This window comes from Kogia breviceps, chromosome 5 (genome assembly GCF_026419965.1).
Source record: "Kogia breviceps isolate mKogBre1 chromosome 5, mKogBre1 haplotype 1, whole genome shotgun sequence".
Lineage (NCBI taxonomy): Eukaryota > Metazoa > Chordata > Mammalia > Artiodactyla > Physeteridae > Kogia > Kogia breviceps.
Window position 1 is genome coordinate 35,081,378 of NC_081314.1, and position 72,089 is coordinate 35,153,466.

Consider the following 72,089-nt stretch of genomic DNA (forward strand, 5'->3'; position numbering starts at 1 on the left):
CTCTCTCTCTCTCTCTCTCCCTTTCTCAGTTGTCTTATAAAATACCCCACAATTAGGGTTTTTTAAATTTTTATTTTATATTGGACTATAGTTGATTTACAATGTTGTATTAGTTTCAGGTGTACAGTGAAGTGATTCAGTTGTATATACATCTATATATCTATTCTTTTTCAAATTCTTTTCCCACTTAGGTTATTACAGAATATTGAGCAGAGTTCCCTGTGCTCTACAGTGGGACATTTTCCGTTATCTATTTTAAATATAATAGTGTGTATATGATACAAATTATCTTATATACAAAACAGAAACAGACTCACAGACATAGAAAACACATTTATGGTTACCAAAGGGGGAAGGATAAATTGGGAATTTCAGATTGACATATACACACAATTAGGGTTTGTATGACTATTTCCTCATGATTAGATCCAGGAGAAACACTTTTGGCAAGAATGTCACATAGATGTGATTATTTACTCTCCATTGCATTCCACTGGTGGCACATAATATCTGTTTACTCCATAAATGGTGATTCTAAGTTCTGTATCTGAGTTTAGATACCACATCTTTCCTTATAAATGAACTTTTTCCCTTTTATAAGTAATAAAGAGTGTACAGGTATATGGCACTAAAAGAAGAATATTGTTTTTCAATACCTTTCACCCAAAGATTTTAGCATTTATTGGATGCCTCTTGGCCAAATCCAATAGCGTTGACCTTTGAACAACAGGGCGAGTTGGGTGCTGACCCACTGCAGAGTCAAAAATCCACATATAAGTTTACAGTCCGACCTCCATTTCTGCATCAGGGGGTTCAACATGCATTGTAGTACTATAGCATTTAGTGAAGGATATCTGTATATAAGTGAACCCATACAGTTCAAACCCATGTTGTTCAAGGGTCAACTGTATTACATTACAGTTGTATAATTGTGAAATTCTAAAATTTCTGCCGTGTATTTTAGTTGGCATGTAACAATGTACTTTGGGGTTGATCATATATGTACAAGAAAATTTTATGACAATCATAGCACATAGGTCAAGAAGGAATAAAATGAACTGTAAGCTTGCTTTACTAGATGTGCAGTAATATATTATCACTTGAAAGTAGGCTACAATGAAAATGCACACTATGAATCATAAAGTGACTATTAAAAATAATATAAAGAATTCTAGCTAAAAGGCCAACAAAAAAGAGGATTAACGGAAGTCATTTTTTTAAAAAATCAGTTAATCCAAAAGAAAGCAGGAAAAGGAGGAAAAAGAAAACAAAGTAGAGTAGATGTCCAAGATGGCAACATAGGAAGATCCTGAACTCACCTCCTCCCAAAGACACACTGGAACTACAGCCACATATAGAACCATCCCCTCTGAAAAGGACCTGAAAGCTAGCTGAGAAACTCCTTTACTTCAGCAAAGGAGAAAAGGGTCACACTGAGGCCAGTAGGAGAGGCTACGACACAGCCTTGCTATAAACCCCACCACTGGCACAGCAACCCACAATCAGGAAGGAGCTCACAAACCCAGAGCTTCTCTCTGAAGAGGGAAGGGTTCATACCCCGCCCTACCAGGCACTCCAACTTTTAACACCTGCACCTGAGGGACAAACCCTCCAGACATCTGTCTTTGCGAACCAAGGGGGCTTGTTTCCACAAGGCCCAGAGGGCTGTAGCAAACTGAGAAACACCTATTAAAAGGTTTGCATGCAGACTCACTTGCCCCAGGGCCAAGCCTGGACACAGCAGTTTGAAAAGCACTGAGACTATATGTAAAGGAGATGTAGGTGCTAATCTTAAAGGATCTGCTGGATTGACATATACACACTACTATATATTAAATAGATAACTAAGAAGGACCTACTACTGTAGAGCACAGGGAACTCTACTCTATACTCTGTAATGACTGATATGGGAAAAGAATCTAAAAGAGCCTGAATATAAGTATATGTATAGCTGATTCACTTTGCTCTACACCTGAAACTAACACAACATTGTAAATCAGCTATACTCCAATAAAATTTTTTTTTAAAAAAAGAAGCAAAGCACATAAAAAAAAAAAAAAAGAAAAGCATCTGCTGGAGAGGCAGGGACCTGTTGGATTGCTCTCCAGGGACAGAGGCACTGCTGGCAACATTTCACACTCTACCACTGCTCACGAAAGGCAGTGGAAGACATCTTTCCTCATCAGGTGCCATCTTTCCCCAAAACCAGGAGGCGCCATCCTCGTCTTTCCCATAGCCACACCCCACGGTGTCAGTATCTCCTGGAGAGCATCTTTGACATACGTCTGTTGCCTCGGTTTTGGCAGCTGCAGCCCAGGAGACACCCTTTGATTGCCTGGCTCTGAAGGCCATGTAATTCTCAAAACTGCCCCAAGTAATAGGTGATAATATATTACTGTCATTTTGTAAATCAAGTCTCTGAGCTTCAGAGAGTGTTAGTGATTTGACCACAGTAACCCAGTAACTAATTCTGGAGACACTGTGTAAACAAGTTCTATCTAGTTTCAAGGCACCTGATCTGATTGTTACACTTAGCCAACCTAGATTATAAATTTTAGAAACTGTTTGAAATATCTGTTACTGTGTAACAAACCAACTCCAAACTTAGTGACCTATAATAACAACTATTACTTATTTAACTCAAAAGCCTATTGTTTGGGTGGGGTTCAGCAGGGCATCAGATGGATGGTTCCATTGGGACCAAGGACCCACTTCTTTTCTTTGTTTGTTTGGGGGTTTTTTGTTTGTTTTAATAGTTCCATTATTTTAATGGAATAGCAGTTTTATTGTACTTGTTTCTTCACAATAGTTTGAAGTCAACAGTCCCTAAATAATAATTAAATAAATTCTGTGCCATGAGAATGGTGGTAATCAGAATAAATTAAGTGTTAGAGAACATTGGTGACACTAGTAGAATGGTAACATCTGAACCCAGGTCCCAGGTCACATTTTCCAAAGGTCACACTTTCACTTGAGGTTGCAACTGCTTCCAGCTCTAATCAGAGTTCTGGGAACTATTGGATCCACTGGGACCAGAACTGAGCCAAGACTTCATTAGTAATACAGTCAGTCCAGACCAAACCTGACTCTGCTAAGAGTTTGACTCCTACACCTAACTGTTCTAAGAATTGCTAAATCTCAGTATGCCTCCCCTACTTGTTATGCTGGGTTCCTGCTCACAATTTAAATCTTTCCTTTAATACTCATTCTTATCTGAACTTCTTTACCTATACAAGCTTTCCACAGTTTCTTGATTCCTTATATCATTACTCCTTGTTTTTCTGGGATCCATATAACTTGGTAATATCTTCTCAGCTAAAGTGGAGCCAGACCCCAAAGTCCAAAATAGCTTCTTGGCTCAAAGAAGTAGGTAGGTGGGTGAGATTAAAATGACACTTCTCTTCCAAGGACCCACTTCTAAGGTGACTGATTCACTTGGCTGGCAAATTTGTTCCAGCCATCAGCCAAAAGTTTAGCTGGGATTTTTGGCTGAAATACCTGCATAGGATCTTCCAATGGCCTTTTGGTATAGTCTGGTTCTGGTGTCCTGATTTGTGTAGCGGTTAGATTCCAAAAGCAAGCCTCCCAATGGTACCAGGTAGAAGCTATATCATTTTCTGAAATCTAGTACTGAAAGTTACACAGCACAGTCACAGCTCACCCAGATTCAAGGGTAGGTTACAAACCCCACCTCTCAGTGGGAGGTGGGACAACTCCACATTATAAAAAAACAAGTCAGATGGAGTAAGATGTGGGAGCTGTCTTTAAAAAATAGAAATAATCTAGAACATTATTTCTCAAAGTATGGTCCTTATACCATCTCAACAAAAATTACCTGATGGACATGCTCAAATAATGATTCGTATGTTCATGTTGAGAAATATATAATTTAAAACTTTAAGATTCAGGCCTAGGAATGCACACGTTTAACAAATTATTTGGGTGGGTTTATGCAGCCTAAAATTTGAGCATCACTTATCCCGCCCAACTCTCTTACTTGAGAGAAAAAGAAAATAAGAACCAGGGAAGTTAAAGGACTTTCCCAAGAATACATAATTAAGTATACCACTTTCAGCCTCTCTTGAGGAATGTGTTACTGTTGAATTACAGGCACACATCAAGAGATATCGTGGGTTTGGTTCCACAGCAATAAATGAATATTGCAAATAATGCAATAAATTGAATATCACAAAAAAGTAAGTCACACAAATATTTTTGGTTTCCCAGTGCATATAAAGTTATGTTTACACTATACTGTAGTCTATTAAGTGTGCAAGAGCATTATGTCTACAAAAACAATGTACATACCTTAATGAAAAAATACTTTCATGCTAAAAATGCTAATCATCATCAGACAACGCAGGGTTGACACACACGTTCAATTTGTAAAAAACACAATATCTTCAAAGCACAATACAATGAGGTATATCTATGTCTGTATTAAGAACAAGGTTCTTTGTCCTATCGTAAAGATAATAAAGAGTAAGCCCAGGGAAGAGCATTGCAAACTCAAATGCCTACAGGGGCCAGGAGGTTACAGAAATGAGGATGCCAGACCAGATATAAGATAAGATAAAATAGGAAAACAGGGAAAGGTCATGAATTGGAAACAGTTTGAATGATCATAGCACCCAGAGGCAGATAAGGTTTCATTCAAGACCAAGAAAGCTTGGCCTGGGAAATAATGCAAAGACCATGGCCACTATAATAAAAAAAGGTTACAAAACAGAAACGGACTCACAAACACAGAGAACAAACTTATGGCTACCATGCGGAAAGGTATGGGGAGGGATGGGTAGATTGAGAATTTGGGATTGACATGTAGACACTGCTGTATTTTGAATAGATAACCAACAAGGACCTACTGTATAGCACAGGGAACTCTGCTCCATATTATATAATAACCTAAATGGGAAAAGAATTTGAAAAAGAATAGATACATGTATATGTATAACTGAATCACTGCGCTGTACACCTGAAACTAACACATTTTTAGTCCAAAACAGTCCAATATAAAATAAAATTTTTTTTAAAAAAGGTTACAGAATGATAGAGAAATAAAAGATCCCATGGAAGTCATACATTGCCCTTGGTCCAAAGATAGTTCCTGCACCTCACACCGTGCTTGAGGGCAAGAATGTTTGCTGAATATTTATTGAAAAAAGGTAGGATTGGGTCAGATTCCAGGGTCTCCAAGAAGTAGTTAAAACTGAGCAAACGATGCACACTGACTTGTTTGCCCTAAGTATACATATATGCACACACTCACACATAAATAATCAAACATACATGCTTATACTAATAGAAGCCTTTATAACCATGATTATGCAGAAACAATTCCTTTAGAATTTATAATTCTGTGAACACTCTTTGTCACTTCTGCAGATAATGTAATCAATCAAGAGTTTATTGTTCTCCCCAACAGATGTAAGTTCTTCAGAAGTGGTCCCTGGGATTCCTGCTGACTCTTGTTCATGACCCTTCAAATAAACAGCTTGCCCTTTTAAGAAAGGTTCAATTTTCATGTTTCAATAGCCCCTTATTACAGAAATAAACAGCCTGCCCTCTTAAAGCCTGCTGGATCCAAAGCTGATTCTCGGATACTACTCTTATTTCTATGTAAGAGGAGAAGGAAAAATATTCTTGGATTCTGAGGAAGAGCCTTCCTTTGGTTTATCCGAGTACATCTACATGCAGCAGAAACAACCAGCCCCTTAAAAAAAAAAAAATTCCTAGGGAAATAGCCAGAGGCACAGTGGCAAAAATGAGACCTGCTTTTACGCTTCTGGGACACTGAATAAGTGCGTTTACAAGGATCAAAACCAGCTAAAAAGAGGTACTGATGCTGCTGTCGGGATCTCTGCTGTCGTGAACCCCCCTGACCTTTGCCTGTCAGGGGCGGCTGTGATGCGTCCGCATGCATGTTTTGTCTCTCTGCCATTGCTGATTGCTAATTTCCTGAGTATTAATTACAAAGTTCAGTCCTCCTCCTACTGAGTCTGAAATAGAGAATGAGGGCTAACTTTAGAACAAAGGCTGTCAGATTCCCCCATCCACTCAGTACATTTAAGGCCAAGGGCACGAACAGCAAAGAGACACATTCCTCCCCCTTCAGGAAAATTTCTGTGAAATTAGAATGACTCAAACATTCCCTGTAGGTCCTTAAAATAAAAGGTGACTGTTCAAGGCATTCCATTTTTGAATGGCCCTAAAAAAACTTTTTCTGCGAGATCTAGAAAGAGGGGTAAAATTATCTCAGTTCATTGAACAAAAATAAATGTCCTGGCCATCCTTCCCTGCATGATTAAACCATTGTCTTAGTCACATGCTGGCATATAATTCCCAAATGTGTGCATTGCCTTAGTGTTGTTTTTCAAGAGGAGAGAAGAAGGGAAAGAATTTTGAGATAATTAACTTTTTCACTTTTGATCTTAGAGACACATCGCACACTCCTTTCAGCCACAAGGTTCAATGTGTAGTCCACTCTCAGACTTCCTTACCAAAAATTTGTTTCATGATTAGCGATTCCCATGTGGACCAGGAAGGAGCGGCAGACAAAGATAGAGCCAACCTCCATCCTATCTGATGTGGCAGGTGGCAGTAGTGTGGAGTCTACACCAGCCACAAACATGATTTGACTCATGTACTGTCAGGGGCTTACTTTAAAACAAAATATAGGGACTTCCCTGGTGGTCCAGTGGTTAGGACTCCACACTTCCACTGCAGGGGGCACAGGTTTGATCCCTGGTTGGGGTTCTAAGATCCCTGGCAAGCCCTGCTGTGATACAAAAAAAAAAAAAAAAAAAAAAAAAAAAAAAAAAAAACCTTCCATTTTAAGCATATCCTAGGCAATTATAAAGTGAATGGGGAAGTTGGGAGCAAGTAAAATCTGGAAATTGTATACCTGCATCCACTTCTCAGAAACTAAAACTTCCCTTAGGAAAGAGTATTAAATCTCTATAAAGCGAGGAAAAAAATCCTAAAATCTAAAAAACGACTGAAACCTGATAATCTCAGTATTGTTCAGGGACTTCGTGATTCAGTCTCCTCAAAGACATTAACCTTCTCTAGGGCCTCCATTTCCTCATCAGTAAGATGAGAAATGCAGGACTGGACAAATGGTTCCCAATCTGTTCTATCTAAATTTCTAGGGTTATGCCATGTTTCCAAAGCCTAATAGAAATGGTCCTTATGTATGAAATAAAAATGCCCATCCAGCTAAGCATCCTTTCTCTAGCTGGATTTACACTTATTCTAAAAGGTAAGTGTGATAATTCTATGTTGGTTAGAAAGCAAAGATCAGCTTGAATCCCTCTGACTTACTGAGAGCTGCAAGAAATGGTCCTCATCGCCACTGTGCCCTCCATACTGGAGGGCAATCCCATACCTCTATCAGCTTCCCACCATCTGAACATGATTTGACATCTAGTCCATTAATCCTCCATACCAAACAGTTTATGAATGATGATAACATGTTGGCTAACCTTTCTACCATCTCCTGACAGCTTTCTTCTCTCTTCCTATCCTCCTTCTCTCTGATTCTCTCTTGGACCAAAATATGTATTATTTAAAACCATTTAGCTATTACTTTTCGAAATTTTATTATGTCCTTGAGTTCTCATTTTTCACTCTACATAACTTACATGTTTATTTTTTCCTTTTCAAACGAATGTAAAAGTTTTTGAAATACATTCTCTCCGCTTGCTAACATGTATATCTCTGATGAATAATAATTCTTTATGTCATTTGACAAACAAAAATAATAAAAAGAATGTATTAGTTGGGATTGTTCAGACTAGAGTTTGACCAACTATCTGGTTACTGTGACCTAGACAACCTGGCACATAAAATTAATCATCACAACGAATTATTATTACTTATCATTGAATGTAATTTGGTCAATTAATTCTTTCAAAAATATGAATTCCAGGTGATGAAAAGTTTGAAGACTATAGAAGAAGTTTTCTGAGATCTTTTCCAAAATCCAAGGAAGGAGAGAAATCCTGACTCAGCTGACTTTGTCTGTTGAGTGGTTTGACAATATTAAGGTTTTCTCCTAAACTTTTAAGTACCTTTTGAAAAGACTGTTTCAAGGTCCTCTATTTCTATTCTCTAGACTTACAGTGATAACAATCTGTTTTTATCTGATACGCTGTGAGAACGACTTTTCCCTTGCTTCTCACCACGTTTTTATTTATTTATTTTTGTTTGTTATTGGTTTATATTTGCTAAGATAGTCTTAGAATAAAAAGAAAGGGAAATGCTGATTGTCCCAAAGCTTATCTCTTAGATTTTGAGGATGTGCAAATATGAAAAAAAAAAAAATTAAGCATTGATGAATTAAAAATAAGTCAAAATAGGAAGACCATATAGTAATTGTTTATGGATTTTCACTGAATGGACCTAAGTTTTCAAGTCACTTTGGAATAAGCTCTGGGGCAGTCAACATTTTCTCCTGCAAAATTTTGCCTTCCTAATCTGGCCAATCAGAAGTGACTGGGAGTGACACTTCTTCCCATATCCTTCCTTAGTCAGGGTTCTCTGCCACCTCTCATAATGTTGAAACCGAGCAGGACCCTGTGTGGCTCCTGGGCACAAATATCTTTTTTGTGTCCCCCATTTCTTGATTACAGGAAATAGGCTTTATTCAGCCTCCATGACCTTCCCAGGCAGGTTCAAAAAGTTGCTAATCAGGGAAGGGAGAGGATGCAGAGACAAGGGAGGAGCAGTCAAGAAACAATAGTGCAGCCTTGGGTCAAGGTCCTGGTCCCCCCTCAAGGGATACACATAACAGTATCTTTGAGCTGTTTTGCAGATACTGAAACTCCCATCAGGTGGGAGAAGTTAACTGTATGCTGTCCACAGGCATATAGACCTCAGACAGGTTGGAACCAGAAGGTTGATGATGCTGGCTCCCGCTTACCTCCCCACCAACCAATCAGAAGAATGTCCATGAGTTTATCATGCCTTCCTCTTTAAATCATTACTATAAAACCTGTCGCTACCCCCTCTAGGTCAGGACACACTGTTTTGAGGGCCCGCTGTGACCCCCTTTGTGTGGCAAAGCAATACATCTATTCTTTTCTTCTTTATCCAAAACTCTGTCTCTGAGATTTAATTCGGTGCTGGGGTACAGAGGCCAGATTCAGCCTCAATGTCTCCATCTGTGAAAAGTTTTCCACGTGGAAGAATTTTTCTCTAAATGGATAAATGACTATAAGCATTTTATCTTATCATATTATATTTGGTCTTTAAATATAGATAGAATTAGATCTAGGTATACATCTAAGTTCGATAAAAACATGAACCTCTGTCTCCCCACAATACAATGACCCCCTTAAAGATATGTTCCTGAGAAAAGAAAAATCCCATGTATATTCCATGTCCCAATTTGAAAATCAGCTTTCATCTTTGAAAATAATTTTTTAGAATTAATGTGCTTTAATGGAGATAAAAATGGAAAAATAATTAGACACTATACTCCTTATTTACATTCTTCAGACCCATTCCTGATTAAATCAAACTAGTAGTGTTTTTTTTTTTTTTTTCTTTCCATTGATGGCATTTTTTGTGAAGTGGTAATTAAGTCTCAGCCATGATGATTAACCCACAAGCACCATAGGAAAGCCATTTCCCAAGAAACAGCTCTCACCCACCCTGTCTAACAGACAGTTGTTTGTGAAATGGGGATTTTTCAGCAAAGGCAAAAAGAGTGTGTAATATCAGAGCAAACACACATAAGCTCTGAAAGGAATTTCTCTCCGAAAACTGCTGAAATCCAGCCCTTACTTCCCTACAGTGTGTCTGGTGTGTTTGGACTGAAAGGAGAAGAATCCCAAAACTCTGTAAACTTGCAAATACAGAGTTTGTGAATCACTGAACTCAGTTACAATGTCACTTGGATGGAACTGGTGAGAAGCCAGAGCTGAAAGTAATGGTGTGGACAGCCTCACCCCATTACTTTCAAAGCAACAGATTCTGTTGTAGCCATTATACCACTCTGGATTTAAAAAGAAAAGAAAATGGTAGTGGTTTATCATCTCTCCCTTCTAATGGAGAGGAACATGCATATGCTCTCAATGTGGGGTAAGTGAACCAAACATAAGGTGCTGGTGTTGTCAATCTCTGCATCTGACCCAGTGATGAGATAATGATGAGCTCTCAACTCCATTGCCAACATCCATATGTGGTTCCTGTGTGAGGGAGTTCCTGGTGTGTATTTGTCTACAATGGCTTCTGAGAGTTAGACCAGCTTGAAGGAAGAAGAGATACTTCTCAAAGTCTGTCATTCCTCAATTCTTGAATATAATGGATCATGGGATGGTAAGATAGTAAGAGAATTGCATAGGCTCTGGCACCACTAATACTGTCTGTCTTAAGGTATGTGATTTTTGCTGTTTATTGTACTTATTAGCTAGCAAGGTATATTATTGATTAACAGTGCTTATAGTGTCCTATAGAGCAGATGTTAAAAAAAAAAAAAGGTAAAGAAAGTTAAAGAAAATTCTGTACTCAATACCAAACATAGTTATTCAAACATGCAAGATAAGCTTTTTGTTCAAGTTATTCTGCCAACACAGGTTTTAAAAGGAATAAATCCCTCCCAGAAAACAATATAATATCAGAAGGGAAATTTAAAAGGGTAAATTAAGAAAAGGAGAATCAGATATGTTTTACAAGATTGTCGTTCCTTGGGTACCTGTTTAAGCTAATCGTCCTATGCTGTTGGTTAGGTTGCTGGGTATGAAAGCAGAGAGCTGGACAAGATTAGAAAGGACCTTGCAGCAGTGTTTCCAGTTGGTTAGGTAATGATTGGTTTATGTCTCTGGTTAAGTACAATGGTTCTCAAAGTTCACTGCACATTGGAGTCACGTTGGAGCTCCAAAACCTACTGATGCCTGTGTACCACTGCCAGAGGTTTGGATTTAAATTTCTGGCTTTTGACCTGGTTATCAGGACTTCTAAAACCTCCCAAATGGTTCCAATGGGCAACCAGAATTCAGAACCCTAAATCTCAAAAATGAGATTCCCTATCATGTCCAACTATTTCATAAATGCAGGCATTTGAGCTCAAATTGGTCTGGGTTTTAGGAAACCCCTGTGACCATGAAAGTATGAACAGGACTCATAACGTGTCTTTCTTTCTCAAGGTGTTAATTTCTTCAAACACCACTGAAGTCACATTTTTATTGTTAGAAACAAAAGCTCACCTGGGAAATACTGGAAATAGTTAAAGACCCATTCCATTGCTAAAATTAAGTAAGTTCTGGATATTGATAACAAGATATCTGTTAGCTTGCAATTCACCTCTCAAAGAATTTTGATTGAGGTAAGAAAATTTAAACCACGAAGGTTAAAGGGTACAAATTCCAGTTATAAGAGGAATAAGTTCTAGGGATCTAATACAGCATGGTGACTATAGTTAACAATATTTGTATTGTGTATTTCAAAGTTGATAAGAGAGTGGATCTTAAATGCTCTCACCATAAAAATAACAACAACAACAACAAAAGGTAATTATGTGAAGTGAAGGATGTGTTAACTATTTTTTGTGGAAAACGTTTCACAACATATACATATATCAAATTATCACTTTGTGCACCTTACACTTACACAATATCACATATCAATTATATCTCAATAAAGTTGGGAAAAAAACATGAAGAAACTTCGATAAAGCTTACGTGTTGACTGGTACTGTTCCTTTTTTAAAAAACATTTATTTATGTAAGCAGTTATCTACATCAATAGAAGTGAGTTTATTGCAATGACTAGCACTTTTTTATTCAGAAGATAACCTTTAGATAGATTGATAATACATAATTCATATTATATATATTCCACATGTACATAAGCATGCATGTACTTTTGTTACATTCACAATAACTCAAAAACACAGAATGGAAAAATCACCCCCATTCTACAAATGAAGAAAAAGAATTTTTATAATATGAAATGACTTTCTCAAGTCTACTCATTTACAAAGCAATGGAACCAGAATCAAAACATTTTCTTCCTCATTCCAAACTATGATATCCTTTCTCTGGGAGTGGTATACCACGAAGTGTCTCAGAGCCTTAGCTTTTCTGAGGAGTAGCTAATTGAAATTTGAAAATTGTCCTTTACTTAAAATCAGAGCAAGTAACAAAGTGGTAGAAGGAAACACGTCTAAATACTAACTGAGTTTGTGGAAATGAGATCACCTATTGCTGAATACCATTGTCAGGTGAAGAATTTTGAAATATGGTATTTGGTAACTGCCTTATATAGGAATTAATTTTGATTAATTAGAAACATTATATCAAAAGAGAAAGAGAACAAAGAGTCCTTTCTCTTGGGTTGATGATATGTTCAGTTATAAAAATACCTTTGTAAGTAATAATTCTGGGATTTTTTAAGGTTATGGTTAAAGCCCACTTCTGAAAGCATGAAAATATTTTGATAGATGTGTTTTGTCATAAAAATGTTAGGATTCTGAGAGATGTACTTTGTCATTGGTGTTATTTCTAAGATTGTAATTCAGAAATTAGGGTCACAGAGTTAAGTACTTAACTCTACATAATGATTCTTAAATATTATCCCACAGACTTCCTTGAGAATGAATAAAAACTATAGAAGTTCTCTCTAGAAAAATTTCACATCATCACAACATTTTGAATACAATTTTGATAAGTTTATATACTCTCAGACCCCAAATTAAGATCTGTACCTAATTAAATGGGTAGGGTATAAAAATTCAACTAATGAATGTAATCCATTTAAATATAGAGCCAGTTCAGGCAAGGTGACTTTAAGTGAAATCTTTGTTTAATGCAGAACTTTCTTATTTAAATAGTCACAGTTCCTGCTATGTGTTTATCAATCTGCATATCCAGGATTATAAACTAAGTTTTATGATACTGCTTATTTCCTCCTTAGGCATTTTGCTTATATTTTTAAATACAGAATTAGAACCAATGGACCACCAATGACTGGCAATAAGGTGAACTAACAGCTAGCTCTGGTAGAATTACTAGTAAAGAGAGCAAATATATACATTTTACTCAATTATCCTAAAAACAAGCAAGTCAAAGACCCTTCTCACAAGAGCTAAAGTTAAATGAGTTATCAAGGGAATTCTCCAGATCAGTTTTAATAGATATTTTGGTTCATTATGATTTCTTTCTCACTGATTCTTAAGTAATATCACTTACTAAATTCAATTTAACCTTGTTGTTAAACCCATTTTAAGATATGCTCTAAAATCACCATAAGTTATCACAGTTCTTAGTGTTTGATCTTCCCCAGAATTCACTGGGAAGGTTTAAAATTTCAGAACTCAGTATCAAAAACTAACACATGGGTGACTTCCAGTTTTAACTCTGACCTGTAAAGAACTTGGAAGTTGTCACTTTAATCCTTACAACAAGAAAAATTTGACATGTTGAAAATAAGTGACTATTCTTGGACCCACTAGAGAACTCAAGTTATAGGGCAAACCGTCACCCCCAAATCTACAAGACAGGCCCATCAGGGCGATAGAGCACCTGAGAGCTGCTTACCTGAAACAGAAGCCACTGGATACAAAAACTGGTAAGAATGTTTAAATGGTAATTTTGATGAATTGCTGGAGATGGAGTGTGAACTAGCATGAAAGTGAAGTCAGAAATCCCTGAGGTCACTGTCGTAGGGGGTCTCCCACACTTTATTGGTGCACCTGTTGAAACCTCACTAGATTCTCACAATGAAGATCAAAGAAAGATTCCCTTGCGTCTCTGCCAAGGGGTGGAGTAGAGAAATCACTGTGAAACATGACCAGAGCTTTCTCTATAACAAAGGCTTAGTCTCTAGGGGTAGAATTTGTGAGAACTTTATCCCAGCTGGCAGAAGGGAATGTCTCCCGTTGCAGCCCTTCTAACCCTTCTTTTTCACTGAAAGAGGACAAAAATAGTCAGCAAGGGTCAGGCTTCAAGGGAACAAATTCAGGAATACTATAGCCAGAGAGAGGTCGAGGGGGGCAGGGGAAGAAAGAGTTCTGCCAATGGAGAAACATTTATGAAGATCACAGCCCCAAATCACAGACCTACTAAAACACTGAGATTTATTTAGACAGTTATAGAACACTTCCTGCCCCAACACTTTACCACCACATCCCAGGACTTCAGTATAAAGCAGTGGATTACAGCTTAAAAGAGCTGCAAGACACTATTCTCCATGAGGAGGAGTACTTAATGAAGCCTATAGTCACGAGAAGACAAAAACACAAGGACACTAGCGGAATTTGAATCCTCAGCACATATAGCTACACAAACATTAAACCCAGCCCCATCCTAGCTAGGTCCATAAATCATCATGCTAAAGGCTTATTTACATTATTAGATCAGTTCCTATTACCCCAAACAACATGTCTGGCTTTCAGTGAGAAAATTAGAAGTCATGATAAAAGGAAAACAAACCACAGTCTGAGTTGGCAAAGCAATGGTCAGAACTAGACTCATGTGACAAATTTTAGAATTATTAGACAGGAAATTTTAAATAACTACTATTGATATGGTAAAGGCTCTAAGTTAGAAAGTAGACAGATATGTAAGGGTAACATAGACAGAGAGATGGAAACCCTAAGAAAGAATAAAAGATAAATGATAAAAACCAAAAGGACTGTAACAGAAATGAAAAATGCCTCTGACAGGTTTATCATTAGACTGGACACAACTAAGGAAAGAGTCAGTGAACTTGAAGATATGTCAGTGGAAACTAATATCAATTGTTGATGAGAAAATGAAGCAACACAACTCACATTCATTGTTGGTGGTCAGTTTGGCAGTTTCTTAGAAACATTATCATAGCAATCATTCTTATAGGTATTTACAACATTGATTTGAAAACTTATGTCTACAAAAATACTTGTATGCAAATATTTATAGCAGCTTTCTATAATTTCCCAAAAAGGTAAGCAACCAAGATGTTACTCAGTAGATGACTGGATAAGCAAACTGTAGTACATCCACAGAACAGAATACTCTTCAGCAATAAAAAGGAATGCGCTATCCAGTGACACAAAGATATGGATACGGATGTATGTTAAATGATCTTTCTAAATGAAAGAAGTCCATTTGAAAAAGCAACAGAATTATGATTTCAACTATACGACATTCTTCAAAGAGCAAAACTATAGAGGTAGTAAGGAGGGCGTGAATAGGTTAAGCACAGGGATTTTTTGAAGCAGGTGAAACTATTCTATATTATACTGTAATAGTGGATACATGACACTGAATTTGTCAAACTCACAGAACTTTAAAGAATGATGCTTAATGTATATAAATTAAAAATATACAATTTAGGAGGTTCAGATATCCCATTATAGAATGCAGAATATGTCAAAGGAGTATAACTGTATTACAAATATATGAAATAATCTCACTAAAGGGAGTGGGGGAAAGGTGTTGACCTAAGTAACTTTGGAAATGGAGTCTTACAAACAAAAGTAAAATGTACGTAGTCACTGTACTCTAGTTGATAAAGTTGTTTCCCATGGAGATACAGGTAAATGATTCTGAAATCACTTGACATGTACACTGTAATTAAGAAATTAACTAAATGGATGATGGATGGTAGGAGGCAGGTTCCCCACTGCTGGACTGTGAAATTACAGGTAAACAAGGAGAGGAGGCCACAGTGATCCATGTGGTAATGGCATAGGGCTGAAGACACCAGTGTGAGTTCCTGCCTAGCGTAACATAGGTAAACTGGTTAGAGATTTCACATATCCATAGTTATAGGTATATACATGGGATAGTATATACAAACATATGTTTCCTTCTCCATCAGCTGAGAGAGTCTAGAAACAATGACACCTGGTTAGAAATGTGCAAGCCTAGTACCTAGATCTTGGTTTCTAATATCATTCTAAAATAAAAGGAACCAAGGATCCTTACAGAAGTGGCTGAGTCTAGGACTAAGCAGGAAATACTGAAGATGAGCCTAAAGTGTTTGTTTGTGAAGGAAAGAAAGAGCCAAATAAAACAAAAAAATACACAATGCTGAGGTATGTCAAAGGGACAAAAGAGTCAACTGATGGTGTTCCCAACAGCCAAAGCTGGAGCAATTTGAGCAAAAATAAAGAAAGAAATAAAGTAATATTGGGTTATAACACAAAGTATAAAGTAAATATCTAGGAACCCATATTATATAAATAACTGATGGGGTAAATAATAAATAATGGACTAATCTCCCTCACAAAAGAATTCCAAGTAATTCATGTAGATACTCCACTCACAAGGTATTGGCACATAACTCCTCACTCTTTGAGTGTGAGCTGCACATAGTGACTTCCAGAAAGTACAGTGTGGAAAACAAGAAAGAAGAGTAATTTACACTGGAGAAAAGCAATGAACACTATCTCAGTCAGGGGACCAAGGTTAATATCAGAGGTCATGTCATGTAAATTGCATGTACCCTTGGCATGATGTGATTAGAATAGACAACCTTTGTGGTATTCCTTCCAAAAACCCATTAATTAATTCTAAACATGAGAAAACACCAGACAAATCCCAAATGAGGAAACTTCCACAAAATACCTGACCAGCACTCCTTAAAACTTTCTAGGTAATCAAAAACAATGTAAGTCCGAGAAGCTGTCACAGCTAAGAGGAGCCTAAGGAGACATGGCAACTAAATATAATGTGGTATCTTGGATGAGACCCTGGAAGAGAAAAATGACATGTAAAATCTAAGCAAACCTAAATAAAGTATGCACTTTAGCTATTATTATGCCAACAGTGGTTCATTAATTGTGACAAATAGACCATCCTATTATAAGATGCTAATAATAGAAGAAACTTGGTGTAGGGTGTATGACAATTTTGTACTTTCTGTGTAATTTTTCTATAGATTTAAACATATTCTAAAATAGAAAGTTAATTTTTAAAACTTGTAAAGAGTGTTTATTATCTGTCAAATTCTTATATTTCAAAGGTATCAATTCTCTATGCCTTCTTAGAATACTATATACGTATGAAAAGGCTTACTTTCCACTTACTCCTTTACACCTAATTTTTCTCTTTATCAGTTTCCATATATGTGTGTATATTATATATAATTTACTTTATTCACAACAATATAAATCTTACAGATCCCTTTATTATCATGTAAAATAATTATTTCCCAGTTTGCTTTGCTCTCTGACATGTCTTTAGATAGATGAACACTATTTTAATTATTTCTCACTTTTTTTTTGAGAAAACTACATTCTTGTTATGACAAACGTGGATTAAACTCAAACTGCTTTTTATTAAAGTGAACTAGTTTAAATGCAACAGATTAACTTTTTAAAAAAATTTACCAGTCTTTTTTTAATTGAAGTATAGTTGATTTGCAATGTTGTGTTAGTTTCAGATACAGCAAAGTGATTCAGTTATACATGTATATTCTTTTTCAGATTCTTTTCCCTTATATCAGGGGTCCCCCACCCCCAGGCCATGGACCGGTAGCAGTCTGTGGCCTGTTAGGAACCGAGCTGTACAGCAGTAGGTGAGCATCAGGTGAGTGAGTGAAGCTTCATCTGTATTTACAGCCGCACCCCATGGTTCACATTACTGCCTGAGCTCCGCCTCCTGTCAGTATTATGGTGAGTTGTATAATTATTTCATTATATATTACAATGTAATAATAATAGAAATAAAGTGCACAATAAATGTAATTTGCTTGAATCATCCTGAAACTGCCCCCCCAGACCAGTCCTTGGAAAAATTGTCTTCCACAAAACTGGTCCCTGGTGCCAAAAAGGTTGGGGACCACTGCCTTAAACGATATTACAAAATATTGAGTATATAGTAGGTCTTTTTTGTTATCTATTTTATATATAGTATGTGTATATGTTAATTCCAAACTCTTAGTTTGTCTCTTCCCCCACTTTCTTTTTTGATAATAAGTTTGTCTTCTATGTTCGTGTGTCTATTTCTGTTTTGTATATAAGTTCACCTCTAACTTTTTTTTTTTTTTTTTTTAGATTCCACATATAAGCACTATCATATGATATTTGTCTTTGTCTGGCTTACTTCACTTAGTATGATAATCTCTAGGTCCATCCATGTTGCTGCAGATGGCATTATTTTATTCTTTTTTAGGGCTGAGTACTGTTCCATTGTATATATGTACCACATCTTCTTTATCCATTCATCTGTTGATGGACATTTAGGTTGTTTCCATGTCTTGGCTATTGTAAACAGTTCTGTTATGAACATTGGGGTGCATGTATCTTTTCTAATTATGCTTTTCTCCAGATATATGCCCAGAAGTGGGATTGCAGTATCATATGGTAACTCTTTTTTAGTTTCTTGAGGAAACTTCTTACTAAAGTTTAACAACACATTGAAAAATAAGTTACTAAAACTGAGCTACAAATAGCTTTAATATACAGATGCATAATGTTTGACCTGTAAATAATCAACAGAAGTAAATTTGATAATAGCGATTTGTTGGCCTTGCTGGTTTCCCATATTCCCTGAATTGGAGTCTGCATCTACTGTACTGAGAAGACATGGTGAGGCTCAGAGTGCCTGCCTCTTGCAGCACATTTACTACTGCACCTGAACACACCAACACAAGCAGAATCATAAAATAGCAAATTGCATATTCAGATGCCAAACTGCAAGTCCAGATTGCTATTTACACCTGCAATTACAAACCAAAGCACACAGTACCTTATATGTTCCAAAGAGATATGAGATCACTTTTTGCAGGCAGAGCCCAGCTGCTGGAAATCATGACCTTCACTGACACAATGAGTTTTCTTGCTATAATCATGGTTGCACTGATGTGACCATTTTAAAGTTATGATTTGAAGGAAAGTTTTCCATTATACATTTCAGCTTCAAGGTTATTTCTGCAAAAGAGATGGATTAATCATTGTAACTAAAATACCTAAGAGGATAATTTGTATTCATTAGTGATAGAAATTTTGTCACTTTTGGATCTCTGAAAGTCTCAGAGTAATTAATTTTTAAGTTTATTTCAGTATGGACAAGAGAATAAAAAATGAAAAAATTTAAAAAGAAGGAAATAGGTAAAGCATTTATTGGGTGAAATTCTATCTCATGATGGGAATTACATGGAACCTTAAATCACATAGACTTTCTGGCTGCAGAAATGGGGAAGAAAAAAATGGGGTAAGAAGGGGGAAAGGAACATATGCAAGATATAAATAAGAACTACACCCTTCAAGAAGACTTAGCCAGGGAAAAGAGGACGCATTCAAATAAATATTTCTGCATTTCTCAAAAAATTTTCTGAAAATATATTTCTAAACAAATGGCTCAAGAAAAAGATGGAAATAGTCAAAGAAGATATTTCAAGACCACAAGATATGAAAATTGTGAAAAAATCTAAACATGACAGAGCTACAAGTTACAATATGGAAGATGACAAAATAAATACAAATTAAAATATCATCAGTGATGTGTTGCAGATCAGAGAAAATAATAGAAAACAAAATGGTAATGAACCATTTTTTACAAATGTAAAAGTTATTGTATTATCATTAAAATGATAGGTATAGAAGACCAAGGAAGGTTAAATTCCTGAAGGTCAGAACTAAGTAAAACAGAAAACATTAGAAATATAGTAGAAGAAAATTAATGAATCTGCAGATCAGTAGAACTCAGTAGATCCTGAGATTTACTAATAGAGAACAAAATTAGAACCAAGTGATGAAAATACTAAGGTCAATTTTAGAGAATGCCAGTATGAAGGAGGAGATGCTTTCAGATTGAAACACACCGAGTTTGTGGTTCATTAAGATATCCCAATGAGATATTGAGTAAACAGTTGCATATGTAGGCCTTGACTGCAAAAAAGTATATATTTTATATTATATAGAATATGTAAATATATAAAATATATATGTATATATATGCTCTTTCTGGAATTTAGTAAATAAATAGATTACACATTTATAATAATATGATATATAATATCACATATAGTAATGTGTGTCCATCATATAAAAAGCAATTTCAGAATCCATAGACTATTAAGAAAAAGTCAAATCAGATGAAAAGAGATTGATAAAAGACTTAATTTCTCTGCTGGTCTCTTCATGATTTTGGTTTCCCTGGTTGAATTGTGAAGAAAGCATGAGGCAGATACAGCATAAGAGTTCCTTTTTGCCATGTTCTAATAGTTTTTGTTTCAGTTTTTGACTGAGTCTAAAAATATGCTGAAAATGGGGGGAGAGGGTACCTTGCCTGAATAAAAGCAATGAATCCATCATGATAGAGTTCTTTTCTTCAGGTCATTTTAAGCTCATGTTAAGATAAGAACAACATTTATTGGAGAAAAACCTGAAAGACATAGGTCTATAATAGTCTTATCTGTCTGCGTGACTGGACCATGCAGTGCCCAGACATTTGATCCAACGTTATTCTGAGTATGTCTGTGAGGGTGTTTTGGATGAGATTAACATCTGAATTGCTAGACTAAGTAAAGCAGATTGCCCTCTCTGTAATGTGGGTGGCCCTCATCCAATCAGTTTAAGATCTTAATAGAACAAAACACTGAGCAAGAGGCAACTTTTCTCTGACTAACTGTTTTGAGTTAGGACATCAGACTCAGACTGGAACTATGTCATTAACTTTCCTGGGTCTCCAGCTTGCCCACTGCAGATCAGATCTTGGGATTTCACAGCCTCCATAATCATGTGGGCCAATTCCTTATACTATATCTGTGTGTGTGTGTGTGTGTGTGTATGTATCTATCTATCTATCTATTCTTATATTTATATATATATATTCTTATCTGTATCTATATCCTTTCTCTCTATATATGTATATAGTATTGATAACATTTATTTTGTACTCATTTGTAAACTTATTTCAGTTGCATTTTCAGCTTATATATAACTTAGACACCTTTTTGTTTCATAAGTTGTTTGCAAAAAGTGAGCTTATATACACACATTTTCTTAGAGATAAAAAGCACATATGACCAAAGAGAGGAGGGGCCACATCTGGGAATTACAGGACAATTTAGGTCTGTGGCAGTCATTCTAATATCTGGGAAAGCAGAGAAAGCAGAAGGATGAGAATTACCCTCAAAGAAGAAACTGAATGTTGTCTTTCCTTCACATTTTAGGGCACATACACATATTTCCTATTGGTTCTGTTTCTCTGGAGAATGCTGAGTAATACCAGGTCAGAGTAGAATACGGTAAAAACCAATATTAAAAGTATGAAATCAACACGTCTACCGATGTCTGACATCAAGATGAGGCAATGAAAAAAAGCATGCAAGATAGAAGCAGATAACCAACCACACACTTTGGTCAGCAACTGGTAAATCAAGAACCAGGGTCATAGGCTCAAACCAAACACAGGTACTAGAAGCAATTTTTTTGAAACAGTATTCATTCTTACTTATTGAAGAATTTGTTTTCTTCAAGGATAGGAGTCAATCAAAATGCATAGTCATTCCAAGAAGAGGCAGGTAGGACACATCTGGAGTTTGATAATTCAAACACCTAATTGAAGGAAAGAGTCTAAATATAAGAATGTCTTTTGAAGGCAGTTGTTCATTTATAAAGGTGTAATAGAGGTTTTCTTTAATGAAAATGGAAAACTAGCAAAGAAAAGCCATATAAAGGTCATAACACTAGGTTATCTATCTATGAATATTTATCAAAATATTTATCAAAGTTGGACATGGCTTATTTATATGTTATAGACACTGTGCTCTACCACCCAGATGATCTATGTAGGGTAGAAGGACCTATTCTCCCAGTTTCTTAGAGTACTGTCAACTGTCTCCAAGAATTGCCCCATCTGAAGAGAGTCCTTGCCCAAGACCTTCTCTGAGGCAGCCTACATCCACTGGCAGATTGATGTGTGGGTATAAAGGCCCAACCTCTTTGCCCCTCTTTGAACCAACACTGAAAGACTCTCAGTTTTACAGCCTCCCTATGGGATCCTCTGATGTCTTTGTTAAGACTTTGTTGTGATGATACTACAGCTAATAACCTCCTCCTGTGCAATCTTGCTTCTTTACTTTTTCCCATAGATGTCTCCTTTTCTAACCCCATGCAGAAGGTATGGTTAAGGCAACAGTTTAAAGACAATACCTTGTCAGGGTGATATTTTATTCATAATAAACTCTAAATTAACATGTATTATATCATGCTTTGCTCCCCAAAGTAGAATGCAGTGTCCATAAACCAAAGGGTGAAAATAGGGGCAGCTTCTCTAACCATCACTTTGAGTAATCCACCTCAGAAATTGTTTTCTTCCCATCTCCACAAATGCAGGCTCTAGAGGTTTACAGATCTTAGTTCCCAAATGGTTCTTCTTCCACCAGGGGACACAGAAAGAGTCCTATGGAAATTTAAGTTATGGCTGCCACCTTGTACTTCAGGCTCCTTAAGGTGCTAAGGGGTCAGTAGCAAGTAACAGGAGTAACTGACCCTAATAGACAAGAGGAAGTAGAGCTGCTCTTACACAATGGGAGCATGGCTGTATATGTTCAGCATCCAGACGATCACCTTAGGCAACTCTTGGCACTCCCTGCCCAAATTTAAAAGTAAATGGACAAGAGCAACAAAGTAGAACTGAGATGGGCACAGTGACAAGAGACCTAGATACTTTAGGAGGCAGGCTCTGAATCAAACCAGCAGAGAGGGTAGGTAAGGCCAAGAGGAAGCCAGAATGTTTAATAGAGGAGGGAAATAATGAATATCAGTTTGGGGAGACAGTAACTATCATTTATCCCCCTAATCTTTCTCTTATAAATTCACTGCAAGAAGACGAGACCACCATAATCCTGAAAAAGTGGCTTCCAGAATTTAAACAAAGAAATGTATTTGAACAAAGCAAGAGATGGACTTAGAAGTTGGGATGGGTCATTCAGATGCCTCTCATCTCCTCAGTTGCTAGGAGTACAGCTGGCTGACAGACTGGGTTTGGTCTATCACAAAACATCTAATAAAAATACGTTAGCTATTTGGACATAATAACATGAGTTTCCTAAAGTTGGCTATAACAGATGCTATCTAATCGCCCTTAACCGAAGAGAGCTGCTTCACCCAAGGTCTCACCAACTTGGTGGGTAGTCTGCATTGGATGAAATAGGGATATAAAAGCCTGGCCCCTTTGTCTAACCTTGGAATAATTATGAAGGTACAATGCCAACTTCACAGAACTCTGTGGACTCATCTGGAGTCTTTCCTATGATTGCATCATGGACCAACTTCTTACTCTGCCCAATCCTGCCTCAGGTCCCTCCCGCACTAATGTGGATCCAGAGAGCGTTCCCTAACTAACTTCCTGAATGCCAATCTCTGCCTCAAGTTTGGCTTCCTAGGGAATTTAATCTTCAATATCATCCAAAGGTGAAATATAATTAATCAAGTGGTTTCCATCCTTCAAGTTAGAATGACTACCACCACTTACTATGATGATTTCAAAGAATGGCTGGTAATATACATAAAAGTTCATAATGTAATGTTGCATGAAAAAGAAGCAAGGGATAGAATTTGATTAGGAAGAAATGTGAGAGAGGCAAAGATAGAGAAAGACATCTGAAAAAATATGCCCCACGATGTTTAAATGGGTCTTCTAGACTTAAGAAAAATTGCGATTTTTTCCCTTTATGTTTTTCTTTGTTTTCAACACTTCATAATTAATATGTATTGATTTTTAATTGGAAAGTAATACAATTGCCCCTCGGTATCAGCAGGGGGATTAGTTCCAGGACCTGCCCCAGATACCAGAATCTGCAGGTGCTCAAGTCCCATGGTCCTCCCTTCCCGTGAATTCTACATCCTCTGATTCTGCATTGGAGGGATTCTACCAACTGCCAATCCTCCAATGTGGAACACACAGATAGGAGGGCTGACTGTACATTTACTGAAAAAACATCCTACTATAAATGGACTCACACAGTTCAGACCCCTGTTGTTCAAGGGTCAACTCTATTTTAACTGGCATCTCAAAACTTGCTCTGATAGCATGGTATATTTTAGGAAATTTTAGTATCAGTGTGATTTTCACACATAGCTAGGATGAGTTTTTCACATTTATCATATTAAGGGAGTTATGGACTTCTTCATTTTAGCCAATATAGTAATTTTTGACGATTAAGCTACATTTTCTGTCTTCAAGTGAGATAAAATAATGAATAATTATTATTTTCAAATGTCCACCCCCAGTAAGTCCCTTCAGGCCTAATTTCTGATTTGTCTACCTTTAGGACAAGAGACCTAGGTGTGCACATGGCACTTTTCACAGTGCTCAAATGCTGAGAATGGGTATGTATGCAGGCTGCTGTTTTTGGACTGTGACAAAGCATCTAACCCACAGGCATCAACACTCTAGTCATTAGGACCCAAGCTTTCTAAAGATGGTCACCAGAGATGCTCTCCATTTACCAGTTTCAGCTACACCTCTTAATACTACATGCAGCCTTCTTATGAGTCATTTCTCATCTGATGAATTTATTATCTTCTTTCACTCCTCCAACACTGCTATTTAACCTTGGGTCCAAGAGCAATAGAGGCAGCTGAAAAGGAGGTGTGTGTGTGTGTGTGTGTGTGTGTGTGTGTGTGTGTGTGTGTGTGTGTGTGTTTGTAAGGAGCAAGGTGTTGTTTTATTAACAATCAGTTTCCTCCAGAGCTGATTTCTTCTAAATGGGAAAGACCCCTTATTTTGAACAACTGGCTGATGTGATGTCTAGTTAAGTGATTGCCTTTGAGTGCTGGCACCAGTGACTGATACAGGCTGACAGGCCCAGGTCAACAAAATAGGCATCTACTGCCAGCTGTTGTTAAATGAAGCAAGGAAAGAAGAGGATGAAAACATCCTACAACTGTGGTCCCAGGAATAAGAAGACAGCAACACAGCTGTAACAGGAGCAGTGAGATGGAGGCATTAACTAGCTTTCTCTTCTTGTTACCATTTTAAGACAAGATGGCTCTGCATTTTGGAGGTGAATCTCACTTCTCTTACATATTTCCTAAAACTTATATGATTTCTGCAAATGTCATGCTATCCAGAATCAGCTACAAGCATTCTATTCCTTTTGTTCATTTTCATTTCATTTTTTTCTAGCAAATAGAAAATGAAGCATGTGACATTTTTTAATCAGAAATGAAAATACTATTGCCCTGCTTTTGGTAATTCATTTCTACCTTTGTTTTTCCACATTTAGTTTTAGTTATTATTTTGAAACAAACTGAACCTTGAAAACTGGCCTAATAACTTGCATGGCATATCTAGCTGTTAAAGAAACCTGAATCTCTGGACAAAGTTTACCAACAAATTAGGGAGGTGGATTATTATCCAACAAATGTCACTATAACCTGAGGTTATAAAAATCCACTTTATAAAATTCTTTCCAAGGCCTAATCAGCAGCTCATCTATTTTAAGCGATATTAGACACAGCATAATGTTACTGCATCAAAGGCATGTGAGCAGTCTTATGGCATTCCTGACTCTGATGGGTTTAACTAAGTGAAAAAGGTTTGGGTTTATTTTGGAATCTTTGCTTCAGCAATTTAGAGCTGAGTGTGTTTGAAATAGTCTATTGCTTTCTCCCCTATGTGCCGAATTTAGGTGTACCCTCACGCGTAAGCATTTTGCCCCAAATAAGAAGTAATAGACTCACCACACATCTAATTATTACTTGCTAAAGAGGCCAAATTTGGCATCTTCATTAAGAGTAACTGAACTCACTAGAAAATGAAAAGTTCATAAAATAATCAGAGTAGGTAAACTATGTGGCAGTGTGTGTGTTTGTGTGTGTGTGTGTGTGTGTGTGTGTTTAACTTAAAAAGAGAATACACAATAATCAAGAGCTGAATGGTTGATTTAATTTCATTGACAAACACAATGTTTGAAATGGAAATCAAGGGAACTATCTCGATAAATGCTTTTGCAGCAATTGAGACAAAAATGTTCCTGGAATATTCAGATAATTGTTTTACTTATCCATCTCATTTTGTACTTCAAAATAGAGATTATGAGACTTGACTATCAAAAACTTATCAAGTGCAGTCATTCAAAGGAGAACTAGGTTTCTGCACTTAAGTGAGATAAAGTTTTAAAAAATAAATGAATAAATAAAATAATGCATATGAATGGATGAAGCTGGTAGCTATTTAGTGCCTTCTGTGTTTCAAAAATTTTTACACATGTGCTTTATTTTTAATTTTTAGTTTATTTTATTGAAGCATAGTTGATTTACAAGATTGTGTTAATTTCTGCTGTACAGCAAAGTGATACAGTTATATATATATACATTCTTTTTAATTTTTTTATTATAGTTTATCACAGGATGTTGAATATAGTTCCCTGTGCTATACAGTAGTACTGTTTTTTATCCATTCTATGTATAATAGTTGGCATCTGCTAATCCTAAACTTCCACTCCATCCCTCCCCCACCCCCTCTCTCCCCTTTGGCAACCACCAGTCTGTTCTCTGTGTCTGTGAGTCTGTTTCTGTTTTGTAGGTAAGTTCATTTGTGTCACATTTTAGATTCCACATATAAGTAAAATCATATGGTATTTGTCTTTCTCTGTCTGGCTTACTTTACTTAGTAGGATAATTTCTAAGTGCATCCATGTAGCTGCAAATGGCATTATTTCATTCCTTTTTATGGCTGAGAAGTATTCCATTGTGTATGTGTGTGTGTGTATACACACACACACACACACACACGGCACATCTTCTTTATCCATTCATCTGTTGATACAAATTTAGATTGTTTTCATATCTTGGCTATTTTACACATGCACTAATTGTTAACAATAAGACAAACACAAAACTCAAATTTGAGAATTGAGTTTGTTTTTTCATTTCACCAGTCCATCGTAAGCTCAACCTCAATTATTTATAAAATAAAAACAGTAGTATATAGGAATATTCACCACCTGACTTACCAGTGGGTGTAACTCCACTCATTCTTCTTTCTCTCTTTTCTTTGACTCTTGGATTCATTCATTCATCCATTTAACAGATATGTTTCACTCCACATATTATGCTGAAAATGTGATATATACAAAAATACATGTAAATTTTGGTTTCTTAACTCTGGGTTCTTATACCATCTATGGAGGAGTGGGAAATGAGTGATATCTGGGTTAAGATCCTGACTATGCCACTTTCTATGCGGGCTCGGTAGAGATTATTAGTTGTCTGCCCCAAACCCACCCTTTACTTTTCTTCAGAAACAGAAATATTTTCTTCCCCCCACCAGTCTCCCACCAGCACCATTGTACTCATTCCTATGTTACTATGATTGACCAATGGCACTTGAGAGAGTTGTTCTGTGTGGATGGCTTCCAAGAAAATTCCTTAAGAGAGAAACACATAGCTGCAATGGACCTCTTCTAGCTTCCCCATGGTTTCTTCTGCTTCCTAAGTGAAACATAGAAGTGATTTCCACAGCTCCAGCAGTCATTTTGGGTAATGAGGTGAACTTGATGAATGTCAAGTACATAGTTTGGCAGAGCAGGAAGAGAAAGAGCATGGAGCCATGAAGACTTACTGGAGGCTCCATACAAATCATGGATTGCCTACTTCTGAATATGTTTAACTTGTGAATGAAATTAATTTCTGTTATGTTTACGTGAACTAACAAAAGTTAGTAATTGATAAAATGTGTAATCTTGGTGAGTCCCCTTTTCTCCCCAAGCCTCCTTCTCTTCAGCTTTAAAATAATACCAGCTTTGTAGTGCCAACTAAAAATTGTCACTCACCATGTGGTTCTACAAGAATTAAGTCATGATCCACTGCAGCTGTTGACCTTCAACACCCCCTGAAAGGAGCCCAGGGTGGAGATCAGGAAGGAGGTACTCTGTGCTCTGGGAAAAACTGGCAGAGCAGGTCTTCAGATAGATATTTTCAGGAGAAGATTTAATGAGCCCAATTTCTTGCATCTTCTCATATCTAGAAAAGCACTAAAATCGTTAACAGAGACATCTGCTCTTCGTGAGTGACTAGCATCCACCTTCTGCCAAATGTGTGCTTCATTTCACTTGTGCCCCTTCACTAAAATCACATGTATACTGACGTCCTCCCCTACCTCTGTGGAGCAGTTCCTCAGAGCTACCTGACAGGCTGTCTCCTGGGCTATAGTCCTCAGTTGGCCCCAAATAAAACGTGTCTCACAAGTCTCAGGTTGTGCCTTTTTTTTTTTTCCTTCGACAGTAGAATTTTCAGCTAAAAGGTTTGATGTCTATAAAACAGCCAGCATGTGGCAGGGGGCCGGGTGCGGGGAGGTTGCACAGCAGATATTCCCTGGGCCTGGAACATTCTGATACATTCTGACTGCTTGATTACAGTGAGCTCTGTTTTGATTGGTCAGAATCTGTGTCTTACCAGGGGCTGATCTTGTTTTGAATACCATGCCAGAATATGTTATAGAAATTAGCTCCTAGTCGAAAGAGAATTTTTAACCTTCATAAAGCGGAAATCATAATAGGATTTAAATAGGAGAGAAATTCAATAGAAATGTCAGAGAGTAATATTAGTGAGGGGTCATCCTTTTGGTGCCAGACATAAGGGTTTTTGCTTTTTTTGAGCTCCTTGATTTGAGAGAGTAGCTGGAAGAGGAAAAGACCAATGAGGAAGATTTATCTCATATTCATGGCATGCTGGCATCCATAGGAGATGAGGCCATGTAAAACACTATCAACAAAATATAGGTATACATCCTGCTATCATGAGAACTGAAAAGTAAGAAGATCCCATATGAAAAAGCCAAAGCTTTGTAAGCAATTAAATATTGTCCACATTGCTTTCTTTAAACCCAATGCAAGTTCTGTATATGTTTTTAAAGTTTATTGTTATTTAATCATTTCAAGTATTCTTCAAGTATGTGTATCTCTTTTAAGCTGCCTCAAATGCTGTTTGGAAATAAGTGGGTATACACTGAACAGTACTTATTAAATAAATGAATCGACAAATAAATAGAAGAATGGAGTGGAAAGAGGTAATGAATAGTTTTGTCTTTGACGTTAGGTGTAAAGGATTTATTATTTCAACCCAGTCACAGAATACAGAACATTTCCAAAATAATGTTTGTGTTTGTTTTAAGCCCTGATGTTTAACCTAATTAACACAAATAAAGGAAATGATAATTAATACACACCAGAGTCTACATGACGTTTATAGCCCTCAGTGTGATCAATGAGGGGAAATGCCTGGCATTTTGAATGATGCGATAATTAAATAGGGAAAGGAGAGTGTTCCATTGTCACCATCATAATGAAAGTTATGAAGACTTTCTAAGTACACTCTCTGCCTTGGGACTTGCCCAATTCTGCTCTAGACCAGAGAAGGAATAGCTGGATGTCTTTATGGTCTGTCTTTATAGGAAAGCTGAGAATTACTTATGGCCCTTCCAAATACTTCCCTTAACTACATCACCACAGAATAAACACAATTTTAAAAGTCTGCAGCCTTTCACTCCATAGTTAAGAGGAGGTAGAGAGTATCAATCATGGTATCACAGAAAGAAGTGGAAGAATCTTGGGGATCCAAACTTTCATTTTTGGGAAGTTCCTGGCAGTCCAGTGGTAAGGGCTCCATGCTTCCACTGCAGGGGGGCATTGGTTTGATCCCTGGTCAGGGAACTAAGATTCCACATGCTGCACAGTGCGGCCAAAAAAAAAAAAAAAATCCAAACTTTCATTTTGTAGGTGAGGAAAGCAAGAAGAGTAATAGTAATTTTTTTGGAAGTTTTTGGAAATAAGAAAATGTGGCAGGGGGCTTATTGTGTCAAAACATGATGGGCATCCAAAAAATATCAATACATTTCTGTTGTGTTTACAGTAGTTTGAGTGGAATTTCTGTCATTTGCAACTTGTCTAGTTCAATTTTCAAAAATTCTCCACTTTTAAGTCAATGAATAGTAGTAATTATGATATAATAAAAAACGATGTTTAGACCAAAATTGATTTCTGCTTAGCTGATGGACTGGCAGCCTAATATATTTCAATGATGAAATAGAATGTACTGCCCTCATGCCTTTGCTAATATGCATGGCAATAGTGTGTGTGTGTTCATGCGCACATGTGTGCATGGTGCAGGGACAGGGAGTAGGTAAAGAAAAGATCTAGTGTGAATAACTGGATCTATACAAAAAAGTTCAAAAAAGGAGTTTTAGGGTTAAGTTCTAGAGTGAACTGAACCATTCTGTGTATGAAAATGAGAATCTGTTTTGATCTCTTCTGACTTTTTAAAAGGAGAGTCAATGACATAAGAGAGAATGCCAGAACGCCTTGGAAGAAGGTCTGAAGGATATTCAAAAACAGGTTTTAAATACACAGTTTTAAATTACTTGTATTTCTGCAATATAAATCTCTACTCCCAAAACTTTCAGTAAAATCTGTTACATGCAGAATGACCTAGTGTGAATTGTGTGTGTGTGTGTGTTTCTAAGTAAAAAAAAAAAAAAAAAAAAAAAAGGCCAGTTTCCTTTGAGCCGATGTCATGTTGACGATAAAGAAGTAACAGTACGATGGAGATAAAAAAAAAAAACAAATATTTGTTGAACACAGGACATCAGAGACAGAAATTACCATGAAATTCAACAGAAAAATAGGGATGGTATTAGACTTTGCACAAGACGTGGGAAGGTGATTTAGGTCTATTTAGGAATCACTGTTCAACAAAGAAATTATTGACAAGCATGATATTCTGTAATAAATAGTACATGGATGTCACTATAAAAATAGAGTCAGGTTGAATAGTTCAGTGAAGAAGGGTATATAACAGAAATATTTATGTTGAAGTAAAGGCCCTCAGAATTGTCTCAAAAATCTGCTATAAATGTTAAAACCAATGTCTCAATCTATGCACAGCCAACAAAATAAATGGTGTGAACTTTGGGATATACAATCACGAAAAAAAATGTATCATTCACCAAAATTGATGCCAGCCATGCTGTTTTGCACTTCCATTCTGTGGTTCTAGATCTTTCCAGTCACTCTAGGTAAATCTTTTCTACCTTCCTTCCATCTTCTGGGCCAAGCCTCCACCCCTTTTTTTCCACTGGAGGAACATCCTACAACTCCTTGATGCTGGCATGGTCTGCATAGTCACAGCAAGACATGGTTACACTCCAAGGTACTCATTGAACCAATTCAAAACCCATGTCCTTTGGCCATACCCAATGTAGAATTACAGACTGCCCCACTGTAAGAGAAGAGAAAACCACTGTGCCTCTATGTAGACAAATGACTCTGGACTCTACCTATATCTTCAAATTCCTCCTTCTCCACAGCTGAATGCTTACATACATCTTTGAGGTGAGAATGGGTAGAGTGACAGAAGAAGTTGGCCATCCTGTATCATTCTTGAGAAGATGCACAGCCCCAGGAATGCTCAGCTCCATTCATCTTTGTATCATTCTCAATAGCAAGAAAGTGAGCTAGAAAACACAAACCTATTAAAGAGACCATGTGACACTAAAATAACAAATGACTTTTGTACATAATTCGAGTAACATATCTCTTGATTTGCAATACCTTGAAAAATGGCCAACTGTTAAGATGGCCTGCTATCATGTACTCACATTTTTTCTCGGGCGAGTTTAGAGCTAAGAGATGAACCTATTTTCTAATATGGTTATGCATTTTTAAGATGCCACCAATCATTTTTAGTTCTACAGGAGGAATTGTGCTTTAGCTAAAGTGAGAGAGATTTAGGCTAAATGTAAGTAAGAATTCTTGTCAGAGTGTGATTAAACACTGAAAGGGGAAGCTCAGAAAATATATACATGATTCCAAATAATAAGGGAATTTGGCTATCCAAGAGCAATCTGTCAGATCAGTTCAAAAAATGAGTCCTGTCTACCTGTGCTGGATCTAACCTCCCTTGGAAAAAAATGACCTGGATCTGACAAAACCTTAAGTTGATAAGTATCTCTCAGTGGAGTGGTATTTTTCTCTATGGGGAAATTGGACATTTTTAAAAACTGTGTTGATTGATGGATGCTAACAGGCATTTACTGAGAAGAAGCATAGGATGGTAGACATCTTGCAATTCTTCTTTTTTTAAATTGAAGTATAGTTGATTTACAGTGCTGTACCAATCTCTGCTGTATAGAAAAGTGACTCAGTTATACATATGTACATTTTTTAAAATATTATTTTCTATTATGTTTTTTCCCAGGAGATTGGATATAGTTACCTGTGCTATACAATAGGACCTTGTTTATCCATTCTATATATAACAGTTTGCATCTACTAAACCCAAACTCCCAATCCATCACTCCCCCACCTCCCCTCCCCTTTGGCAACTACAAATCTGTTCTTTATGTCTGTGAGTCTGTTTCTCTTTTATAGATAAGTTCATTTGTGTCATATTTTAGATTCCACATATAAGTGATATCATATGGTATTTGTCTTTCTCTTTCTGACTTACTTCACTTAGTATGACAATCTCTAGTTGAATTCATGTTGCTTCAAATGACATTATTTCATTCTTTTTTATGGCTGAGTAATATTCCATTGTATATATGTGCCACATCTTCTTTATCCATTCATCTGTCAATGGGCATTTAGGTTGTTTCCATGTCTTGGCTATTGTGACTAGTGCTGCTATGAACATAGGGGTGAATGTATCTTTTTAAATTACAGCTTTGTCTAGGTACATGCCCAGGAGTGGGATTGCTGGATTATATGGTAATTCTATTTTTAGTTTACTGAGGAACCTGCATACTGTTTTCTATAGTGGCTGCACCAACTTACCTTCCCACCAACAGTGTAAGAGGGTTCCCTTTTCTCCACACCCTCTCCAACATTTGTTATTTGTAGACTTTTTAATGATGGCCATTCTGACTGGTGTGACGTGATAACTCATTGTAGTTTTGATTTGCATTTCTCTAATAATTAGTGCTGTTGAGCATTTTTTCATGTGCCTACTGGCCATCTGTAAGACATCTTGCAATTCTCAAAGACTATCTGGCACAAGAAAGAAATGTTCTTTATTATATACAACTTTAAAAGAATTACTAGCTAGGCAGTTAAGTAGGTGAAAAGCCTACTGTTTGTATTTATCTGAGCCCCCAAACAGCAAGTTTTCATAAAATTTATAGTATTTTAACAGTTTTATTTTATTTGTTTTTGATTTTTTTTCTTGGCAAAGCCACGGGGCTTGTGGGATCTTATTTCGCCAACCAGGGATTGAACCCCTGCTCTCAGTAGTGAAAGCATGGAGTCCTAACCACTGGACGGCCAGGGAATTCCCTGACACTGTTTTAATGTATGCTGAATGTTCCAGAAATGTAACCACTGTGTGTATAGAGGGAAAATCTTTCTTTGTTTTGTAAGGAATTTTAGGTAGAGTTGTTAGTTTGTTACATCAGAAAACTACAGGCAAACAGCAGTGCTTTTCATGATATTTGGGACTTCAGCACACACTCCTATATTAATCAGTATTTGTAGCTGCCATATTCCAGGAATTCTACAATTAGGTGGAAACAGCTGGCTACTTAATTTATTTTCTAGTACCCCAGTACTAGAGTGCCACAGGATTTGTATATCAAAACCCCTATTAGGGCTTCCCTGGTGGCGCAGTGGTTGAGAGTCCGCCTGCTGATGCAGGGGACGCGGGTTCGTGCCCCGGTCCCGGAAGATCCCACGTGCCGCGGAGCGGCTGGGCCCGTGAGCCATGGCCGCTGAGCCTGCGCGTCCGGAGCCTGTGCTCCGCAACGGGAGAGGCCACAACAGTGAGAGGCCCGCGTACCGCAAAAAAAAAAAAAAAAAAAACCCTATTATTTCATTTATAATTTATATTCCTTTTATATTATTTACATTAGAATTTGAGAATTATATTAATTTTTAATGTGTATAGTTTAGTAAATATGATTGTCATTTCAGGATACAAAGTACATGTTGTCAAAAGAAGGGAGTGGGGTTCATAGTCTGTGCTACTAGTTAACTAGATTATATGAAATCTGCAGGTCCTAGACACTGGATGTTCAGAGGTTTCTCATTCAATTCTAAAGGCATTGCTATTGATATAAATGTCTGAGAATCAATACTGTGAAAACTGGAAGATTCAAAATATACCCTTAAACAATCATTAAGGATTCCTTGGATTTTTATATTAAAATGGCATAAAATTGGATGCACATTGTCTAAACTCCTGCTTGGCTGATAGGTCTATCAGGTCCAACAAGGTGGGAGTTTCTGGGGTTTTTTGTCTGTTTGTTTGTTTGAAGGTGGGAGTTTCTTTGACCAGGAAGGAGGAGAGCAGATTCTGCAAAAATGGGAGACAATGCCCAAAGCCAAAGATAGAAAAAAAAAATTTTTTAATGGAGTACACCTTCTGGGTATTCTAAAGAATTCCAGTATTATGAGGTAAAAGGCAAAGTATAAAAGTTCAGGTATGGAGAGAAATGTGAGGCCCTTTAAGGAGAAGATAGTGAGCATAAGTCAGGGGTAAATAATTAATATGTTGAGGTGTGTTTAAATAATTGACATTGCACAAAATAGAAATCTGGCCCTGCTCCCAAGCCCTGGGGGTTTCATCAAAGTACATCAGGGTAACACATTTATCAAGGTACCTTAGGAAGAGGATGGGACATACTTATTGACCCCCCTCAACTCCTGCTTCTCTTCATCCATAACAGCAGTTTTGCAATGTCCAAATTTATATATTTGGGCTAACAAGTAGACTCTCATTCAAAAAAAAATTCTATGGCTTTTATAGACCAAAAGACACTATCCTAACTGAACATTAGAGTTAACTTCTTCTTCTGTCTTAGTCTGTTTGGGTTGCTATAACAAAATACCACAGATTGGGGGGCTTATCAATAACATGCATTCATTTCTAACAATTTTGGAGGCTGGAAGTCCAAGATCATGGTGCCAGCATTGTCAGGTTCTGGTGAAGGCCCTCTTTCAGGTTACAGACTGCTGCCTTCTTGCTGTGCTCTCACATAGCAGAAGGAGTTAGGAAGCTCTGTGGGGTCTCTTTTATAAGAGCATTAATCCCACTCATGAGGGCTCCACTCTTACGACTGAAGCGCCTACCAAAGGCCTCACCTCCTAATAATGCCACATTGGGCATTAAGATTCAACATATGGCATCCAGACCATAGGTTATGAAGCTGAAATAGACTGTTTCATTGGTAGCCTTCAATGAACCGTGCCTCTCACACTCAGCCCTTGTATAGGCCCCTTCCACACAGACTCTGGACTTGGCCAAGTGACTTGCTTTGGTCAATGGGACATTAATAGGTGTGACATAAGCAAAGGCTTGATAAGCACATTCACATTGTGTCTTCCCATCTAGAACCTTCCCTCTTGAGATGCTCATACTATGAGAAAGCTCAATTTACCACATGCAGGCGGGGCAAGTGGAAAAGAATGAAGGAAACTAGCCCAGAGACAGAACTGAGGCCCCAGACACATGACTCCAATGGAGCAGTCACAGGGAGCTCTTGACTGTTTGGGCTCGACAAGTTGAAGCCCTAAACACTGTGGGAAGACACAATCCATCTTTTGCCCTGTCTCAATTCCTGACTCTCAGAAGGGTGAATGACAAAAACAAAATGGTGGTGGTTTTAAGTCACCAAGTGACAGAAGATAAGGGAAGCAAGGAGCCTTTATAATCCCCTTAGACAAGGCTGTTGTACGTGTGAAAGCACAGGTGATGTACTTCAACTATTTTTCCACAGAAATGCTGATAAAAGTTCCTGCTCCTGCTTTCGGTCCAAATTCAAAGTGTCTCTGGATATAATAAGTATTATTTTCCAATACAAAATAATATGAAGGTTTGGGCATGACATGGATTAAGTTATTTCCTATTTGTTAGTTTTAAATGTCAGTGTCATGACATTTCTATGGGGTCAGTGGAAATTCTCAAGAATAGAAAATGGTGTGGAAAATTGTAAGTTTGGTGCTTTATTAAAAATGAAAATTCACCAAATGAAAAATTCGTTTATCTATTTAGAGAGTAAGATTCACAGTCCACAGCTCACTGCATTTGCACAGTAATATCCTTAATATATATTTACTGGTATAGAGCGCACCATGTAAATTGACCCTAATATCCATGTACTGCAAGACCTTTAGAAATCTTTAACTATTTGCTTCTTTTTAATTCTCAAATTTAGGTCCACATCCTATTGACTATGTTTTTGCCTGCAGTGGAACATGAGGGCCCTGATATTTTAATTCCTCCATCAACTATCTGGGCAAAATTTGCGCACTTGCTGTGTAAGATCTGTAAGGTCTCACTGATGCCAGGAGGGCCAGCCCCTCCATTCCCTATCCTGGCCATGATCACACCAGTCCCTACTCCACCCTTGGTGAATAATTGTTTCAGTAAAAAAAAGAATGTAAGTTATCATCTGGCATAAATGTGTAGTAGTGTAGAAAATTTTGCTTTACCCCACTACCAGCTTGAAAGGACATGCTGTCTTTAAATGTGCAGCCACTTGGTAAACACATGCTAGGACTTCCAAAGACACCATCAATGTGAACAGTAGCGCAATAGCAAAATCTCACTTACTTTCTTCCTTCTCTGTCCTAATACAAGACTTTGGGCAAGTCACAAATCTTCTGAGTCTCATTTCACCCAGAAATAGACTGAGATTTCTATGTTAGATGGTGATTGAGAGGATAAAATGAAGAGATAAAATTATATGCAAGTCTGTCTTGATATTAATTTCTGGCAGAGGGAGAGTTACATATGATTGTACAAATCCAAGATAGTATTTTTATAAATGTTGTTATTTAAAGTGTGAAACAAACAAACAAATTCACAACCTTTTTGTTGATTGATTTTATGTGTCAATTTGACTGGGCTACAGCATGCCCAGATAGCTTGCTAAACATTATTTCTGGGTGTGTCTACAAGGGTGTTTCCAGAAGGTATTAGCATTTGAATCGGTGTAGTGAGTAAAGCAGAGGTCCCATACACAATGTGGGTGGGCATCATCCAATCATTTGAGGGCCTGAGTAGAACTAAAACACAAAGAAAATTTAGTTCATTCTCTGTCTGACTGCACGAGCTAGGAAATTAATCTGCCCTTCTTACTGCCAATTCCCAGCTCTTCAAACTCAGATTAGAATCTACACCATCATCTTGTTAGCTCTCAAGCATCTGAACTACACCACCAGCTTGCCTGTATTGAGTAGAGTCCCTAACTGCTTTGCCAAGAAAAAGTTTAAATTGAAATTTGTTAAGTTGTTTTATTTTTCTTACAATGAAATTAATTTCCAAGGCAAACTAAAATGTATACAAATGCCTATATCTCAAAAGAGTATGCTTAAGCAGCTGAATTATTTCTAGCTCTATGCTCTCATATACAGGCATGCCTCCTTTTATTGAGCTTTGCTTTACGGTGCTTCATAGATATTGTGTTTTTTACAATTGAAGGTTTCTGCCAATGCTGCATCAAGCAAGTCTATTGGCACTATTTTTCCAAAAGCATTTGCTCACTTCGTGTCTCTGTATCACATTCTGGGAATTCTCACAATATTTCAAGCTTTTTCATGATTACTATATTTGTTACGGTGATCTGTGACTAGCAATCTTCAATGTTACTTTTGTAATTGTTTTGGGGCTCCATGAACTGTGCCCATGTAAGATGGAAAACTTAATCAAATGTTGCGTGTGTTCTGACTGTTCCACTGATGGCCATTCCCCCATCTCTCTCCCTTTCCTCGACATCCCTATTCCCTGAGACACAACAGTATTAAAATTAGACCAGTTAATAACCCTGCAATGGCCTCTAAGTGTTCAAGTGACAGGAAGAGTAGTACATCTCTCACTTTCCATCAAAAGCTAGCAATGGTTAAGCTTAGTGATGAAGGCATGTCAACAGCACAGATAGGCTGAAAGCTAGGCTTCATGCACCAAACAGTTAGCCAAGCTGTGAATGAAAAGGAAAAGTTCTTGAAGGAAATTAAAAGTGTGACTCCAGTGAACACAATAATGATAAGAAAGCAAAACAGCCTTATTGCTGATACAGAGAAAGTTTTAGTGGTCTGGTTAGAAGATCAAACCAGCTACAACATTTCCTTAAGCCAAAGTCTAATTCAGAGCAAGGCCCTAGCTCTCTTTAATTCTATGAAGGCTGAGAGAGATGAAGAAGCTGCAGAAGAAAAGCTTGAAGCTAGCAGAGGTTGGTTCATGACGTTTAAGGAAAGAAGCCATCTCCATAACATAAAAATGCAAAGTGAAGCAGCAGGTGCTGATGTAGAAGCTGCAACAAGTTATCCAGATCTAGCTAAGATAATTAACAAATGTGACTACACTAAACAAGAGATTTTGAATGGAGGCAACACAAGCTTCTATTGGAAGAAGATGCCATCTAGAACTTTCATAGCTCGAGAGAGGTCAATGCCTGGCTTCAAATTTTCAAAGGACAGGCTGACTCTCTTGTTAGGGGTTAATGCAGCTGGAGACTTTAAGTTGAAGCCAGCGCTCGTTTACCGTTCCTAAAATCCTAGGGCCCTTAAGAATGATGCTGCATTTATAATGCTCTATAAATGAAACAAAGCCTGGATGATAACACATCTGGTTACAACATGGTTACTGATTACTTTAAGCCCACTCTTGAGACCTACTGCTTGGAAAAAAAGATTCCTTTCAAAATATTACTTCTCATTGGCAATGCACCTGGTCACCCAAGAGCTCTGATGGAGTGATTAACAGGTACAAGAGTAATATTGTTTTCATGCCAGCTAACACAACATCCATTCTGCAGCCCATGGATCAAGGAGTCATTTAGACTTTCAAGTCTTATTAGTTAAGAAATATATTTTGTGATGCTATAACTGTAATTCCTCTGATGGATCTGTGTAAAGCAAATTGAAAACTTCCTGGAAAGGATTCGCCATTTAAAAACATTTGTGGGCTTCCCTGGTGGCGCAGTGGTTGAGAGTCCGCCTGCCGATTCAGGGGATACAGGTTCGTGCCCCGGTCCGGAAGGATCCCACATGCCGTGGAGCGTCTGGGCCCATGAGCCATGGCCGCTGAGCCTGCGCGTCCGGAGCCTGTGCTCGCAACGGGAGAGAGGCCACAGCAGTGAGAGAGGCCCGAGTACCGAAAAAAAAAAAAAAAAAAATGTGTGATTCATGGGAAGAAGTCAAAATATCTACATTAACAGGAGTTTGAAAGAAATTGATTCCAACCCTCATGGATGACTTTAAGGGGTTCAAGACTTCAGTGGAGGAAGTAACTGCAGATGTGGTGGAAACAACAATAGAACTCGAATTAGAAGTGGAGCCTGAAGATGCGACTGCATTGCCAAATTCTCTGGATAAAACTAAGGGATGAGGAGTTGCTTCTTATGGATGAGCAGAGAAGGTGGTTTCTTGAGATGGAGTCTACTCCTGTTGAAGATGCTGTGAAGGTTGTTAAAATGACAACAAAGGATTCAGAATATTACATAATCCTATTTGATAAAGCAGTGGCAGGGTTTGAGAGGACTGACTCCAATCTTGAAAGAAGTTCTAATGTGGGTAAAATACTGTCAAACAGCACTGCACGCTGCAGAGTCATCGTTCATGAAAGGAAGAGTCAGATGATGCAGCAAACTTCACTGCTGTCTTATTTTAAGTAATTGTCACGGACCCCAGCCCTCAGCAACCACGACCCTCATCAGTCAGCAACCATCAACGCCACGGCGAGACCCTCCAGCAGCAAAAAGATTACGACTCACTGAAGGCTCAGATGATGCTTTGCAATTTTTAGCAATAAGGGATTTTTAATTAAGGTATGTACTTTTTTTAGACATAATGCCATTAAACACTTAATAAAACTACAGTATAGTGTAAACATAACTTTTGTATGCACTGGGGAAAAAAAATTCATGTGGCTCCGTTTATTGCAGTATTCGCTTTATGGAGGTTGTCTGGAACAAAACCTGCAATATCCCCGAGGTGTGCCTGTAATGCTTTTGCAGAATAAATTTAAAAGAGAATTTTTTTCTGTTTTGTTTTCAACTAACTAGTTTTGTAAACCTACTTCCCTAATTCTTCTGCCATGACCTATTCCAATAGGAGATTATCACATTTCAGACATTTCTGAGGTAGAATAGAAGAGGGAAACATAAATGGAAAAATGTAGCCATACTTGCAGGCTACCATGGAGAATCTTAAAATGAGAAGCTAGAAAGCACCATGCCATTTCAATTTAAATGAACATCCAGGGCAGTATTAGAAGAAAGAGGTAGGAGGTTGTGAGTGCAGAAGGCAAATCAGGGAGAGAATGAAGGGCCATGGTGATGAGATAGGAAGAAACTGAGGAATTTCCTTCCAGGCTTATGTCAACTTAATGTCACTAATTTTATTCTGTGATCACCTGTTGTGCCCACCTCCCCAACCTACGGCTCTGCACTATTTCTCTCTGTCTTTGTGGCTGTATATGGTAATCTCTTAGAACATGAATCTTTTGATAAGACTGTCACATGCTAGGAAGGGCCCCGATGAGAAGAGCCCTCAAAGCTCCTGAAGAGACAAGGTAACCTCCAGCCATGAATCCCACTGTGTAATGGAAAATGCACCGTGCTAAGTCCCAGAAGACACAGGTTCTCTCTCACTCCTACAAGGCACATTGGTGCAAGCCACTTACCTTTCTGAGCCTCTTTCCTGTGATGTGTAAAAGGGGAATAACAATGTCTTCAGCCCAAGGTTGTTGTGAATACTGAAATGAGAGCAAAATGTTTTACTCGGTAGACCTGAAGTGCTCCTTCAAAGGGAGTTATCAGTCAGATACAACTGCAACTAGGAAAAGGTGTAACAGCTCCTAATTTTCATCTCCAGAACCCAAACACACTGGCACCATGCAGTTGGTACAACTATATTTTTTTCTCTGGGGTTTATACTCTATATCTTAATTTTATGGTAAGGCTGAATGCTTCCTTTTAAACTGCAATTTTGTAAATGGACATTTAGTTTCATGCTATAGAGGAGTCACAAGGATAATAAGATGCAATGAATTAGATAGTAAATATTTCTATGTCATACATAAAATATATATATATTTAAGTATATCATATATATTTCAACATATATAATATATTAAAATAATATATATATAAAATATAATATATATTTCAATAATTATCTTTTAGTCTGGAATATAACTCCCCCTGTTTAGGTTGTAGTGGATAGTAGTGATTTGTATCTGTTTATTTTTTATTTGAAGCATAGTTGAATTACAGTGTTATGTTAATCACTTCTGTACAGCAAAGGGCCTCAGTTATACATATATATACATTTTTATTCATATTCTTTTCTTTTTAAAATTAATTTATTTATTTTTGGCTGCGTTGGGTCTTCGTTGGGTCTTTGTTGCTGCGCGCGGGCTTCTCATTGCAGTGGCTTCTCTTGTTGTGGAGCACGGGCTCTACGCACACAGGCTTTCAGTAGTTGTGGTGCATGGGCTTAGTTGCTCCACAGCATGTGGGATCTTCCAGGACCAGAGCTTGAACCGGTGTCCTCATACTGGCAGGAGGGTTCTCAACCACAGGGGCACCAGGGAAGCCCTTCTTTTCCATTATGGTTTATCTCAGGATATTGAATATAGTTCCCTGTGCTATACAGTAAGACCTTGTTGTTTATAGTCATTTGTATCTTATGGCACTTACTCAACTCAGCAATGCACAGAGTTTTGGGGGGTTTTTGGATTTTTTAAAATATTTATTTATTTGGCTGCACCAGGCCTTAGTTGTCATGTGCAGGATCTTTTAGTTGTGGCATGTGAACTCTTAGTTGTGATATGTGAGATCTATTTCCCTGACCAGAGATTGAAGCCAGGCCCCCTGCATTGGGAACATGGAGTCTTAGCCACTGGACCATCAGGGAAGTCCCAGTAATGGACCAAGTTTTAAAGTTGGAATGAGCTCAGGTTGTGCTTGGAAAACTTTTTGTACAAGATGGACTCTTATAAGTCATATGGAATCAGAAATCAGTTTGGCAAGCACTTCACTAAAAGTTTTAGCTGTATCATCTCACTTAATCTTCACCAACTCTCCAGTGAAATTGATGTTACTGCCATTACATATTTAAGTACTTTATGAGCATTATTACATTTAATCTTTACAATAAACCTCATGGATATTATTATCCTTTTTTAGAAATATGACAACTGATATTGAGAGAGGTTGAAGCAATTGAGCAAGATTCCTTACGTAAAAAGAATTCAAACTCAGATCTGTCTGACTTTCCCACTACGCCAAATCACAGCATTTGGACAGAAATAGGTATGCAGATATTTTAGAATAGATGGTATAAGCTGAAGTGCGAGATTAGAAGCATTTGGTGCATTTAAAGGGGAAATCACCTAATAACATCTCAATAAAACCAATTTGCATTTATCTAGTAACAACTCTTCATCCTTTGCCTAGAGAAGTTTCATACTCTCTAAGCACCAACACAGTATTACACAGTGAGAAAGAGAAATGAACTTGTGGAACTGATGAAATAAAAGAACGTGAAGTAGGAGGAAGAACATGGGAATAAAAGGAGAAAAAAACAGGAGAAAAAGAAAAAAGTGATAAAATCATTTTCTGAATGACATTATGGCAGGAACACAGAATGATTACAATGGCATATGAAACCCATGTTAGGACAACTACAGCATATTCTTACTACAGAAGGTAAACAATACATATAATTAAAGTCCCTGAAAGAATCAAAACATTGGTTCAAAAGTAATATTTAAATATTTGAAAATTCAGAATTAAATACTAAACTCTGTCCACAAAATGATTAGTAGTAGAAATAAAATAGACCACTTCTATACAAAACAACTTTAAGAATTAAATATTTTAGGTAATGAAAACAAACCATTTGGATAATGAAAATTTTCCTCTCAAATCAACCAAAAAATTTAAGAAACCATTAAATCACTTTATTAATTTGATATGGTTTCTATAACAAACTACCACAAACTTAGTGACTTAAAAGAACACAGTTTTTATTACCTTATAGTTCTCCAGGCCAGAAGTTCAAAGTCCTTTCTCTGAGTTAACTTCAAGATGTTGGTAGGGTTGGTTTCCTCTAGAGACTCTAGTGATGAATCCATTTCCATGCCTTTCCTAGAGCTTCCAGACCTGCCTACATACCTTGGCTTGTGACCCCTCCCTCTTATCGCTCTAACCTCTTGCTTCCACCATCACATCTCTTACCTCCTCTTCTGTAGTTGGATCTTCCTCTGCTTCCATTTTATAAGTTTACCTATAGTTACAATAGGGTCAATCCAGATAATCCAGGATAATCTCCCCATCTCAAGATCCATAATGTAATCACATCAGCAAGGCTCCTTTTGTGATATAGAGTAACATTCTCAAGTTCCAGGGATTAGGCCATGTATATCTTTGGGGACTATTATTCACCTTACCACAGTCACTCTCTAAACTAAATTAAATGTCCTAATACATACCTGTGGAATATGCAAAAATTTTTGAATCTGTTATTTGAAACTTAAACACAGAAATGTACAAAAGTAGGAAGCAATCAAATATGTTGACTGGATTTAATTTTGTTTTTTGCTGTACACGGGCCTCTCACTGTTGTGGCCTCTCCTGTTGCAGAACACAGGATCCAGACACACAGGCTCAGAGGCCATGTCTCACAGGCCTAGCCACTCCACGGCATGTGGGATCTTCCCGGACCAGGGCACGAACCCATGTCCTCTGCATCGGCAGGTGGACTCTCAACCACTGCGCCACCAGGAAAGCCCTGTTGACTGGATTTTAAAAGACATAGAAGAAAAGTACAAAATCATATCTGAAAAGAAGATAAAATTATAAGGTACTCAAGGAAGAATAAATGTAAAAGAAAATTAAATAAGAAACGTTATAAACAGACAAGAGAATGAAAATGTTTAAAAAAGAGTCTGAGAGAAAATGGTTGAAAGGGAAAAAGCACCATGATACATGCTAAATAGGAAGATGAAAACATTAGGACAGAATAGATGTGTAAAACTATGAGTCAAGAAAAATTTCTAGATGTAATAGGAAACCTGAAAGATTCCACCAACTTACTGTAAATATGGGTGGGCAAGAATGAGTTTCGAGGTATACGCTAGTAAAATGATTGGAATTCAAAGGTTAAGAATATGTCCTCAGTGTTTCCAGGCAAAATGATTACATAACCTCAAAGGACAAGATAATTACATGGGCATCAGAGTCTTCAAAACAACATACAAATCGAGGCACAATGAAGCAGCATTTCCTAAAAACAAATTAAAGAAAGAGTGAATGACAGATTTCTCTATGAAGTACCAAGGCTTTTGGAAAACAATTTTAAACATGCAGGCACTAAGAATGCTGCACACATGTTCTCCCTGTGGAGTCTACTAGAAATGAGCTTGAACCAACCAGGAGATGCCTGGGAAAACTTTAGCCAACAGACCAACAGTGAGTATTTCATATATTTAATTTTATCACTGAGTCTAAAACAAAAAGTGGAAGAATAATATGTACACATTATATGCTCTGGTAAAATAAAGAGAATGCAACTCAAAAATGTGAGAATGTGAGAGAGAGAAAAATAGTAGAGTAAGTCATAGATTATTGTGTAGGAATACCAGTTAAGACCGGCCAGATAGTAATAGGTAAATAAAAAGCATGAGAAAGAGGGATTAAGTACACTTTAAAAAAGTATAACAATAAAGTTATCTTTAGTACCACCAACAACAAAAGCAAAAACCAAAATTGCCATAAATACCAAAAGAAATTTTTAAAGCAGAGAAAACACACCAAATGCAGAAAGAAATACAGTAAATATGATATAATACACAAAGGAATCATTAAATAATAATACAGTTGAGCCCAAATATATCAGTCACAACAAAAGTCTGTAGGCCTAACTCATCTTTTAAAAGAAAAACATTTCCAAATTGGCTCAGAAAGCAAAATTTACCTCGATGTGAATACTTGAAACACAGTGATTCAAAAAGGTTAAAAATAAAGGGAAGGACAAACACAAAGGAGAAATATATGAAAGTGGTGATTACAATCATGATAGCCAGATAAAATCAAATTTAGACACCAGAAAAAAAAATTGAAAGAGACCAGAGGGCTTCCCTGGTGGCTCAGTGGTTGAGAGTCTGCCTGCCGATGCAGGGGACGTGGGTTCGTGCCCTGGGTCTGGGAAGATCCCACATGCTGTGGAGCAGCTGAGCCTGTGAGCCATGGCCACTGAGCCTGCGCATCAGGAGCCTGTGCTCCACAATGGGAGAGGCCACAACAGTGAAAGGCCTGTGTACCACAAAATAAATAAATAAGAGACCAGAAAGGCTGTATAATGCTGAGTGCATGCTTGGGAGAAAACAGCATTGAGTTCTACTTCCAATTCTTCTCATAAGGTTGAGATCATAGGTTAGGAAATTGAACCCCAATTTTCTCACATATGAAATGGTAATAATAACACTATCACACAGACAGTACCTTCCTTTTGTAATGAATAGAATTCACCTTCTAATAATGGGGAAGCAATTCCTGGCACCAAGCAAATGTTTTAATGCTGAATGGGATATACATGCTCTATCAGCTCCAGCATCCAGAATATCCTTAAGTGCTCCTCTAGATTATTTTTTAAGCATCTCATTTAAAACTAAGAACTTCCTGACCCTTTTGGATTTCCAAGAAGACTGAATGATATTCTGGCTATGGGTCTCCAAAGGAAGTATCCTATAATCTCCTGTGGTAATAGGTAGAGAAATAATTGACCAAAGCCCACCCAGCTTTTAGCAAAATCCATTGCTTTTTCCTCCTTTGGAGTCAATATATGTTTATTGAATCCTACTATATACCTTGTACATATGGTCTTCTTTTCTTGTATCAGGATTTATTTTGATTTCACAAATTTTTATTGGGGGACTGCTCTGCCATGCACTAAGAGTTGTCAGGGTTGCAGATGAGACACACAATTCTCAGGGACCTCACAAATTATCCTGAGTTTCCCATCTCCCTAATCTAAGGAATTCTCATACTCCTTCCCTATAGATTCTGCAAATGATTCCTTGTCTGCAACCCAATCTGGAAGACCAGTGAACATTACTATATGGAGGTGATGGAAGCACACACAAGACAACTTATAGGATTAACCAGTGTGGATCAGTAAGGAACCCCCGACTTTCACAGATTGGATTGGGTTCCAAAGTTGTTGAGTGAAAAAAATCAGAGAGATTTTTCCCTGCCACCATATAAACAGAAAATTTTCATCCAAGCACTAAAAGAAAGAAGGATGAAAGAAAGGGAGAGTGTGAGAGATAAAAGAAGAAAGAAAGGAAGAAAGGGAGAGAAGTTGCCTGTATATACTTACAGATTTTCAAATGCCACATAATTTGTCCTTTGAATATCACTAGAATGTACCTACTTTTGACTTCAGCTTCTGCATTATGTATTTATGTAAAATACATTTAGCCAGGAGGAACCTTTGAAATTCTCATTACTATTCCATGGGGGAAACTTATAAACTTGTTCTTGCTCATACAAACTCAGAGAGAGTTGTCTGAGGTACTCTGCAATTTAATTATTTAATTTAATTATTCAATCTAAACCTGATTGTAATATGTCTCTTTTCTTTCCTTCCATCTGATTGATTGACATGAAATTATCCTGTGGTTATTGTGTTTCATTAATACCATTTTCATTAATTTCCATTTTGTTCTGACATCATTCGATTATAAATGCCTTAGGTAGGATTGGTTTAATCCCAGCTATATTATATCTAATAGTTTGCCACAGAATTTCCACATGTATTTTCAGTTTTCAGAATACACAGAGAATTGGGAACCTCAGTCCTGACTGAAAATTGGAACTATTTATTGGAATAGAAGAAACTGAAAGCACAGGCATTCAAAGATGTGAGCTGTTTTCATTTTGCAAGAGTTGAAGATTTGAGGACAATTTTGGGCATATAGTTTATCAGATATTACAAAACCACCTGAATGAGCCATGTTTTTATGCAAACATAAAGCAAAGTCCATAATAGAAATGCATATATTGGGGTATGTGTGGCTGTAAGGCCTACACAATGTAACAATATAAAAATAAAGCTTAAGTGTATTGTAATCATGAGTTTTAACAGTCATCTTTGACTTTGCCTGTAGATTAACTGCTGTGCTTTTTTTTTATCAAGATAATGCAAATTTGGACTTCCCTGGTGGTGCAGTGGTTGAGAGTCCGCCTGCCGATGCAGGGGACATGGGTTCATGCCCCGGTCCAGGAAGATCGCACATGCCATGGAGCGGCTAGGCCTGTGATCCATGGCTGCTGAGCCTATAGGTCCGGAGCCTGTGCTCCGCAACGGGAGAGGCCACAATAGTGAGAGACCTGTGTACTGCAAAAAAAAAAAAAAAAAAAAGATAATGCAAATTTAATTTTTAATATTGTAAATATTGTGATCATGTTTCCTAAGAGTTTAAATAATGAAAATGAGAACAATTCCAATCCCATTGCTAGCATGACCCAGATAACACCAAAAAGAAGGCTAAGTGCCTGTATTAATAAGAGATGGAAATACAACTGGGTGAAGAAGGAAAATGATTAAAACAGAGCATATTAAATCACATACTGCAAAGAATTTGGAAATGAGCTGGGTGGAGAAGGAGACAATCTCACAAGTTTGAGATGAGATATGCAAGTCCTTCTAAACCAATTAAAAGTTTTCATCTCCCCAAAAGATATCGATGCTGAGTAAAAAGCAGCCACTGAATCAGCTTGGCATTCCTCACAAATGAACACATGTGTCTGCCGTGACTTTGTCAAATTAACATTTGGTAAGTAGAGCCCCGAGTCTACTGTTGGATGGTGAGCCTTGATTCAACAAAAGACCACAAGGGAAAGTGAAATAGAGAAGCTTAAGACTCATAGGTCTTGGAGGAAGTATGTGGCATGACTTGAGGGACCACATAGGGAGGTCAAGGCAGGGCAAAGACAGAGAGGTCTCCAGGACCTGGGGCACATGTCTTTATTAGGGTTAGTGCATGGGGTGCTTTGGAGTACCGAGGCTAAGCCTGGATGGCTTAACCAAAATGTGAGGCTTTAGTAAGCTCCATGAGGGTCTTATCTAAGGAACACACAAGGGAGGGCCCTGGGAAAAGGGGGAGACTTCCCCCTTCACAAGGGCCAATGGCAAGGTCATATCAGAAACTTACCTTTGCTTGTGACTCTGCAGACTATTATCTAAATGTGAAAGGATTTCAATATAAAATGGAACCAGAGGATATGAAATGGAGAATCCCACACATGTGCTTGGGGTGGGAGGGACATTAAGAAGTGAGAGACTTATTTCCCCTAAATGCTGGATTTACAGAAAACTGGAATTAATCTCCTGACCAATGAACATCTGCCAAGAATCTCTCTCCCTCCTCAAGCCAATTAACATACTGCATGGACTCTTGGCTGGACATCCCCACCTCCAGCCTGTCTTTGCACTCCTTGCCCATAAATACAACCCACGCCAAACTCTCACCAGACTCACCTGTAGCTTGCTGCAATTTGCATTTCCTGATTTACTGATATAATTCCTCTGCTATTCCCAAATAAACCCAATGTCCCCACCCCAAACCCTCACCAGACTCACCTGTATCTTGCTGCAATTTGCATTTCCTGATTTATTGATACAATTCCTCTGCTATTCCCAAATAAACTCAATGTCTGGTAATTTGAGCTAGCCCCAGTTTACCTCTTTACCTAGATTGACAAGGGTGTGCACTTGCAAGAGAGGCCCCCCACTTGGCCCAACACAATGGATGCCAAGACAGTACCAAGCAGTGACTCAGCTAAACTCTGAACAATATCATATCGCTCCTTTCTCCTTTACTTATTCTATGAAAATGAGTTAAGTTACATTTCCTGATTCAGAGATTGAAACTAAAATGTCTTCTGGGTAAACAAAAGGAGAAATTTTGAAAATCTCTTGGCTTCTTACAGTGTACAGATCAAAGATCTTACAGGTCTTATCAAAGATCATATTTTTTATAGTATCTCAAGTGATAAGCTGAATCATAGAAAAAACAAACAAATGAAAATGCTATCCCTAGCTATTAGGTACTTTGATTTGAAGAAGGTAGTTTGAAATTATTTTCTAAATGTCTATGAAGAATTTAATGAAACATGTAAAATAAAAAATTGTTGATATCCTATCCAAATACTCTCTAAACTCTGCTCATCAATCTGCAGATTTGGCCAACAGAGCAAATGTAAATTTTGGAAAATTCCACTCGGTTTATAAACTTCTAACAAAAGAAAATGTAAGGATTTTACCTTGTGAAATTTTCTGCAAAACTTTATACAACAGTGCTAAAAAGGGATGTGGTTTGCTTATCTGTGATAGTGAGGATTCTGTAATGAATTTTTTTTTATCACTTTTCAGTTTCCTCAAAATGTGCAGAAGCACTTAATTGTATTTTAGACTTCACTGAAATAAAAGAACATAGCCTTTCACTTGTCTAGAGGATAGCTCTCAATGATGTCAGCTATAAGAAAGATAAAATGTTGGCCTATTGTAAACTCATATTTTCAAAGTTTGGGACAAGAAAAATGTTCTCCAATTTAGAAATATATTGAAGATAAAAAATGGGAAAAGAATTACAATAAAACAGAAACTTAAATACTGTTTCCCTAAAACTGTTTGATGATCTTCAAAGGGCCATAATGAGTCGAGAAAAGGATGAACTCTCTGTACCTGGATTATTTGATGCTTATGTGTAGGGTGCAACAAAAATTCATGAAAATGAAAAACATGACTCATTTTATGGAAATCCAAAGCATGTCTACAGAAAAGGGAAGCCAAGTTTAATAGGACTTCTTCAATATCTTTACTAAAACTGTAATTTAAAATTTGGAATCAAATTTTGGTTTCACAAGTTCAAATTATCTCTGTGTATTAAAACCATTGACCTGAAGAAATTTGAATTATGATACAATCCATTGAACTTCTAAATGCTTAAAAATGATGGGTATTTTAGACATGGCTAGTCTATATGGTGATTTTATAGATGCAAAAGACCTGATGACAAGCAGCTCATCTACCAAAACAAGCATATGTATACAGAGTGGATGACATTATAGTCAGTGTTTTTTATTTTAGGCATTGTAATAGGTATGTAGTTGTATCTCATTGTTTTAATTTGAAGTTCCTTAATGACATATGATGTTGAGCATCTTCTCATATGCTTATTAGCCATCTGTACATCTTCTTTGTTGAGTTTCAAATATTTTGAACATTTAATAATTGAGCTTTTTTTTAAATTGAAGTATAATTGACTTAATATTATATTAGTTTCAGGTGTACCACACAGTGATTTGATATTTTTGTACATTATGAAATGATCACCACAATAAGTCTAGTTACCATCTGCCACCATACAAAGTTATTGCAATATTATTGACTGTATTCACTATGCTGTACGTTATATTTCCATGACTTATTTATTCTATAATTGGAAGTTTGTACCTCTTAATCCCCTTCACTTATTCACCCATCCCCTCATCCCCCTCCCTTTTGGCAACCACCAGTTTGTTCTTTGTATCTATGTGTCTGTTTCTGTTTGTTATGTCTGTTCATATGTTTTGGTTTTAAGACTCCATATATAAGTGAAATCATGAAGCATTTGTCTTTCTCTGTTTGACTTGTCTCACTTAACATAATATCCTCTAGGTCATCCATGTTGTCGCAAATGGCAAGATTTTATTCTTTTTTATGGCTGAGTAGTATTCTGTGTGTGTGTGTGTGTGTGTGTGTGTGTGTGTGTGTGTGTGTGTGTGTGTGTAAAAGGCATATACACATATTCTTTATCCATCCATCCATCAATGGATATTGAGATTGCTTTCATATTTTGGTTATTGTAAATAATGCTGCAATAAACATTGGATTGCATATATCTTTTGGAATTAGTGTTGTTATTTTCTCTGAATAAACACCCAGAAGTAAAATTGCTGGATTTTTAATTTTTTGAGGAACCTGTATACTGTTTTCCAGAGTGGCTGTACCAATTTACATTCCCATTTTTAAAATTTGTTGTGTTCTCAATAATAGCCATTCTGACAGCTGTAAGGTGATATCTCATTGTGATTTTGATTTGCATTTCCCTGATGATTAGTGATTTTGAGCATCTTTCCATGTGCCTGTTGACCATCTGTATGTCTTCTTTGGAAAAATGTCTATTCAGATTCTCTGCCCATTTTTTAATCAGGTTGTTTGTTTTTTAAATAATGAGTTGTATGAGTTATTATATATTTTAGATATTAACCCCTTGTTAGATATACTGTTTGAAAATACCTTCTCCCATTCAGTAGGTTGTCCTTTCATTTTGTTGATGGTTTCCTTTGCTGTGCAAAAGCTTTTTCATTTGATATAGTCCCACTTGTTTATTTTTGCTTTTATTGCCTTTGTCTGAGGAGACATATCCAAAACTATATTACTAAGACCCAGGTCAAAGAGCTTACTGCCTAAGTTTTTTTCAAAGGAGTTTTATGGTTTCAGGTCTTACATTTGAGTCTTTAATCCATTTTAAGTTTATTTTTGTATATGGTGCAAAAAAGTGATCTAGTTTCATTCTTTGCATGTGGTTGTCCAATTTCCCCAACACCATTTATTGAAGAAATTGTCTTTTGCCCAATGTATGTTCTTGACTCATTTGTTGTAGATTAATTGATGATGTAAGTTCATGTTGATTTCTGGGCTATATTCTTTTCTATTGACCCTTGTGTCAGTTTTTGTGCCATTATCATGCTGTTTTGATTACTGTAGCTTAGTAGTATAGCTTGAAATCAGGGCATGTGATACCTTGAACTTTGTTCTTTTTTCTCAAGATTGCTTTAGATATTCTGGATCTTTTATGGCTTCATACAAATTTTAGGATTATTTGTTCCAGTTCTGTAAAATATGTCATTGGAATTTTGATAGAGTTTACATTGAATCTGTAGATTGCTTTGGTAGTATGGAAATTTTAATAATATTAATTCTTCCAATCCATGATCATGGCATTTCTTTTCATTTATTTGGGTTGTCTTCAATTTCTTTCATCAGTGTCTTATAGTTTTCAGAGTACAGGTCTTTCACCTCCTTGGTTAAATTTATTCCTAGGGTTTTTATTCTTTTTGATGCAATCATAAGATTGCTTTCTTAATTTCTCTTTGATAGTACATTACTCATGTGTAGAAATGCAACAGATTCCTGTGTATTGATTTTGTATCCTGCAACTATACTCAATTCATTTATTAGTTCTAACATTTTTTGGTGGAATATTTAGGGTTTTCTATATATAATAGCATGTCATCTGCAAATAGTGACAGTTTTACTTCTTTCTTTCCAAATTGGATTCCTTTTATTTCTTTTTCTTGCCTTATTGTTATGGCTAGGACTTCCTATGTTGAATACTATAGGCAAGAGTATGTTGAATAATAGTGGCAAGAGTGGACACCCTTGTCTTTTTTCTGATATTTGAGGAAAACTCTAAACTTTTCAACATTGCATATGATGTCAGTTGTGGGCTTGTCATATATGACCTTTATTGTGTTGAGGTATGTTCTCTCTATACCCACTTTGTTGAGTTTGTTTCTTTATGGTTGAACTTTGAGTTCTTCATATATTTTGTATGCAAGTTCTTTTTCTGATATGATTTTAGCAAATATCTTCTCTCCATCAGTAACTTATCTTTTCATTCTCTTAACTGTCTTCACAGAGTTTTTTAATTCAATGTTGTTCCACTTATTAATTTTTTCTTCATTGATTGTGCTTTTTGTGCTATATCTGAAAACTCATTCCCTAACCCAAGGTCACCTCAATTTGCTCCTATGTTATCTTTCGGGAATGTTATAATTTTTCATTTTACACTTAGGTCTATGATTCATTTTTAGTTAATCTTCAAAAAGGGTGTAAAGTCTATGTCAAGGATTCTCTTTTTCTTCCTTCTTCTTTTCTTTTCTTCATTTTTTTCTTTTTTTGCATATGGATGTCTGGATATTCCAGCAGCATTATTTATTGAAAAGACTGTCCATTTTCCATTGACTCTTCCTTGCTTCTTTGCTAAGTATTAATCTACTGTATTTGTATGGATATATTCCTTGGTTCTGTATTCTGTGCCATTGATCTATTTTTCTATTCTTTCATCAACACCACACTATCATGATCACTGTGACTTTGTAGTAAGTGAACTCCAGTAGTATCAGTCCTACAGTTTTGTTCTTCTTCAATATTATGTTGGCTATTCTGAGTCTTTTGTGTTTTCATACGTCATTTTGAATAAGTTTGCTGATATCCACAAAATAATAACTTCCTGGGATTTGGACTAGGGTTGTATTGAATCTATAGATCAAGTTGGAAAAAACGGACATCTTAATAATATTGATTCTTCCTACCCATAAACATGGAATATCTCTCCATTTACTTAGTTCTTTTATTTCTTTTATAGGAGTTTTATAATTTTCTTCATATAGCTCTTTACATATTTTGTTAGATTCATATTTGTTAGATTCCTATCTAAATATTTAATTTTGGGGGTGCTAACATAAGTGGTGCTGTGTTTTTTATTTCAACTTCCAATTGTTTATTGCTCATACATATGAAATAATTGGCTTTTGTGTTTAACCTTGTATCCTGCATCCTTGTTATAATCACTGTTTAGTTCCAGGAGTTTTTGTTGTAGTTTATGAGTATTTGGGATATTCTACATAGACAATCATGACATTTGTGAGCAAAGACAATTTTATTTCTTCCTTCCCAGTCTGTTTACCTTTTATTTTTTTCTTATATTATTGCATTAGTTAGAACATTCTGTACAATGTTGAATAGACATGATGAGAAGAGACATCTTTGCTTTATTTCTAATTTTAGGAAGAAAGCATCTAGTTTCTCACAATTAAGTATGACATTACCTGAAGGTTATTTTTACTGTCTTCCTTAGCTGTGAGTTTCAGAGGCTAAAATTTCTAGAGTCCCTTTTTGATCTGCTACTGTGGACTTTGGATTGTCCTAGAGACACCTTAAATAGGGCCTGAGGCTTGCCATTCTTTCAGCTATAATCTGTAATTATGCAAGGGCCCACACAGACGTGTGGTGGTAAGGTGGAGGAGAAGCATTCTATAGTTTTACAATTATGTCTCAGTCTTTTAGAGACGCTGTGCCTCTGGGTTGTGACATTGTCTGCCTGTATTTTTATCCTCTTAGATGAGACAGTAAGGCTAGAAGGGACATCAGTTGGCTATTTTACTTCCTCCAGATCAATTAGGCTCTGATAAAAGCCGAGTCACTCAGGCTCTGATCAAATAATTGCCCTCGAGGACAGACTTTTGTTAAGGGGAATGGAATATTATGAGCTTACTTCAAAATTGCTAATTCCTTGCCCCCACTCCCAATTCCAAAAGCCTGAGCAGATGTTTTTGTGATCTTTACCTAGAACCTAGTGGGCTCTTGGACATGAAACTCACAAAAGTGTGGGACAAACCCCCCCCACACACAAGAACGGAGGTCCCTGGAGCTTTTAACTCTTAAGCTGGTCAGTGCTAAACCTCCAGCAATTATCCTTTAAGTGCTCCTGCTGGTAATGGCTTCAATCGTGTGCTTCTGATCCAAGCAAGCTTTGAATCTCTTTAGTTAACTGTCTCTTCAGTATTAGGGTAGGGTCTTGATCTGTAACCTCAGTTCTTTGACAGATCAAAGAATAGTTGGAGATTTTCAGTTTGTTTAGCCTCTTTTTGTATTTTAAGGGCAGGAGTCACAACTTCCAACCTCTTTACATGTCAGACCAGAAACTAGGAGTCTCTGGATGACATTGCTGGAAACTGAAAATTAATCCCTACAAATAAAAAGTGCTGCTGTTGCTGGTAGGTAAAATCCTAAGTATTCTATGCCTTCACACTTTTGTTGAAAAGCTATTTAGTTTGATGTTATCATATTAGACTGGCACCAAGAATCAATGTAGAGTAGCTTTGATAAGAGCAAAACTGCAAGTCAGTGTGAATTTTGCCTTTAACTATATTCAATTTTGCCACTACATAAGAGAATAAAAGGATATCATAAAGGCAAAAAAAAGATCAGAGAAGTATTATTGAAAAAAAAAAAAACCAGAAAGGGTAAAAATATCCTATTCTATCATGGGATAAAAAAAAAAGTCATTATTATTTTAAAATTAAATATAAGTAATATTGGTTTAATTAGTTCTATTAGATTTATGTTCTCCTTTTAAAAGTCCTTAAAGTTATGTATCTTTAGAATACCCAATAATGAAACCTGCAAAATATGAATATCTAATAAAGAATTTTAAAAGTTAAAAGTGCTGAATCAGAGGACAGAAAGGAACATAAAGTTATTGTTATATTTTTCATACACATTTTTTATTTTATTAGACTACTGTTAATTACTATTAATTGCCACTGTTACTAGTCCTATTGGTATTTTGCTTAAATAATAGCATTTATGTAACAGAAAGTTAGATAACAAAGAGGAATACAGAATTTCAAACACCTATTTTTCATATTTGTATGTTAAAGTAATGACTCATATTATTTAATATATGGACAATTATTTAATATATATTACATTATTACAGTATTTTTGTCTGATATGGCTTTTTCATGGGCTGACTTTCTAAAACCTGGTCACCCTATTTAACCTTCATTCTAAGAGGTATAGGCTTTCTTAAGGCAACTTGGGAGCTCAAGGCAATGCCTAGGAGCCAGTCAAGGAAGCACCTATAGTAGACCCCATGATGAAATGTCAAGAGCTATCCAAGACCATGAAGGATATGTCACTCATTCTTTAATAAAATTCATTGAATATTATCAGCCTTCTGCAGTACCACAGGAAATAGAGGGAACAGGTTTGGGCTCATGTTTGGAAATGGGTGGACAAGAGGAGAATATATACTCTACATACCAGTTGTGCCCCAGGATGAAAATCAGGAAGACGTATACGTAAGTCCTGTGGCTCAGAGGAAATGATAAGAACAGGTTGCAGAAGAAAGGTTGGTGTTAAGAAATTGATCACAGGTGAGGCACTGAGTCTAGAGTATCACCCAACTGGAAAGACAAAAGAAGCCTTCTACATAGCTAGGGTGACAGAAGAAACAATAGCTTAAAAATTACCTGTGAACATGTAAAACCTCTATAGGCAGCTAGAACTACTGGAAGGAATAGGGAAACCTAAAGAACTTGCATAGGTGGGGGCAGGGTATAATGACAGAGAATCGACTGCTATAAAAGTGGGAGCTGCAAGCTAGCAAAAGCATGATTCATGTATTAATATGACCTTATTTGCACCTATAGAGGGTGGAGCTTGATGACATTCAGGTGTCTGTATCTGTAAGGTTAACCTTATTAATTGTATAATTCAAATCCTTATAGTGGACCAACATTGCTTGTTCCTGCCCAGCTTCCTTTTTCCCTTTGGAAACTAATACCTTAATATTCCTTTTTGAACCATGCTATCTGTGTGGTTTAGTGAGATTGAACCTATTGAGACCCCAGAGTTAAGCATGTGACCCAGGACTAGGCAATCAGAACATCCAATATCTGGTCACAGAGATTGCATCACAGCTCAGTTGACTCATAACAAGCAAATACAGCCACATGTATTTGCTAGAACTGTTAGGAACGGTGAGGTCTCTTTATATTTGTACTGCCATTTATGCAGATGATGTAAATATACAGCTACCTGTAGAGCGCCAAAGCCAAAATACAAGAATGCAGAACCTAGTGGTAGAGAAAGAAACTGTGACAGAACAAGAGAAAAAGCAAGAGATCACACACACACACACACACACACACACACACACACACACACACACACACACATACACAGTGGGTGGTGAGGAATGGTCAGTTAATAATAATATCATTGAAAAAGAGCACTGAACTATCTCTGGACTTTCACCAATAGATCCCTTACTTGGAGGACTATGTTTTAGTATTTTGAATAATCAAGGACTAATAACGATACCAAAGTCTTGCAAATTTAATGTATTTCTTTTAATTTATTGTTATGCTTTATTATTTTTTTTTTCTTTATATATTTGATTGCATGGTGCCCAATGGTTTATGATTATAATATAAACCTCCTGCTAGGTGTTCTTTAATTATTTTAACCTGAAACTTTTAATCTAATATTCATAAGAATCCCAATAACTTTTTTTTCCATATTAATGTTATAATTTTGCTCATCTTTTTCGTATGCCTTGTTAAATAGATTTTTCATTATTCTCTTATAGATAGCTCAAGATTGGATTTTATTTTGCAATGAAAACTAATATTGTGTGTGTTTGCAGTTATTGATTACATTGGTTCTATTCTCAATTATTTCATGACCTACTTATGGTCCTATTTGTGTCAACTAGCTCTGTTTTCTTGTCCCACTTTGACGTGATATTAATTATTTTTATAATGCTAAATGCTGAATTCTACTTGCTAATATTTTGTTAAGAATTTTTAGACCTCTATTCAAGAGAGATATTAGTTTAGTTTCTACTTTTCTTTTTTTTTTTTGTACTAACTTTGTCTGTTTTTGGTATTAAGGTAACAATAACTTCACAAAATGAAGTGTGATGTTTTCTCTCCATTTTAATATTCTGGAAGAGATTGTGAAGAATTGTTTTTATTTCTTTAACATTTGGTAAAATTCTCCAATGAAAACATCTGAACTTGGAGGTATTCTTTTGGGAAACTTATTAATTAAAAATTCTAATTTTGGGCATCCTTGGTGGCACAGTAGTTAAGAATCTGCCTGCCAATGCAGGGGACACGGGTTTGAGCTCTGGTCCAGGAAGATACCACATGCCATGGAGCAACTAAGTCTGTATGTCAGAACTACTGATGCTGCGCTCTAGAGCCCACGAGCCACAACTATTGAGCCCATGCACCACAACTACTGAGACAGCATAGCACAACTACTGAAACCCACCCACCTATAGCCCATGCTCTGCAACAAGAGAAGCCACTGCAATGAGAAGTCTGCACACCACAACGAAGAGCACTCACCGCCCTCTGCAACTAGAGAAAGCCAAGGTGCAACAACAAAGACCCAACGTAGCCAAAAATAAATAAATTAATTAATTTTAAAAAATTTAAATTTCTAAATCATTGCATCTTATTTCAAATGATATATTTCATGTTGTATGAGTTGTAGTATTTTGTGTTTTTTGAGAAATGGGTTCATTATTTATTAATTTATTTTTAACATCTTTGCTAGAGAATAATTGTTTTACAATGTTGTGTTAGTTTCTGCTGTATAACAAAGTGAATCAGCTATATGCACACATATATCCCCATATCCCCTCTCTCTTGCATCTCCCTCCCACGCTCCCTAGCTCACCTATCTAGGTGGTCACAAAGCATTGAGCTGATCTCCCAGTGCTATGCAGCTGCTTCTCACTAGCTATCTGTTTTATATTTGGTAGTGTATATATGTAAATGTGACTCTCTCACTTTCTCTCAGTTTACAGTCCCCCCTTCCCTGTATCCTCAAGTTCATTCTCTACATCGGCATCTTTATTCCTATCCTGGCCCTAGTATCATCAGAACCTTTTTTTTTTTCAAGATTCCATATATATGTGTTAGCATATGGTATTTGTTTTTCTCTTTCTCACTTACTTCACTACCTATGACAGACGCTAGGTCCATCCACCTCACTACAGATAACTCAATTTTGTTTCCTTTTATGGCTGAGTAATATTCCATTGTATATATGTGCCACATCTTCTTTATCCATTCATCTGCCAATGGACACTTATGTTGGTTCCATGTCCTGGCTATTGTAAATAGAGCTGCAATGAACATTGTGGTACATAACTCTTATTGAATTATGGTTTTCTCGGGGTATATGCCCAGTAAGCGGGATTGCTGGGTCGTATGGTAGTTCTATTTTTACTTTTTAAGGAACCTCCATACTGTTCTCCATAGTGGCTGTATCAATTTACATTCACACCAACAGTGCAAGAGTGTTCCCTTTTCTCCACACGCTCTCCAGCATTTATTGTTTGTAGATTTTTTGATGACCATTCTGAATGGTGTGTGGTGATACCAAATTGTGGTTTTGATGTGCATTTCTCTAATGATTAGTGATGCTGAGCATCCTTTCATGTGTTTGTTGGCAATCTGTATATCTTCTTTGGAGAAATGTCTATTTAGTTCTTCTGCCCATTTTTTGGATTGGGTTGTTTGGTTTTTTGATATTAAGCTGCATGAGCTGCTTGTATATGTTGGAGATTAATCCTTTCATCCCTTGCTTCTTTTGCAAATATTTTCTCCCATTCTGAGGGTTGTGTTTTCATCTTGTTTATGGTTTCCTTTGCTGTGCAAAAGGTTTTAAGTTTCATTAGGTCCCATTTGTTTATTGTTGGTTTTATTTCCATTTCCCTAGGAGGTGGGTCAAAAGTCCCTTGCTGTGATTTATGTCATAGAGTGACATATTTCTTCCTATGTTTTCCTCTAAGAGTTTTATAGTGTCTGGCCATACATTTAAGTCTTTAATCCATTTTAAGTTTATTTTTGTGTATGGTGTTAGGGAGTGTTCTAATTTCATTCTTTTACATGTAGCTGTCCAGTTTTCCAAGCACTACTTATTGAAGAGGCTGTCTTTTCTCCATTGTATATTCTTGTCTCCTTTATCAAAAACAAGGTGACCGTATGTGCATGGGTTTATCTTTGGGCTTTCTATCCTGTTCCATTGATCTATACTTCTGTTTCTGTGCCAGTACCATATTGTCTTGATTACTGTAGCTTTGTAGTATAGTTTGAGCCCAGGAGCCTGATTCCTCCAGCTCCGTTTTTCTTTCTCAAGATTGCTTTGGCTATTCAGGGTCTTTTGTGTTTTCATACAAATTGTAAAAATTTTAGTTCTAGATCTGTGTAAAATGCCATTGGTAGTTTGATAGGGATTGCATTGAATTTGTAGATTGCTTTGGGTGGTATAGTCATTTTCCCAATGTTGATTCTTCCAATCTGAGAACATGATATAACTCTCCATCTGTTTGTATCATCTTTAATTCCTTTCATCAGTGTCTTATAGTTTTCTGCATACAGCTCTTCTGTCTACTTATGTAGGTTTATTCCTCGGTATTTTATTCTTTTTGTTGTAATGGTAAATGGGAGTGTTTCCTTAATCTCTCATTCAGATTTTAGGAATTTTTTAGGAATACAAGAGATTTCTGTGCATTAATTTTGTATCCTGCTACTTAACCAAAATCATTGATTAGCTCTAGTAGTTTTCTGGTAATGCCTTTAGGATTCTCTATGTATAGTATCATGTCATCTGCAAATAGTGACAACTTTACTTCTTCTTTTCTGATTTGGATTCCTTTTATTTCTTTTTCTTCTCTGATTGCCATGGCTAAAACTTCCAAAACGATGTTGAATAATAGTGTTGTGAGTGGGCAGCCTTATCTTATTCCTGAACTTAGAGGAAACGGTTCAGTTTTCATCATTGAGAATGATGTTGGCTGTGGGTTTGTCATATATGTCTTTTATTATGTTGAGGTAGGTTCCCTCTGTTTCCACTTTCTGCACAATTTTTACCATAAATAGGTGTTGAATTTTGTTGAAAGCTTTTTCTGCATCTATTGAGATGATCATGTGGTTTTTGTCCTTCACTGTATTAATATGGTGTATCATATTGATTTCAGTATATTGAAAAATCCTTGCATTCTTGGGATAAACCCCACTTGATCATGGTGTATGATCCTTTCAATGTGCTGTTGGATTCTATTTGTTAGTATTTTGTTGAGGATTTTTGCATCTATGTCATCAGTGATATTGCCTTGTAGATTTTTCTTTTGTTATATCTTTGTCTAGTTTTGGTATGAAAGTGATGGTGGCCTCATATAATGAATTTGGGGGTGTTCCTCCCTCTGCTATATTTTGGAAGAGTCTGAGAAGGATAGGTGTTAGCTCTTCTCTAAACGTTTGATAGAATTCACCTGTGAAGCCGTCTGGTCCTGGGCTTTTATTTGTTGGAAGATATTTATTAATCATGGTTTCAATATCAGTGCTTGTGGTTGTTCTATTCTTATTTTCTATTTCTTCCTGGTTCAGTCTCAAAAGGTTGTGTTTTCTAAGAATTTGCCCATTTCTTGCAGCTTGTCCATTTTATTGGCATATAATTGCTTGTAGTAATCTCTCTTGAGCCTTTTTTATTTCTGCAGTGTCAGTTGTTACTTCTCCTTTTTCAATTATAATTCTGTTTATTTGAGTTCTCCCTTTTTTTTAATGAGTCTGACTAATGGTTTATCAATTTTGTTTATCTTCTTAAAGAACAAGCTTTTGGTTTTATTGACCTTTGCTATCATTCCCTTCATTTGTTTTTCATTTACTTCTGATCTGATCTTTATGATTTCTTCACTTCTGCTAACTTTGGGGTTTTTTCCTTCTTTCTCTAATTGCTTTAGGTGTAAGGTTAGGTTGTTTAATCTGAGATTTTTCTTGTTTCTTAATGTAGGAGTGCATTGCTATAAAGTTCCCTCTTAGAAATGTTTTTGCTGCATCCCATACGTTTTGAGTCATTGTGTTTTCATTGTCATTTGTTTCTAGGTATTTTTTGATTTTTCTCTTTTATTTCTTCAGTGATCTCTTGGTTGTTTAGTAGCGTAATGTTTAGTCTTGTTGTCTTTGTATTTTTTACATTTTTTTTCCTGTAATTGATATCTAATCTCATAACGTTGTGGTCAGAAAAGAGACTTGATCTGATTTCAATCTTCTTAAATTTACTGAGGCTTGATTTGTGGCACAGGTATGATCTATCCTGGAGAATGCTCCATGAGCACTTGAGAAGAAAGTGTATTCTGTTGTTTTTGGATGGAATGTCCAATAAATATCAATTAAGTCCATTTTATTTAAAATATCATTTAAGGATTGTGTTTCCTTATTTATTTTCCTTTTGGATGATCTGTCCATTAGTAAAAGAGGGGTTTTAAAGTCCCCTGCCATGATTGTGTTACTGTCAATTTCCCCTTTCATGGCTGTTAGCATTTGTATTGTATTGTATTGTATTGTATTGTATTGTATTGTATTGAGGTGCTCCTATATTGTGTGTATAAATATTTACAGTTGTTATATATTCTTCTTGGATTGATTCCTTGATCATTATGTAGTGTCCTTTTGTCTCTCATATTAGTCTTTATTTTAAAGTCTATTTTGTCTGATATGAGAATTGCTACTCCAGCTTTCTTTTGATTTCCATTTGTATGGAATATCTTTTTCCATCCTCTCACTTTCAGCCTGTATGTGTCCCTAGGTCTGAAGTGGGTCTCTTGTAGACAGCATATATACAGGTCTTGTTTTTGTATCCATTCAGCCAGGCTATGCCTTTTGGTTGGAGCATTTAATCCATGTACATTTAAGGTAATTATTGATATGTATGTTCCTATTACCATTTTCTTAATTGTTTTCTTTTGGGTTTTGTAGGTATTCTCCTTCTCTTGTGTTTTCTGCATAGAGAAGTTCTTTTAGCATTTGTTGTAAAGCTGGTTTGGTGGTGCTGAATTCTCTTCACTTTTGCTTGTCTTTAAAGTTTTTTAATTTCACTGTCATAACTGAATGACATCCTTGCAGTTTAGAGTAATCTTGGTTGTAGGTTTTTCCCTTTCATCACTTTAAATATGTCTGGCCACTCCCTTCTAGCTGGCAGAGTTTCTGCTGAAAGATCAGCTCTTAACCTTATGGAGATTCCTCTCTATAATATTTATTGCCTTTCCCTTCCTGCTTTTAATGTTTTTTCTTTGTATTTAATTTTTGATAGTTTGATTAGTACGTGTCTTGGCGTGTTTCTTCTTGGATTTACCTTGTATGGGAGTCTCTGTGCTTCCTGGACTTGATTGACTATTTCCTTTCCCATATTAGGGAAGTCTTCAAATATTTTCTCAGTCCCTTTCTTTTTGTCTTCTTCTTCTTGGACCCCTATAATTTGAATTTTGGTGTGTTTAATATTGTCCAAGAGGTCTCTGAGACTCTCCTCAATTCTTTTCATTCTTTTTTCTCTTCATTCTGCTCTGCAACAGTTATTTCCAGGTCACTTATCCGTTCTTCTGCTTCAGTCATTCTGCTATGGACTCCTTCTAGAGAAGCTTTTATTTCACTTAATGTGTTGTTCATCACTGTTTGTTTGCTCTTTAGTTCTTCTAGGTCCTTGTTAAAATTTTCTGTGTTGGGCTTCCCTGGTGGCGCAGTGGTTGAGAGTCCGCCTGCCAATGCAAGGGACACGGGTTCATGCCCCGGTCTCGGAAGATCCCACATACCACGGAGCGGCTGGGCCCGTGAGCCATGGCTGCTGAGCCTGCACGTCCGGAGCCTGTGCTCTGCAACAGGAGAAGCCACAACAGCGAGAGGCCCATGTACCACAAAAAAAAAAAAAAAAAAAAAAAAAAAAAAAAAAAATTTCTTGTGTGTTCTTCATTCTATTTCCAAAACTTTGGATCATCTTTACTATCATTCTGAATTCTTTTTCAGGTCCTCTTCATTTGTATGGTCTGGTGGGTTTTTACCTTGTTCCTTCATCAGCTGCTTATTTCTATCTTCTCATTTTGTTTAACTTACTGTTTTTGGGGTCTCCTTTTTGCAGGCTGCATGTTCGTAGTTCCAGTTATTTTTGGTGTCTGCTCCCAGTGGGTGTGGTTGGTTCAGTGAGTTGTGTACACTTCCTGGTGGAGGGCACTGGGGCCTGTGTTCTGGTCAGTGGGCCTGGATCTTTTCTTTCTGGTGAGCAGGGCTGGGTCCAGTGGTCTGTTTAGGGATGTCTTTGAACTTAGTATGATTTTAGGCAGCCTCTCTTCTAATGGGTAGGTTTGTGTTCCTGTCTTGCTAGTTTTTTGGCATGGGGCATCCATCCCTGGAGCTTGTTAGCTATTGAATAGAGCTGGGTCTTAGTGTTGAGACAGAGGTTTCTGGGACAACTCTCATTGATTGATATTATGTGGGGCCTTGAGGTCTCTGGTGGTCCAATGTCTTGGACTAGGCTCTCCCACCTCGGAGGCTCAGACCTGATACCTTCCCAGAGCACCAAGCCACACGGCTTTATCCAGTGAGGATCCAGGGCATTGGATGTGGACCCTGAGGCTACAGCAGGTCCCTGATACAGGCTTCTTAGCAGGGTGATGCAGACACACCACTTTAATTGGTCTATTTTTCTTTATGTTGTCAAATCTATGTGTGTAGAATTGTTAGTAGTATTCCTTTATTATCCTTTTTATGTCTGTACTGTCTGTAGTGATATTTCCTGTTTCATTTCTGTATTGATAATTTGTGTTCACTCTCTCTTTCTTTTTCAGTCTTGCTAGATGTTTGACAATTCTATTATTTCAAAGAGAAGACCTTTGTTTCATTGATTTTATCCACTGTTTTTTGTTTGTTTGTTTGTTTCTGTGTGGTATTCAGGCCTCTCACTGTTGTGGCCTCTCCCGCTGTGGAGCACAGGCTCCAGATGCGCAGGCCCAGTGGCCATGGCTCATGGGTCCAGATGCTCCTCAGCACATGGGATCTTCCCAGACCGGGGCACAAACCCGTGTCCCCTGCATCAGCAGGCGGACCCTCAACCACTGCGCCACCAGGGAAGCCCCCTATCCACTGTTTTTATCTGTTTTAAATTTCATTGATTTTTGCTATTATCTTTATTATTTTCTTCCTTCTAATCACTGGAATTATTTTTCCATTTTTTTCCAGATCCTTGAGGTCTGAGATTAGATTACTGATTTGCGGCTTTTCCTCTTTTGTAATGTAATATTTAACACTGCAGATTTCCTTTTCAACACTGCTATAGTTATATCCACAAATTTTATGTTGTATTTTTCTTTTTATTCAAGTTCAATGTATTTTTAATTTTCCTTGAGTCTTCCTCTTTTACTCAAGTTATTTAGAAGTGTTTTATTTAGTTTCCAAGTATTCAGAGATTTTCCACCTATATTTTTGTTATTCCTTTCTACTTTGATTCCAATGTGCTCAAAGAACATAATTTTTATGATTATAGTCTTTTAAATTTGTGTTTTGGTGCAGGATACAGCCTATCTTGGAATATGTTGCACTTGGAAAGAATGTATATTCTGCTATTGTTAGTAGAATCTTTTTAAAAATATAATTTAGATTCTTTTGGTTGATGGTTTTGAGTTCTTTTAAAATTTGCTGATTACCTGTTTAGCTGTTCTGTCAGTTGTTGTGAGAGTGGTGTTAAATCTACAATGAAAATTTTGGATTTTTCTATTTCTCTTCCTACTTCTATCAGTTTTTGCTTCACACATTTGACAGTTCTCTTGTTTGGTTCTTAGGGTTGCTATTGCTGCATGATTGACTGGCCTTTTATTGTTGTGTAATGTGCTTCTATTTCTCATGTTTTTCTTTTGCTGTAAAGACTACATTATTTAATATTAATATAGTCACTCCTGTTTTCCTTTGAAAAATGTTGATATACAAACTTCCAACTTTTTATTTGTAACCTACCTTTGGTTAAAGTGAGTTTCTTATAGACAGCATACAGTTTGGTTGTGTCATGTTTTTTAAATACATTAGGAGATTGTTTTCCTTTTCTGGAAATTGTCCCCATCACCACAATGGACCAGCCATGTTGGTAAGATGTTGGTTTCTAAAACACTTTTGTTATTTACTGACATTAGGTTTGGTAAGGACAGACACTTATTTCATCCTATGAAGATACTTAAACAACTGTTAGGTTGGAAGTGTGAAATGATACTAATTTGCTTTGTCCCTATTTCCTCTGGTTTCTCCTAATTTCTAGACCATGTTGTCTCATATTTAGAAGTTATCCCTAAAATTAGAAGGAACTGGTATAACTTGCTACTAAGAACTGTAAATTATAGAAAACTGCAGTTACAGTTTCTCTTCTAATTCTGTAAATACAAGTTTGATGTATGTCAATCATTTTCCAGTCTCAGGGCCTTTGTGCTTGCTGCTCCTGGAATTTGCTCCTTTTTAATATTTACGTGGCTTACTTGCTCATTTTATTCCAAGCCATGCTGAATGGTCACTTCCTCAGAGACTCCTTCTTCAGTATCTCTTTCTGTAAGATTTCTCTCCCTTCTACATTCTTGGACTATGTCATTTTTATTCATTGAATGATCACTACTGGGCATTCTAGCTTATCAATCTATTGGTTTATTTCCCCTTTTTTTGTCTCCCCTCTAAAATGTAAGGTCTGCTGGAGCCTGGACTCTGTCTACCTTGATCACTGGATGTCACTGGTGCTTCAATACTGTGCCTGACTCAGAAGAGGCACTTATTTGTCAGAATGTGTCCAGAAAGGGGATTCAGAATAGTTACCTCTTAGTTTCTTGAGAATCTTTCAGCACATGTGTTTGAATTATGGCATTTTATTATGTTTTGCTCAAACTATGCGACTGTGACAATAAGTTATCATACTCTTGGAGGAAAAGCAATGCTTTGGCCCTTGATAGTTACTTTCAATACAATCTAATCAGTTCTATATATAGCAGAAATTCCTCTAGATTCTGATAAGAGTTTTGGGCCATTCATTAGATAAAGTAACAATTAAATGAATTTTCCCCAACTTTTCTTTTTTAATTCTTTTGACTAGTTGCTATGTGGTGTGGTGGTTGTGGGGGAAGGATTAGCAACCTGCTTTCATCCCACCAGTTTTCCCAGGAATCATAAATATTTTCTTTTCAGTAACCAGATATCATATGAACCATATAGAACCCTGAGTATCTACCACCTAGGGATGTTGAAGGTCTTGTGAGATGTCCTCACACCATGTATATATCAAACATTGCAATAAACTAAAGTAATAATCCACATCTACTAGTCAAATGTCTATGTGGATATTCTTAGAAGGAAAGAAATAATTTACTTTTAAAAATTACTTTTTTCATTACTTGTTCCTTTAATGTATAACATACGAATATGTTTCCTTATATGTATATACTTTTCTATCAGACAGCAAAATTCAGCTTTTATTGTATGAAGATCCTAAATATTCTATAAAAAGTTTTAATATACACATAATATTTTAAAATATATTTTAATATATGATAATTTTGCTGTCCTCACTGAAGAATTGTGGTTTTGGCAATGTGATAGGCTTCAGACGAGTTTGTGGACTTTCTATTCACTTGGTTCTGAGACTTTGGGCATGTTACTTCTTTAGAAGTAACTTCTTTAGAATTTCAGGGGTTTTTTCCATGTATAAAATTCAGATAAAAATCTCTACCACCACTCTAAGGATTAGAACTATTTATAAAACCTGTATAAAAATCTTTAGTGCACAATAAATAAATGTAAGGATTATGAATATTGAAGACAATTTAATTAACTGCTTATTGGTATGCATTTCTAAATTTTTAATGTAAATAAAATCATAATTAGGAAAACTAATTATTTGTCAGACTAAACATATTGAGTTTTCATTTGTTGTTTTGGGTAGAATGTCCCCTGGGATATTCTATCTGCTTTGCGATATAAAAAATATTTGACAGTCAGCTATGAGAGAATGTAATTTACTTTATAATAATATTATTGGGTTGCACAACAAAGGACTTGAGCCAAGAATGGGAAAGGGACTTGCTGGAAAAGACCAAAAAAAAAACCCAGGTGGGAAAGTATTAAGATGTTATATGTAGAGACACAGGAAACTCCCAGACTGAATGCCTGTATTTATTTAACACATCTGCTTAGCAACTTATTGAGGGTTGTGCTCTTAAGAAAGAAGTCACAACTTTCTAATTTCTACTAATGGGTAGATTCAGATAAGACTGAGACAATTTCCCAAAGCTTTATAAGTCAATGAAGTGTTAGTTATACATAGTCCTAACACAGGATTTCAGATCTGTTAGTGAGATAGACAACAATAACTAAGATATATCAAGTTCCCATTATATGTCAGTTATTTGCTATGGGATTTGTACCAAGAATTTATTCTAAATATGATTGGTGTAGAATGTCTTAAAATCTGGTATGGATTTTCTTGTTTAAAAAATTTTATCATGGAAAATGTAAAATGCAAATAAGATAGAACAGTATAACAAACCCCAAGGTATCCATCACTTTTATTAACTTCAACCAATATTTTTTTCATCCTAGACCCACATACTTAACCTTTTCAGATTATTTTGAAGAAAATCTCAAATCTTTTATTGTTTCAGCCACAAATATTTCACTATGTACCTCTAAAAGAGAAGAAATCTTGTTCATAATATAAGTGCAACTGTATTATTTCTTCTGATAACAGGTTGTCTGTAACTTCTTAATAGCATCAAATACCCCTTCAGTATCCAGATATCTCAAGGCAGATATGGAGGGCAAAAGGGAAGAAAACAAATAGAAAAAAAACAGAAAATAACAAAGTAATAAATGTAAACAGAATAACATTATAGTCACATTAAATGTAAAATGTCCAAACACTCAACTAAAAAGCAGAGAATGTGGGCTTGGATACAAGAATAATACTCACTGCCATATTTAAAATGGATAACAGGGCTTCCCTGGTGGTACAGTGGTTGAGAATCTGCCTGCCGATGCAGGGAACACGGGTTCGTGCCCCAGTCCGGGAAGATCCCACATGCCACGGAGCAGCTGGGCCCATGAGCCATGGCTGCTGAGCCTGTGCGTCCGGAGCCTGTGCTCCACAACGGGAGTGGCCACAACAGTGAGAGGCCTGCGTACAGCAAAAAAAATAAAATAAAATAAATAAATAAATACATAAATGGATAACAAACAAGAACCTACTGTATAGCACAGAGAACTCTACTCAATATTATGTGACAACCTAAATGGGAAAAGAATTTGAAAAAGAATAGGTACATGTATATGTATAACTGAATCACTTTTTTGTACACCTGAAACTATCACAACATTTTTAATCAACTATACTCCAGTATAAAATAAAAAATTTAAAAAAAGAAAATGGAGTGTGGGAGGATAGGCAGGAGGGTAATGGATCATGAGGTCAGATAATCTTTTTAATTTTGAAACTGTTTTCCATGGAGAAGGGGCCTCATGAGAGATATTACTTCACATTTGTATGGCTAGTGGCAAATATACCTGGGCAGCACAGCTCTATGAAGACCTGGATTTCCCACCCCAGGGAACTCTGCAGCTAAAGTGCTTGATCTGCCCCAGCAGCACTGACTTAAAGGGAAAAAGAAGTAATGGGGTGCACACCACTAATGCTCCCTGAAATGTTGCCTTATTACCCGTCCCATTTCCCTGCACTCTCCTCCTCCCCATGGGAGTGCCTGGGATACATACAAGGACTGAAATCACAGGGAGAAGGGAGCAACAGGCTGTTTTGCACGGCAATGAAACTGAAAATAGTGAAGGCAATGGGAATGTGTTTGCCGTTTATAGTCAAAACATGAAAACAATATAAAAAACATACAACACAGGGTGTTTAACTTCAAGTCCATTTTGTGAATGATTGATTCTTCAGCCTTCTTTAACTAAAAAGCCAGACTCTTGCAAAAAAAAGAAGAAGAAGAATACTCAACTATATGCTGCCTAGAAGAGAGCCACTTTAGAAATAAAAATACAAATAGATTAAAAATAAAGCATGGAAAATGCACCACAATAACAATAATAAAAGTGAATGGCTATATTAATAACAAAAAAGTAGATCTTAGAGCAAAGAACATTACCATGGATAAAGAGTCATTTCATGACCAAGGGGTCAATTCTCCAAGCAAGGGTAACAATTCTAAATGTTTATTTCACTTTACAACAGAGCTTAAAAATAGATAAAGCAAAAACTAATAGAACTGAGAAAAGAAATAGGCATATCCATCATTATCATCAGAGATTTTAACAAGCCTCTTTCAATAATTAATAGAACTAAACAGAAACTCAGTAAAGATACAGGGTAGTTGAACAAGACTATCAATCACCTCACCCTAATTGACACTTATTGAACACTTCAACCAAAACCAGCAGCATACATATTCTTTTCAAGTGCACATAGGCCTCTCAACAAACTAGACTATATTTTTGGCCATAAAGTAAATCCTAGTGCATTTAAAAATTTCTAATAATGCAAAGTATGTTCTCTAATCAAAACGGAATTTATGTATATATCAATAGCACAAGGATATCTGGGAAATTCACATATATTTTGAAAATAAACAACAGACTTCTAAATAATTAAATAGCCCATGGTCTAAGAAGAAATCACAGGAAGTTAGAAAATATTTTGAACTGAATAAAAATACAAACAATATATCATAATGTGTGAGGTACAGTTAATAGGGTACTGAAAGAGAGATATATAGCACTAAATGCTCATATAGAAAAAAAAAGCAAGAAAAAAGGTCTCAAATCAAAGAGCAGAGCTTCCACCTTTTAAAAAAAACAAAGTAAACAAAGAGGAAAATAATAAAGGTCAGAGCAGAAATCAATAGAAATTAGGGAAATAAAAGAGAAAAATCAATGAAATCACTTGAGATCAATAAAACTGATAAATATTGCTCAGGTTGATCATGAAAATAGAGAGACACACTGTAAATATCAAATATGTGATGACATCAAAACAGATTGTATGGATATTAAAAAGATAATAAATGAATAATAGAAACCATTTTATGCCAAAATATTTGATAACTAGGTGAAATGAGTAAATTCCTTAAAGACATAAACTTCTAAAGTTCATTGAAAAAGAGTTAAGTTACATTAATAGTCCCACATCTATTACTGAAATTGAACTTGCAGTTAAAATTCTTCCCACAAAGAAAACTCCAAGATCAGATGGCTTCACTTGAGAATTTTACCAAACACTTAAGCAATATATAATACCCATTTTACAAAAGTTTCCAGATGATTCAAGAGGAAGGTATAATTCCAACTTCATTCTATGAGGAAGGAATGAGTCTGATACAAAACACAAACAAGCAAACAAACAAAAACCAGAGACCAGAGATGTTACAAGAAAAGTAAACTATAGACCAAAATTAAACTATAGACTAAAATTAAACTATACCATTAAACTAGATGCAATAATTCTTAACAAAATTTTTAAAATTCAAATGATATATTAAAAGATGATACATAATTACCAAATAAGATTTATCCCAGGAATGCAATGTTGGTTTAACATTCAAAAATCAATAAACATAATTCACCACTTTGCCATGCTATAAAAGGAAAACTATATTATCATCTCAATAGATTCAGAAAAAGCATTTGATAAAATGAAATATCTATTCATGATAAAAATTCTGCACAAACTGAGAAGAAAAGGGAACTTTCTCAACCTAATAAAAGGCATCTACAAAAAAAACCCCTTCAGTTAATATTATACTTAATCATGAAATACTAAATAATTTTCCTCTAAAATAAGAAATGAGAAAGTTTTATTTTTTTATTTTTAATTTTGTTTTATTTAAAAAAAAATTTTTTTGGTATGCGGGCCTCTCACTGTCGTGGCCTCTCCCATTGCAGAGCACAGGCTCCGGACACACAGGTATAGCGGCTATGGCTCATGGGCCCAGCCGCTCCATGGCATGTGGGATCTTCCCAGATCGGGGCACGAACCAGTGTCCCCTACATCGGCAGGCAGCTTCTCAACCACTGCACCATCAGGGAAGCCCGCTAGAAAGTTTTATTTTTAAGAGCCCCAAACTGGAAGAAATCCTTCTGTTAAACATTGTACTGGAATTTCTTGCTAGTGCAATCAAGCAAGAAAAAAAAAGTTCAGACAGGAAAGATGGAAGCAAAATGATCATATTATCTATGTAGAAAACCTAATGGCATCTTAAAAGAAAGTATTACAATTAATAAGTGAGCTTATCAAGATCTTAGGATATGAGTATAAGGAAACCAATTCTATTTATATTAAGAACAAATAATCAGATATTTACATTTTAAAGATTTAATTTCAAATAACATTAAAATATGAAATACAAGCATAGGGATAATTTTGACAAAAATATGAAAGACTGTAACTGAAAACTTCCCAACATTGCTGAGAGAAATTAAAGAAAACCAAAATAAATGAGTGAAACACTGGCTTCATACAAATTCTCCCCCAATTTAGTTATAGATTCAACATAATTTCAATCAAACTCCAGCATAATGTTTTGTAGAAATTAGCAAGCTGAATTTAAAATCCGTATGGAAATGAAAAGAGCCTTTTAAATAATCAAAGTTGGAGGACTAAAACTACCAGATGTTAAGGCAATGTAAAACTACAGTAATGAAAATAGTATGATA

General features: G+C 36.5%; 1 pseudogene; it reads left to right on the plus strand.

The window, feature by feature from the left end:
- Positions 1–37,708: 37,708 nt before the first annotated feature.
- Positions 37,709–39,699, plus strand: LOC136794201 (tigger transposable element-derived protein 1-like; annotated as a pseudogene).
- The last annotated feature ends 32,390 nt before the right edge of the window (positions 39,700–72,089 follow it).